General features: G+C 32.7%; 6 protein-coding genes, 1 non-coding gene and 2 pseudogenes across 12 annotated transcripts; 4 read left to right on the forward strand and 5 right to left on the reverse strand.

Moving 5' to 3' along the window:
* Positions 1–8186: 8186 nt before the first annotated feature.
* LOC114382257 (60S ribosomal protein L23) lies at positions 8187–9498 on the reverse strand. Its single transcript, XM_028341542.1, has 3 exons — positions 9164–9498; positions 8672–8713; positions 8187–8470 (listed from the first exon to the last, which is right to left on the reverse strand). The coding sequence occupies exons 1-3, from the start codon at positions 9459–9461 to the stop codon at positions 8388–8390; spliced, it is 423 nt and encodes a 140-aa protein (XP_028197343.1). The 5' UTR covers positions 9462–9498; the 3' UTR covers positions 8187–8387.
* On the reverse strand, positions 8965–9109 carry LOC114382855. The gene has a single exon (XR_003660315.1). It is a non-coding gene; the product is annotated as a small nucleolar RNA snoR137 (small nucleolar RNA).
* Positions 9499–10931: 1433 nt separating the features above from the next.
* On the forward strand, positions 10932–12408 carry LOC114382077 (annotated as a pseudogene).
* A 380-nt stretch (positions 12409–12788) lies between these two features.
* On the reverse strand, positions 12789–19859 carry LOC114382414 (probable inactive histone-lysine N-methyltransferase SUVR2). Of its 5 annotated transcripts, none has more exons than XM_028341808.1 (11): positions 19736–19859; positions 19552–19636; positions 19419–19455; positions 18448–18712; positions 17778–18336; positions 15850–17054; positions 15464–15726; positions 14775–14841; positions 14608–14658; positions 14151–14247; positions 12789–13234 (listed from the first exon to the last, which is right to left on the reverse strand). In XM_028341808.1, the coding sequence occupies exons 4-11, from the start codon at positions 18640–18642 to the stop codon at positions 13203–13205; spliced, it is 2469 nt and encodes an 822-aa protein (XP_028197609.1). In that variant the 5' UTR covers positions 18643–18712; positions 19419–19455; positions 19552–19636; positions 19736–19859; the 3' UTR covers positions 12789–13202. The 5 variants fall into 5 exon arrangements, with proteins under 5 accessions (XP_028197609.1, XP_028197610.1, XP_028197611.1 ...); XM_028341811.1 differs by lacking the exon at positions 12789–13234 and adding an exon at positions 14484–14509; XM_028341812.1 differs by lacking the exon at positions 12789–13234 and adding an exon at positions 14484–14512 and having other exon boundaries at positions 14221–14247.
* A 6126-nt stretch (positions 19860–25985) lies between these two features.
* LOC114382020 (plasmodesmata-located protein 1-like) lies at positions 25986–27408 on the forward strand. 2 transcript variants are annotated; one of them, XM_028341252.1, is made up of 2 exons: positions 25986–26851; positions 27138–27408. In XM_028341252.1, exons 1-2 carry the CDS (start codon positions 26092–26094, stop codon positions 27257–27259), a joined length of 882 nt encoding a protein of 293 aa, XP_028197053.1. In that variant the 5' UTR covers positions 25986–26091; the 3' UTR covers positions 27260–27408. The 2 variants fall into 2 exon arrangements, with proteins under 2 accessions (XP_028197053.1, XP_028197054.1); XM_028341253.1 differs by having other exon boundaries at positions 25986–26848.
* Positions 27409–27476: 68 nt separating this feature from the next.
* Positions 27477–29283, forward strand: LOC114381728 (annotated as a pseudogene).
* Positions 29284–32550: 3267 nt separating this feature from the next.
* Positions 32551–33295, reverse strand: LOC114381060 (mitochondrial import receptor subunit TOM9-2-like). The gene has a single exon (XM_028340236.1). It carries the CDS (start codon positions 33199–33201, stop codon positions 32908–32910), a length of 294 nt encoding a protein of 97 aa, XP_028196037.1. The 5' UTR covers positions 33202–33295; the 3' UTR covers positions 32551–32907.
* A 7326-nt stretch (positions 33296–40621) lies between these two features.
* LOC114382411 (auxin-responsive protein IAA11-like) lies at positions 40622–44673 on the forward strand. Its single transcript, XM_028341800.1, has 5 exons — positions 40622–41208; positions 42572–42897; positions 43662–43797; positions 44164–44225; positions 44301–44673. Exons 1-5 carry the CDS (start codon positions 40904–40906, stop codon positions 44345–44347), a joined length of 876 nt encoding a protein of 291 aa, XP_028197601.1. The 5' UTR covers positions 40622–40903; the 3' UTR covers positions 44348–44673.
* Positions 44674–45190: 517 nt separating this feature from the next.
* LOC114382410 (MDIS1-interacting receptor like kinase 1-like) lies at positions 45191–48886 on the reverse strand. Its single transcript, XM_028341799.1, has 2 exons — positions 46018–48886; positions 45191–45773 (listed from the first exon to the last, which is right to left on the reverse strand). The coding sequence occupies exons 1-2, from the start codon at positions 48218–48220 to the stop codon at positions 45562–45564; spliced, it is 2415 nt and encodes an 804-aa protein (XP_028197600.1). The 5' UTR covers positions 48221–48886; the 3' UTR covers positions 45191–45561.
* Between the last annotated feature and the right edge of the window lie 7404 nt (positions 48887–56290).

A 56290-nucleotide genomic window follows, 5' to 3' on the forward strand; every position in this document is an offset into this window, starting at 1 on the left:
TCGGTTGTCATTGGTCAAGGATGCTTTTGGTAGATCTTGGGTAGGGTTATTTTTTGGTTTAGGTCGGCTAGGGTTTAGTCAATGCCAATTGATAATATTTTTTTGCCGTCATTGACTAGCGGTTTTTCGATTAGCATCAACCATGACTAGTTTTTGGCTAACTTAGGTAGGAATTATTTTTTGGTCAAGGTCATCTAGAGTTATGTTTTGGACGATGATTAAAAAATAACTCCTACCTAAATTGGCCTAAAAAACCTAGTCGTCATCGTTCAAAAAATTATATTAACTTTAAAAATTCAAACAAATATTCAATCAATATCAAATTAATTGGATTGAATTTAAAATTAAAAAATTAGATTTGAATATGAAATCAGATCATTTAAATGAATTTAAAGTGGATTGGATATGTATTGATTTTATATATTTGGATTTTTTTTTGCATATTCCTATTAACCAGTCAGGACATAAACCAGTTTTCCATCAGTTGGCTTCAAGTTGCATCGCATCAGATCAGCCTAAGAAACAAGTCATAAACATAACCGAAATATTTAGCTAGTGGCCTCAATAATGTAGGGAAAAAAAGAGGATAAAAAGGCAAACAGGACGTACTATGTCTATAAACTTTGAGGCATAGGTAAAATTATTCGAAAGACTTGATATATGAACGTCACATAATAAAGATAAGAGAAAAAAGAATGAAAAATTGAAGAAAGAAAATGATGTTAAAACAACATTGCTATTTAGTACAAATAACAGTAGCAAGAGACGCTCGAACAACAAATTAATATGGATCAATACAATTTTTAAAACAAACAATATTTTTTTCACAGAAAATAAATCTTAATTAAAAATATATAAAATAAGTTTGATGAAAATCACAGTTCACGCAAGTTTAACGAAAAATTATTCATGTCGGATACTCCATTCGTTCTGGTCTTCTGGGATATAAGAAACAAATAATTTATGCTAAACAAAAAATCAGTTAACATCATTTAATTTTATTAATCTTATTTAAAAAATATAATTTTCTAAATTATTCTTAATTAAAATTTGATATCGAGAATAAAAAATTATTAAAATTAAAATCTCAATGAAATGAAAAATATTTTGATAAGAATTAATATGGTGAAATTAGTTAAAATTTATTTTGAAGCATACATGATTTTTTTTTCTTTATATTTGAAATGGGAGGAATTAACAATGTTAAAAAATAATTAAATGGTTATTTAACTGTATAGAAATGGGCACTAAAAGAAAAACTATACAAATGATCAATAATAATCAAATGTCTTAGTCCTTTTGAAATAATTTAGTTGGGCTTCTTAAGGGCAATTGCCTTGCTAATCAAAACTACACCTTCTTGCCTTAATTTTCCAAAGAGCAATCATATTCCTGAGTTGATTGTTGCCTGTGGAGACAAACTACACCCAATTATCATCTGAAAATAAATTATTTAATGTATTAACGGTAATTAGTCCTTCAGAATTATTGATCATAGGCATAGTATATTATATATAACATAGTAACATCAAAAACTGACGCACCCTCCACCAAACCATGAGAGATATGGTACTAATTGATGCTCTTGTTTAATGGCGTGATGATAATGTTTTTATTTATAAAATTCAAACTCCTATGTTTTGTTTGATAAGAGGGAGATAAGGGTGGGTGAAGAGAGAAATAGAAGGAAAATTATGTGAGATCCACACCTTCTATACCATATTTTTAATTCAAAAATATCTTTTCAATTTTTATTTTCACTATTTTCACGTCTCTATCAAACAAATAGAGCATTAGTCCTTTTGAAATAATTTAGTTGACAGAATTAAGAAACATGCAAGAAGATTATGCCGCGGTTGATATCTCATAATTATCATTATGTTTTATTTCCATCATTTTCTTTATTTTTTCTAGCCTGTTAAGTTTCCCGTTAACTTTTTTCATTACACAATTGCCAACTTAGCAATTTCGAAAATTAAATTTACATTCTAAACTCAAGTGATTGTCCAAAACCACGCTACTTTTAATGAATAGAGTGCAAAATAAGGTTCTCGTGAATATGAAAATTGAGTAAACTAGCACACTGAAATTGAAAATGCTAAATGGCATGTACTGTTTCTTTATGAAATACACACAAATAATAGGAAAATTCTTTCCTCGATTTATTTAATGAGTGGATGAAAGAAATCTTTATAATCTAACACCAATAACTAGAAGAAAAAGGCTAGAAAACATTTCTTTTAACACCTTCTTTATTATTGTTTAAAATTTATTGAAAATCACATATTTTTGTGGGTTTCATCTCTTATTTAATTATCTTTTCTACTGATTTATTAGTTGTTAATAAATTTCCACCAATGAAAAAATGTGTAAGGAAAAATATGTTAAAAAAAAGATATTAAAAGATATGTTCAGCACTTAAACTATAATAGTATACTTGTTCATCATTTCAAGTTAGAAAGAATATTTCTTTCCATATTGGATAAAGTAAAAAATAATAATTTTACTAGTTGACAGAAATATTAATGACGTGGATATACATAATGTGTTAAAATATTTAGCATTCATTTTTTTCTATTAACGATTACAATTACTTATTTTATCCATGCACTTTAGTTAGTGAATTCAAAAAACTAAATAAATAAATAAAAAGTTTCTTTAATGCTTATTCAGTTATTCTATCTAATCAGAATTTAGGCTCGTCATCCGTGCCACTGATTGTAGTCTCCTAATTCTCCTTAGTCCATCACAGAAAAGCAAACAAATCATTGTAAAAGCGTGAATTTTGATCAAACCCAAAAACTAAGCCGTGATTTTCTCTTTTTTTCTTCTTTTTTCTTCCTTTTATTCTCTGCGTTAAATCAGTTGTATGCATTAGTTTTATGGCAGAGAAGGGTTGGAATTGTTCTTAAATAGTGATACCCAAAAAAAAAAAAACAGAAAAAGTTGCAGATAGGATTAATTTAAGCAATTATTTATGCATAGTAAGATGAAAATATTTAAACAGGTTAGTGAATTTTTTTTGTAACCAATGACAATCTATTTTAATCCATATTCTGTTTGAAAACGATGTTAAGATCATATTTCCCATCAAATGTCAAATGTATCATCCTATCACAAATCTATGGAGCTCATTTTCTTACTTTGTACCATTATTTTATTGACAAGTAATTGAAGTATTGAGTTCTGATTTTTTTTTTCTTTGCCTTTACTAATTTCCACATCTCTGAACATATATGAAAGTGAAATTAAAAATGGATCATAACAGACAGACAAAGCATATGCCATGTTAGAAAAGAGAATATGCACCACTGTAGCTCATTCAAATGATCATTTGGAAGGAGGTACCTTCCAGTAATTAAGAACTCTCTGTGGATACAATACAAAAAGGAAATAACCCAGAAAAGCATGTCATCTTATAAAAACCATTGAACATAGTTACATAACTTTATTCACAATGCCAATTAACACAATAGTTCCAAGATTTAACCATGGCTAAAGAAAAATAATTGGATGACAAATATCTGAAGAATCAATTTACAATTATGCATTTTGCGGAGTATTTCATCATATGGCTATATATAGAATGGCAACAAACTGTTACAGATCAATTTATTCATAACAAATAAAAGAGAAAATTAAAACAAAAAGAATACGAGTGTGTTTAGTTTGCCATTTGAGATACTTCAAACAGACATTCCCACTTCCATATGCACAAAACGTAGAAGGAAGTCTTTTGTCTCGTTGAAACTTGGGTTTCAACCTAACTGTAACCCAAACACACCTTGTATCATCAACAAAAGCGAGGTGGAATGTGGTCACTTGAAAGGCCATCATCAAAATTGAGAGAATAGCTGCGAAAATCGTAGCTATACTGTGGACTACTACTCCTTTGCCAAACCAAAGCTTGCTTCAATCGACTCTTCAACTTGTAAAACACTTGCCTGAAAATGCATGATGGAGGGAAACACCCTAATGACCCTTGTGATGCCCTTCTTTGGACACTACCAAGTGTCACTGAAGAGGTCAATCTAGTTTTCCTATGAAACTTCATGAATTGATCTCTTTGAAAGCCATACACCCTTGAGACTTTCATTCTTCAAGCGCTTAAGATGCGTGTTTTGTAAGTGTGAGAACTTGTATTGCTAAAACAAATCAAGAGAGAATGGAGTGGGAGGAGGAAATGAAGCATCATAAGTGAGCCTTTTAAGCATCCACAAAGCAATCAGTTATTTCCACTTTCTGATGTGTGGTGGATGGAAAACATTATCATGAACAGTCATCAAACTTTAACTTTGCTACCTTTCCACAGTCATAATGGTCCCAGCGTGGTGAAAGGATTAAAGGGTGTCCTATATTAGTGATGTAACATCAATGGGGTATGTTCAAGGCTCCAATTAAGCACCTTTTAGAAGACAATCTTGTATATAGTTGTTAGGGTATATCATTGTGATTTTTCTTGTGTTTTACTCTAGGATTTGAGCAAAGTTTCCTAGGATGATTCTACGATGGAGTACTAGAATGAGGTCGGTCTTTAGACATAAAGGTACACGCAATTCCTACGTAACCAGATCAGAATTTCACTAGCTTTTTTATTCAAAAAGCATGATCACACGTCTACACTTCATATAAAATAACGTCTCAAATGAATTCCAAGTCACATTTGAGGGACAGATCATATCATGCTGACATGCTTACACGCATCAAAAGGTACATAAGGAGAAATTGAAAATAATTTACATCAAAAGATGTACGTGTCATGCCAAAGTAAAGCATAAAAAAGATATTCCTACATCCATATCCACACCACATCCATTTTATTTAGAAATTAAATCTTGCTTTAACTTTTAGAATTCAAACCTTTTATTAAAGTGAAAGTTTGAAAGCTGGGAATAAAATTCATGTGGATAATTCGTGAAACCACCACTTACAGTACGCATTCAAAGAGCAAATCAAACTCGTATTTTTTTTTTCCATGAACACACATGCATTCTTTTTTTTTTAAGCGAAAAAAAGGAATGACTGAGGCATCTCAGCAGAGGCAGATATCTCAACTATGTTGGCACCCCTACCCCTGTCGGTCCTCTGCCACAACCAAATCAAAGAATTTATTCATATAAAGGAGATCAAAACACTTGTGTGAGGGACCAACCTAGTATGTTAATCACAAGCATACATATGATATGGTACTCCAAATTTCTTTCTGGTTGTCAAATTTCATGCCTAAGTAAATTATGAGAACATCCATATTCAAAAACTATAAAATATCACTAAAATCTTCCTTCCAGTCGTTGTGCCAAAGTTAATACAAGTCACTATATGAGTGATGTAGAATGTTTAGAATCAAAATTAGTTATGACAGATATAACTTACTGATAGGAACAAAATGAATGGAGTTTGTTAGAAATGCTGGTTAAGCAATGCAATCAAATTGGCAGTTAGCAATAGGACATTGATGGACAGTGCTACAAAATATAAACTAAACGATTTTTTTTACCTTGCCTCTTGTTGAAGTAAAACTCTCCATGATGTTGATGCAAAATGGAATTGAAGAAAAATCTATTATATCGCATCATATTCAAACAAACCTTACCAATAGGTACTTCCAATGAATTACGGATAATAATTGAAACTTAACATTCCTTCAATCAAATCCATCTTCTTGCCAACTAATATGCTGAACTTATTAAGGGCGAAAACACACTTCTTAATGCCTAGAGTAGAAGGTCGACTTATATCATGTAGTAACACAAGAATGGACTAATGCTAAAAATGGAGGTATATGATGAAACAAAAATACTGGTATGCATACTCAAGCTACTGAAGCAAGGTCCACTTAATGCCAATACTCTTCAGGAAGCTGGACCAATAGTAGTTTTCACATGTCACGGCTTTATAAACATTAAACAATTCTAGAGTGGCGAAATCTGAATTGAATCTGAAAGTAGTTACAATTTTGTCAAATACTTTTCCATTTTTGGATGAAAATGTGGTAAATACTGTCTATTCTGGATTAGATAAAGAAAAATAGCATTTTGTTCTCATCTTTTAATACAATATGTGAAATCCACTAGAATCTGTTGACGGGAGTTTGGATAAGGTACTAGCTAGGTTAAACTTTATAGCTTTCATTTTATTAAAAAAAAATATACAATATCTGCAAAATGTTGTCCCTTTTTTTTTTTCCAAAAGGAAACATGTTTTGTGGACTTCTTTTTTTCTATTTTTCTTATCGTGGACCACTTTGGGTCAATAGGGAATGCATTTCAAAGCCCGAAGGGAAAGCCCAGTGGCATACACCAAAAATTCACAAAAACTCCATGTAAGGTTGTTAGTTAGCTCACACGCTGCCAAAGGCAGGAAATGAAAAGATACATGTCTCTTACTAGAAAGAGAAAATGATAGAAGTACACTATTTTTTAGTATAGGATATAGAAGGAATTCAAGGGAGAGATATAAAAAAGAAAAAAAACATGAAATAAGTGATAAATTATATGACATAATAAGAAGAAAAAAATATAAGGGGAAAAGGTAAAAGCACTCCACAACTAAAAATATATGATAAATTATATGACATAATAAGAAGAAAAAAATATAAGGGGAAAAGGTAAAAGCACTCCACAACTAAAAATATAAAACAGTTTAAACTATACTATTTTCTTTTATGAAATATAACGGTATGTTTCTAAGGAAAAAAAAGTATTTATCTATAAATATTAATTATTTTGAATGTAAAGAATAAGAGTATACTACTTTAAAAGTATAAATATTTCATTGAAAAGTTGTAGGGGAGAAAAGGGTATTTAAGTTGTTTAAAAGTAACAGGGCCTGTTTAACAATTTCCTAAATTAGGTTAAAATTTTAAAAAAGTCTAATGTTAAAACAAAAAAGACAGGCCCTGCCTATTAAGCTATTTTTTTTGTAAATAACATAAAACCTGTCTTTTTTGTTTTAACATTAGACTTTTTTAAAATTTTAACCTAATTTAGGAAATTGTTAAACAGGCCCTGTTACTTTTAAACAACATAAATACCCTTTTCTCCCTTACAACTTTTCAATGAAATAGACTTTTAAAAAAATTATCATAAAAGTCAAATTAGAAATTAAATAAAGACTTATTTATTTACACCCTTGTCTTATGCCTACGTAGTCAAACATTTTAGTCCGTATGTATGATCCTCGAGTTTAAATTTGTGTTCAAAATGTCTTAAAACTGTTCAAAATAAGTAATTATCAAAAAGTAACTAATTATTTTCCACAGGTTATTTGTAAATGAAAAATATTAGATGCAAATTAACTTTTTTATTATATAATAATTATTACATAAAGGATATCGTGGGAAAATAAAGATTTTAAGAAGAACAAATGAATAGAGAATATGGAATTTGACAAAATGAATAGAGAACGAAGTAAAAATGAATGAACATTAGCTATCATTTTGAATAAATATTGCAATTAAAATAATAAAATAAAAAACACATTAAAAAAATCTATTCCATTTTAATTGGTAACATATATTTCTCCTACTCAATTACTATTATCATGCAATTCACAACTTAAAACATGAAACAAAAATCAGAATTTATTAAATCAAAATATTTAACACACCGGTCCTTTCTATATTAAAAGATAAACACCGATACAACAAGACCAACACACTATCTCAAGTGAGTGGCATTATCAATTTTACCTCTTTTCAAACTTACTTTTACAATCTAGTACACCTATCTCACCCAATTTTGAGTGCTTTAGAAAATCATTCTCAGAAAAAAAAAACAGGCGTAAATTCATTTTATACTTTTCTAGACAACAAAAAAAATAATGGGCACTAAAATGATAATAGACAGGTAAAGAGAGAGAGAGATGCAAGTTGCTAGGAGATAAACCAAAATGCCTAGTGTTAGTAAAGTATTAGAAATGATAAGCGTTCCCATCATTACTCAGAACTATCCATACACACGTTACTTTATCTCATCCATTTCTCAATATACCCTCTTCTAGTCCAACACTAAATTCTTATAATAACTTTACTTTCTTCCTATTTTTTTCCAAGTTCCTTTCATCTTAAAGAAAAAAAAATAGAATGAATCTATAATGTTTCCTTAATCATTACCGAAGTCAAAACACTGAATAATTCGCAGACAAACAAGAAGTCATACAAATTAACATAAAGGATCATGAAAACATTAGAGGGGAACAAAAAACAAGAACAAAATTCTTAAATAAGAATTAATCTCGTCTCTTCAAAAAGCTTCTGGCTGATAACAAGTTACGAAGGATAAAAAAAACTGTATCACTTGTAATTCAATTTCAAGCTTGAAAAAAACCTGAGACAAATTTCAGTCCTACAAGCTTAAACATAAAACTCATTTAACAAGAATTCCCACTCAAACGATAGCATTGGCTGCACTTGCAATCCTTGGCCACAGATCAGCACACTCTTTTCCAATGGGACCAGTGATAGCAGAACCTACATTGAAACATGTCACAAACAAAATTACTACCAGCAAATGCATCAATAGAAGGTCAAACGGCAAAGATGAAGAGAATAACAAGTAGATGAGAACATCTTATCTGTATTTTTTTCTTTTTGAAAGCAAAAAAAAATCAGTGGCTACTCACTACATAAACATGCATTTTGTTAACATGCAAATAAAATCATAAAAGATACCTTTCATTTCTCCTTTGGGATTGACAATAACACCAGCATTATCTGCAGAAACCATCACCAAATGAAGAAAACATAAGCACAGGAGAAACAAAAGCAAGAAAAAACTACAGCAAAAATTGTGCAATAAAACCCTAAAACTAAAGCTAATAAAATAAGTCAATGAAGGAGTAAACCCTAAGTTCAAGGGACACAAATTAGATATAGAAAGTCCAGTAAATCCAAGAATAAAAAACTACTTAGCACTTCAGAAACTAAAAAAATGATAATTTTAGGGTTTAAAATATAGAATAAAGGGATTTACCAGCAGACAGGTAACACAATGCAGAGAAATAAACATGATGCTGTTTAAAACTGGCAATTTCACAACTATATGCTTCCAAGAGTGAATGCCCCAACCTTAAAACGGGGAACTCACTATAATAGAACTATAGAAGCAACACATAACAATGGTTAAATCAAATAGCGAAAGGGGTAGGGTATGTATGTGTGTACCTTCGAAATACATGTAGACGCCGTCCTTTCGGCGCCATGGCTTGCGCTGGCGAACAATGACAGCTGGCAAAACCTTCTTCCTCAGATCGGGTTTCCCCTTCTTCACGGTGGCCATCACCATGTCGCCAACGCAAGCCGAGGGGAGACGGTTCAAACGCCCTTTGATCCCTTTCACCGATATGATGTAGAGGTTCTTCGCCCCCGTATTGTCGGCGCAGTTCACCGTCGCCGCCACCGGCAGACCCAGCGACATCCGGAACTTGTTCCCCGCCGAACCACCGCGTCCTCTCTTCGACATCTTGCCTTCTCTCTCTCTCACTACCTTCCAACTCCAATGTTTCTCTCTTTATATACGAGAAACGAATAGGGTTTTAGGGTTTGCATGGACTGGGCTTATTTATTGTTGGGCTCAAGTCACACAAACACAAGGGGGTTACTATTCGCCCCAACCATATTGCTTTTGACCCCTACCAACATTTTCAAATTTCAAAAGATATTTTTCCTCACAATGTACAATGGAAACACACTTTCACTTCATTAGTGGGGTGCAAAAACAATATACAACTAAATCATGATTTTATTATGTAATATATAATGGAATCATGATTCTGATATACTTTTTTTCATACCCTCATTAGTTCGACGAAATTTGTTTTCATTGTGTAGTTGGGTGTGTGAAAAAAAGTCTAATCTAAGTATGATTCCGCTGCATAAATTGTTACATAACCATGATTTTTTTGTCACAATTTATGTTACACAACAAAGGAAAGAAGCAAAAGGACATTTTGATATTTGCACATTCATGATAGGTGCCAAAAGTAATTTTGGAGAAACCAATATCAATTCCCCAAACACAACTAACATTTTTTCAGTTTTTTGTTTTTGACAACTGCTATACCTATACTAGACACTTTTTTCACTAATACTATTAATTGTAGTTTTATTTAACTAAATTCCATATTTTATTTGCATAATTGTACTTCTAAAATTTAATTTTCAGAACTATTAAAATTTTAATACAATTTGTAATACATTGTCTTTTAAACAAAGGTGTTGGGGAGAGGAATTAGGATAAGGTTAATTTTATGAACATAAATTTCAACCAATTAAAATAATACAACATTTGCTATCAATTCAACTTGTTGACACAATATATTAACTTAAACATTGTTTAATGAAATCTTAAAATTAAATAAGTTTATAAACATCTTTGACCTAGGATGAGTTAAGGGTAGAGGATGTTTATAAACTTTATTCAATGAGTTTATAAAATTGATGAATCACTAAACATCAAGCCAAATAATATTCTATTTTTGGATGAGGTAACCATACTTGAGAATCTGAAATAAAAACAAAAATAATTAAGGTATATTTTATCATCATTATAAAAATATCTTGATAAATAGAACAATATCTTGATAAAATTATACTTTTTACCATAATAAACGACATTAAACTGAGTACCAATCACCTGAAATATAACTCTAGCTTATCCTGAAATGCAGTATGTTTAGTTTTCTTGCACTCAAACATGTCAAAAATCCCTTTAGATATAACCCTTAGATGATTAGACCCCTCTTGATTATAACTATAAAAAGAAAAGGTAAAAAAATTATGCAAGTTCATAATGTAAATGAATAATTAAACTAATATTATTCAAAGGAAAATAATAACTTGTATGTTTAAAAAATACAAAAAAAAAACATTTTTATTAATAAAAAAAAGGGTGTAAACGGAATTGTCTTTACTTTTTTATTCCGCAAGCAAACCATAAACATCTTGGTCGAAAACGATGTCGTCGTGCAGTTGTTCTTCCTCCGCCGAGCGCTTCCCGCCACCACGCGATCCGCCGAAGCCTCAGAATGTCCCTTAACGACGGCAACAATTCAAAGTTGAACCCTTCTTCTCTACTGAATTCATTCACCAAATTACTATGGGGCCAATCGCTCCCTCCCCCCGGGGCTCCTCGTCGCCACCGTCCGCACCGCCTGGAATTCCACGTGGCACCGACTCCTCCGGCCGCTACTCCTCTACGTGGGCCTGGCGTGCCCGTGGGCCCACCGCACCCTCATAATGCGCACGCTGAAGGGGTTAGAAGACGCCGTGCCCGTCTCGGTTGCTTCGCCGGGCCTCGACGGGTCGTGGAAGTTCAAACGGGCCGGTGGGCCCGACACGGGTACAATTGCTCCATGTTTGGATAAGGCGAATGCGTGCAGAACGTTGAAGCAAATTTATAGGCTTCGGAGAGGAGGGTACGATGGAAGATCTACAGTGCCAATGCCGTGGGATAAGGCTTCAAAAGACGTTGTCTGCAACGAGAGCTACGATATAATTCACTTGTTCAATTCCGAGTTAAATAGCGTAGCTCAAAACCCTGGCTTGGATCTCTCACCGCCTCAATTGAAGAAACGGATTGGGGAATGGAATCAAATCATATATCCAAATTCCAAACGTCAACAACGGGGTTTATATGTTAGTGAAGAATTAACAATTGAGAATTCTAATAAGAATTTCATAAAATTAGTTGAAAAGATGGTTGTAATTGAGAGTTTTAAAGTATTAAGACTAGTTATGAAGTAGCGGAAAATGTAAAATGACAGAAATTGAGATTTTTTTTTTTTTAAGTTGTAGGTGTGGATTTGTGTAGAGTCAAGAAGGTTATGATAAAGCGTTGAATGATTTGTTTAGTACACTGGACAAGTTGGAGGTTCACTTGGCTAATTCCGGATACTTGTGTGGAGACACATTGACCCTTGTTGATATATGCCTATTTACTACTCTGGTTAGGTTTGATCTTGCGTATAACGTTCTACTTAATTGCACCAAGAAGAAGCTGTGTGAGTACACCAATCTACATGCCTACTTGCGTGACATTTATCAGGTACATGGAAGATTTTCAAATTGTCCATCAAATTATGTGTTGCTAGTTGTAATTTCGTGCTGAATACTGTGGTGCGTTGGTGACGCCATTTGACAGATTCCGAAGGTGGCGGCTACTTGCAATTTTACAGATATTATGGATGGTTACTACAAAATCCTATTTCCTCTGAATCCAGGGAGCATTAGACCGGTCATGCCTTCTACTTGTGAGCATGAAAGCCTTTGCAGGCCTCATGCAAGGGAATCCCTGTCATCAGCTACAGTAGCATTTGTAAAATAAATCACCTCCCAGGGCAAAAGTAACTGTTTGTAATAGTAAAATAATGTGTTTAACACGTTTCTTTCAGCTAAACTAATGCAAGTGTAACCCATAATAATGCAATTGCAAAATAGTCATTAGTGAATCACCTATCTTTCACTTTCTTACTGCAACCCATTACAATATGAATATCTCTCATGTACCTTATACAACTGACATCATCAATATATTTAAAACAAGCAGGAATAAACAATTAATAAATTTAATTAAGACACACGGTTTATCTTATCATATAATGTCATAAATGGAATGCGTTGCTAACGCTCCTACTTTACCAACTCATCTCTCCCATACACTTGTAATATTATGCTCACCGATACAATGAAAAATGCTGTGTATAGCATATTATACCGAGAAGAAATGAGGAAGATAAAAATTATATAATTTGATGCAGACAGGTAAAAAAGTGTTGAAAAAAATACAGTATCAAACAATAATAACTTCAAACAAATGCATATACTTGTAAATAACTACAGTATTTCATATCATGAAATCCAACACATAGTACGTTGATATTAAAAGCCCCACAAACGCTGCAGTTAGAAACTAAAATATTCACCTTCACTACCGCCTAACCGTTTCTTTTTCTTTCGCAAACATCCATTTTGGTCTTATCTAAGTTTGAACCTAAAGTATATCAAAATAAATCCCAGAATAAACGATCACTCTTTCCTTTCTAGGTCAGTCTGCCTATAAATAGTTTTCGCAGATCTGTACAAAATAACGAGTCTCCCAACCACTAAACTAGACAAAAAGCGCCACTCGTAATAGACTGGACCTCATTACATCTCATCCAGCCGCACGGTGAGACAACAAAATTGGTTTCTCGGAGAAAGGCTATCATCCTGCAATTGACGCATATCTAAGAGATCCTGCATCAAGAAAGGGCAAAATTTTATTACTGAAATAATAACTTACAATAACAATGAAAGCTTATACATATCAAGCACCCCCTCCCCCCCAAAAAAAAAATATATCGATAAAGAGATGTAGTCATGTAGTCATTAAAAACCACACTAGATAATTTTCTACCACTAACTTGCATCCAGAGGATTCATCATCATTCACATTAGCATGGTTTACTTATACCCCAGGTTTTGTGTAATGCTCGACAAGGAAATTGGTTTGTAGTTCAAATTTATTCTAAACATTCGTATCTTTGTATTGCTCAGAAGGGATTCAATACGTGTACCTGTACCTCTTCCATGCTCGGAATTGGGTTAAGTGGCCAAATAAGACCAGGCAGAAAATAAGGGAAATGAACACAAAGGAAATTCAACAAGTTGCTTCATGATTTGTGCAACAAAGCAGCAATATTAAATTCAAATTTTCATTTTGGTGAATGACCAGAGCCTTTCCAACAATCAACCTGGCAATCCAATGACTAGAAAAGGCTGCATAAAGCATAATATGCTATGAAAGCAGGGAACAGCTTCAAATCTCCAATTAAAAATCATGATTTCCATATTATCTTTTTTATAATAATTCCGTTTGAAAATTATTAACAGGGTTCCATGTTAAATGACAACAGCCAGATACAGATGTGATGAAATATGATAGCATCTATCAACAAAACCCCAGACCAATACTGAAGTGGAGCTCTATATTTCATGACTATCATTGTGGGCTTGTGGTGCTGAAACATGAAATAAACAATACAAAACAAATATTGCAACAAAGTAGTGAACAAAGCATAGGAATTGACAGTGACCAAAGAAAGACCACATTCTTAATGATGAAAAGTGAAAGAAATTTGCACATGACCCAACAGCTGCAGATTGAACTTACTGCTATATCTCTTCATGTTCCTGCAGAATTTACTGCCACATCTGCACTGGAACAGCTGGACAGGATGATCGTGGTCATCAAAGTCAATGCCATAGTCCTGCAGAAACACATTAGCTTTTCTAGAGAAAAATTGATTCCAAGATTAATTAAATGATTTTGAAATACAGAAAATAAGAAGACACAAGTATAAGTGTATAACCATACTCAATGATTCATTAAAAAAACCATACTCAATGGTCTGCCAAATACCCAATGTACATAGCATTTATTAATTCAAGAGCCATAAAAGACTACAAAATAATTTCTACCATGAATAAATCAAATTCACTCAACCTTGATAGTCGTTGCTAATTTGCTCCCTACTAGAAGAAAAAGAGCAATCAATAAACATCACAGAATTTAAGATATTTACATAACCATTCACAAAACATAATATTACTGTACCAAACTTACTCACCCATGTTAGCTCTTCCTGTGCTGATATTTTTCTGGAAGTGAAAAAGGCAAACTGCACATGTTAACACATTAAAAGCATCATTAAGCAAAATATGCTAAGAGTCCACCATGCCAACAAAAGCTACTAAAAACTGCAGATGGAACTTCAAAGATTTAATAAATTCTCACATGATAGTAATAATGACCAGGATCCTCAACTTCGACTGGGATTTCAATCAAGTTTGCATCAGAACATCTGGAAACATGAAATAATATTATTATAAATCATCTAAATTTCCAAATAATGTGCCAAATGTCTGCCTAGCCACTCTTTAAATAAACTTCAACATGTATCAAACCATCTTTATACACAACCAACCATTTCAATCTTGTTCATATAAATCATAAATAATACCAAATTTGATGGCATTTTCCGGATAAAGATCTTATTTGCTTCATAGGCTGTCTAGTTGAAAACCACCCAACCCACATCAATTTTGTCTTCTTATGTTGATTTGGTTGTCTCTTTATTTTATGAAGCATCCAATTTCAAAAGTGAATGTAAATATCTTTGTCCATATAAATTATGAATCAAACAACCATTTAAATGCATATTTGTCTTCATTTCTCAATATCAATAAACAGCACAACTAAAATTAAGTAACACATGTCGATAGAACTGTAGTGAGACAAAACTTACATTTATTCACGAATAAATTATAAAGACAAAGTTATTAGTTTAAAACATGGCAACCAAAGTTAGAGCTGTAGGGTTTCAACATTTTGAGGCTCATAATTCACTCAATAAATTTCTGGTCCACTTGCCTATTCCTGAACCTTAGAGCCAAATTTATAACAATAGGTGAGAAATTCAATACCTGTGATTGATAAACCTGGCAGTGTTGCCAAAGGAAGCTGCATCTAAGCATAGAGCTTCTTCGTCCTTCACATATCCTGAATCCCAATTAGCATCCAGTAAAACTGGGCATGTATATTTCCCATTTTCAGTGCATTTCAAGTTCCTCTCATGCAACTCTTTCATGGATAAAATTTCTCCAACAAACTCGCACACAAATGCACCTTTTGGCAGGTCCTCTAAGGTGCGAAGACCCCATCCTTTTCCTTCTGAAGTAAAAAATACCTGAGCTCCAGAAATTTATCAGAGAAAACATTTTAATAACACCCAATTAAGATATATAAATTGTTAATAAACATTTAAGAAAATCTATTTGTTTAAAGTGAAAAGGATTACTTAAACACCCACCTGCAAATGGCAAGTTATTCCTCGCTGGATAACCCGATTGCCACACTGCTTCCCACAGCCACATTTGCTCCAACATTCTTTAATAAACTTCCTCTTTAAGTGTCCCTTACACGGTTCTAAACAACCATCACTTTTAGATCTTTCAAGAGGGCAATTTTTGCAATAGAATAAATGTTGCTGAGGATTGCGACTGATGGCAATACACTCTTCCAAGAATTCTTCCTTCAGTAGGCCTTGAGCATTGTATGCAAATTCACCCCCAGTTTTATTTGCACAAGCACAGGATGAAGACAAGACACAATTGCCCATACAAGTTGAACAACAGTCCTCACTGCCAATACGTGATAGAGAAATGTTAACATAAGCCTCTTGGAACACAAGGTTTTGGGGTATGTAGTTAAACGATGGTGCAAAATCATTAGTAGTTTCGTTCACCCATGGAATTTCAACATTTTCTTCTCCTTTTGTAAGGTCATTAGCATCATGAAAAGACCTTATATCATCAGCTGTAAGCTGATGCTGTGGAACAACCACTAAACTATGTGAATTTGGAGACATAGGATCTTCCAGATCCTTTTTGACATTACTTTGCAAAAAATCATTCGTTCTGTCCATCTTGGAAACCGGTACAGCATCACTCAGACCATTCGGGTGGGCTAGAGGAAGGATACTTCCGGGAGAAACCAAGTCATCAGAAGACTTAACATTGATGGATCCGTTTGAAAAGTGAGAAGACGTGTCCAAATCTTTATTTCCTACCACACTCAGTGTGCCAGGTGCCCGTGGTTCCTTTGACACATCAACACTGGAACTTATCACAGAACCTTCTTGTGAGTCATCATTTGAGTCATTTCTGAATTCCAACATGCAATCACATATATCTCTCAACAGATTCTTGACAGAGAAATTTGGGTCAGTGATTTTATATGATCGCAGACATTTATCCTCCATCACTTTTATAAGTTGATCTCGACTAGGCATATGAAAATCTGATCCCTGAAGAGCTGAGCCGTAGCTCAAAGAAAGTTTTACCTCTCCAAGAGTTGATGAGGCTATCTCTACATTACAAGTCGCTTCTTTCTTTGAGGTGGGAATAACATCTTCATCTCCAACTCCATCTCTGTTTTGTGATGATGTCACAGTAACATGACCACTATGTTTTCCAGCTACACCATTCTTAATTGACGAGTTCCTTACACTTGATTCTGAGAGGAAGAAAAATCATTAAACAACCTCTTTACGGGAATAAATGTTAATTGGCAACATAATAGCTAAAAAAATGGTAACACAATAGTTAAAAGAATAATTGAGACAAAAGTAACATGTTATTTGTGCATTTAGACGGAGTCTGAAACCAGAACCCTGGCTATATTTACATAAAAAAAAAAAAAGAACAACAGAGATCATAAACCATCTTTTGAGTTATGACAGTTTCTATAAACACATAAATCAGTAATTACTTGGATATTGTATATGCCAATTAGAGCATAAAAAGTGGTCAGTGCCCGACTTCTATCAGTTGAAAACTAATGTGATGCAATAATGCAAACTCCATACCAAATTTGTACGTTGTGTTCTATATTCTTGTGGTGGATGGTAACAATAAGGATTTTCCTGTACTTTCATACGAAAACAATTTCCCTCTAATACACAATGCTACTAAGCAAATACTGGACCATGTTTGGTTGCAGTTTGGACACCCCAAACCTCAAGGTTTGGAGAGTTTCAACCACAACTAACATGTTTGGCAAATTCATGGTTAGGTTGTGCACACCCCAATGGGTTTGAATGAAGGTAGGAAAAATTGCTTGTATGATGGGTAAAGCAATGGGTTGCAAACTATAATCCAAACATGCTAGTTGCAAATAATATGCCATGCCACTAAAAACAAAAGGAAAAAATCAATAAGGGAATAGTCCATCAAATACCAGGGGGAATCACTGCAATGGGCATCTCGTAATCAGTCAATTCATCAATAGGCTCATCCTTGGGTATGACCAGTGTCTGAGTACGGGGCATTTGGTTGTTTGGCAATAGAAACCTCCCAGGTTCAACTGTTGGTTCTCTAGACGGTATAGATTGGGGCACTCTTTCAGATGGAAGTCTTCTTCCTCTGTGATTAAGAGGGAGTGATGCAGGTTGTTTCCCCTTATCAACAATGCCATCTCGTGGTGGAAGTGGACGAGTTGCAATCCCTGGATTCCCATCAGAAGACACTGGTTTGTTTTGAGGCTTCTTCCCAGATGCATTATCGTCTAATTTAAGTTTTTTTGATGGAGGGCTGGGGGAACCGTTAGTGGGAGGATGCAAAGGCTGACTCTCCTGGCCTTGTAAACGCAACCTTTTCAAAGGTTGGGGTGTTTCAACATGCATCTGAGCCTCTTCACACCCTGTCTCTGCTTCCTGGTTGTTTTGAAAAGAAGACGACATAGAATGACCAGTGTTATGCACATCAGCTGTCTGGCTTTTCTTTTTCAATTCGGGCACCTGTTAGATAAAATCCAACCATGGAAGTAAGCATGCAGAAGAAACGGAACGTGCACGCACATGTGTATTTGTATCAGAGAGAGAGAGAGAGCAAATAAGTGGGAAACACACCATATTATCATCATCCTCAAATATAGCATCTGCTAAAACTCTATAGTTCTCTGCCTCAATAAGTTCCCAATTTTTATCATACACTTTGAGGAGTTTCTTTAACACCGACTTCACTTTCGAATCATCAATTCCAAGACTTGACATAGCACGACAGGCCGCAAGTGCTCTTTCTTTTTGACTCGGCGTCGGCGCCATTTATAATCAGCCAACAGTTACTTTCACCACAGGTTCCCAAACGTAAAACACCCTTAAATTTCAAAGATTTCTGAGAGGAGAAATAGAATATAAAGCTTAGAAGAAGAAGCTTGGAGAACACTAAAATATCAGCTATCCAGTTTTTCAATAATCAGAAAAATTAGGTACATAAACCAAAACCCAGACAACAACTAAGAAATTAATGATAAGAAAATTCTGTATCTTGACATATAAATACATTATCTCATACCATCAATATTCTTTCTAATAAGAAAACCTGCTTTAAGTAGTGGAATATGACCCTTTTCTATTTCTAGGTTTCTTTGTTTACAATAAAATACCCAAAGGAATTAATGAGACAAGTGAACTTTTCAACATCCCTATCATCATAATCTTTCAATCCTAGACTTGAAATTCAAAGAGGAAAAAAAATAAAACTACATACATTTGCATATGACTGCAATTTAATAATTAGGGCAACCATTGTTCACATCATTTGTAACATTTAGAGCGTGGAAGGACAATGCAGGTGCTTCGTGCTCCTCACGCAATGTTTGCGGAGGAAAAGGGACAACGCTCACAAACTTTAGTGCAATAAGTCGAATGAAGTGAGTGAAAGAACACAGAAACGCACTGAAATTTTTTGAGCTAAATTTTGAAAAGGCACTTTCTCACTGTCTCTGTAGTTTAACCATGAGTTCACACCATAAACCCTAACTGAAACCTCAAAAAGAACATGCAATGGGAAATCTGCACACAACAGACAATGATCTTACCAGTCGAAACTTGAATACTAACTCCAACAATCAAAACCTGGAATCGACCAAAACAAAAAACATTTTTCACTGTAAAAAATCGAGAAAAGCGGAAAGATCGAGGAGCAAGGGAAAAAAATGAAAGGAAGAGCACCTGAGAGAGAGAAGAGAGTGCAGTGAGTGGCTCGCGAGAGTTCTTCTTCTAGTGAAACGACGTCGTCACTGAAGCGAGAGCAACACTGGAGAGAAGTGAGGGAAACAGAAGAAAGTGATGAAGACGAAGCAAAAGAGGGAAAAACAAAACAAAATAGAGAACGGAAGATGAAAAGTTATTGGACCTGCATTTCTTAATGGTGACGACCATTTTTTTTATTCTTGTGAGGAAATGGAGGGAGGGACAGGAATAGGGCTCAGTCACAGTCACTGAGTTAACTCTCGCTTTAATAATTATTGAGCAATTTGTTTAGCAATAATCTTTATGCAAACTTCAATATTTTTATGGTTAATTTTGTTAGTGTGAGGAATCAAATTCATTTGTTTTTTCTTCTCTTTTATCCATCTAACCCAGCTTATATTCCTTTTAAACAAATTTGGATGGAAATGAAAAAAAAATGGGAGAAAAGAGAAATGAAAAGAAAAAAATGACAGTTTTTTTGGTTATTCGGTTTGAAGAAAATAAAAGTGAAATTACAAAGAAATAATATTATTAGATTTTTTGTGAGTTTTTTACGTTTACCAGAAAAAAAAAAGATGATAGAAATAAAAATATACTTCATAAAAAAAATTACCCTTGTTTTTTTGGAGTATATAAAAGATTAAGGATAATTATGTTTTTGTACTTATTTTTTATTAATTTTTGCTTTAAGTCATTCATAAAAATATTGTTAATCTCATTTTGTAAATTATTTCATTTTATTTTTAGGAGTAAATGATTATTTTAGTACTTGAATGTGTAGACCAATGACAATTTAATTCATGAATGTGTAAAAAGTATAACCATTACATTTGTTGTACAATTTAATAACAAAATAGTTCTTAAATTTTATGTCTTAATGTCAATTTGATTTTTAATGATAAAATAATTTCACTAATGACTTGTTATATCATCAATAAATCTAATAGGACAATCACATTTATTCTTTTAATAATTTGTTTTAAATCTTTCATCAACTAATTTGACATCATTAGTTAATATGGACATATAATTAAAAACATGATTTATCAAACAAAATTACTCGTGGTGATATGACAAGTCATTCGATTACCAATATCACTTACTATTATGTCACTATAGTTAATGTTGCTACTTAGGTTATGTTAGATAAGTGCATCAATTCGTCCTAAGTAGTAAAGTTAAAATAGAAATCTGAACATCGTATTCACAGAGGGCTTTGTTTATACGTAAGTAGATGAATATTGAATTGAGAAAAAGATTTAGAAAAGGTAATAGAGAATAATAAAATAAATTGTTGAAAATTAAATCAAACTAGAAAAATAGTTAAATATGAATTAATTAAGGATAGAAAAAGATAAGAAAATATAATATTATTGTAGAAGGAAACTTAGCCCAGCAAAGCTATTATTTGATGTAATATTAAGGATTTTTCTCTATTTATAATTATTTTAATTTATATTTGCATTTACTAGTATACCATAACTTTGGTTCCCCGCCCGAAAGAGCCTAATTTATCTATTTTCTCTCTTAACTCCCTTTGTAGAGCTAAAATGATAAATTACATTAAGAATATAGAGACATAACAAACTAAACAAATATCAATCTATCCTTGGTGATGACTTTATTAGATACTCTTTCCTGGTTCTATTAGAAATTAACTTTTTCCAACATTACCCCTAAAACTTACCATGCAAATGGGTGATCAAGCCACAAACAATAATGTTAAGCACAAAAAGATAATACAAATGTAATATTCATAAATAGATAAGAAGAGAAATTACATCAAGAGTAGTTGGTTCTGAGTTTCCAACAAAAGGGGTTTAGCCTCCACTATTGCAAGAGGGAAATATCTGGTAGACGCGAAAAATAGAAAGAGAATGAAAGGAAAGAATGACTCCTAATATTTGTTTCTCCTTCTTACCTTCTATAACAAATTGTATTCCGTTGGAATTTCTGTATGTCTTTTCCTTTTTTTCTCTTGTGCATATTAGCGGGCTTTTTGCACTAAGTCCGCCTTTACTTTCCTTAATTAGCCATGTTTTTTCTTAATCATTATGCTTTCCTTAATTATTCTTCTCCTTAATTAACACTGTTTTCCTCAATTAGTCTTATTTCCTTAGTTAGCTCTCTTTTTCTTAATTACCTGATTTACTCATTTCCTCAATTAGTCTTTTTTCCTTAATTAGTCCTGTTTTACTCGATTAGCTTATTTTCCTTAATTAGCTCACTTTTGTGGGCTTTATTTTACTCACTAAGCATAATAAGTTCTCCACTTTTAATATTCTATACACAAAAAACTTAAATGATGTTAATTTAAGAATTATTTGCTCAAAAAGAAAAAATTAAGAGAGAAAAATTACAAATTCATATATAATTTAACCCCTAGATTAAAACTAAAAAGCTAACTAATAGCTAAAAGATGTTAAGCTAACTTATTAAACTATTATAAGTGTTTGATAAAATTGTATGTTGGAGTAGTTAGAAAATATAAAGTAATAAAAATGGTCATATTTATATGATATTTTTGTATAAATTTTAATTTTATTTTATGGACAAAAATATACCTTGAGGGTTTATAAACTTAGTTTCTTAATTAATTTTAAACTATTGTAATTTTTTATTTATAAATAAATTATTTTAATTAAATTTTAAGTTTCATTTATTACATTTTTTTATATTGTGTATTATATTGTTAATCTTATACTATATCTTAAAATATTTATAATCAAATTTAAAATAAAGTAAAATAAAAAACATACATTTAAGTATACATTATAATTTTGTTACGTTAATTAGTATGATAGTTAAAATATAATATCCAATATAAAATTATTAAAAACTCAAATAAAATAAATTTAACATTTATGTTTGTCAATTTCACGAAGTATACCGCTAAAATAATAAATTTAATATTATAAGTAGTATAGTAGTAAAAATAAATAGTGTAATATAAAATACTTTAAAATATAATAACAAAAATAATATAAAATAAAATTTTCATATATTATTATTAATATCTTGATGTATAATGCAAAAATAATAAAATAATTAGTGTAATCGTTAAATTAAACAATTTAATAAATACTAGAAGTTAAATACCAAGAGTAATAAAAAATTATTTAAAAGTATAATAATGAAATTTAATAAGTATTTAAAAGAGAATAAAATATAAAAAGTTAAAAGTTAATATTTTTAAAATGCTACTTAAAATAATATTTAAAAAAATATTAAAAACTACTAAAAATTCTTATTTATCAAACAATTAAATAAGTTTTGAGCTAATAAAAAAATTATGAAATAACTAAAATAACCGCACATAATATATATTTGATTTATCGTTGTAAAGGTGTCAAATGGGATTTCACAGATTCATAGGCACCCAACACAAAAACTAGACATTTGAAGCTTTTAAAAAATGTTGATTTGAGTTGAACGCTATAATATATCACTATTAGATAATAATTTACGAATGTGATAATAGTGGCAGAACTTTTTCACTGATGGGTTAATGTTATTAAAGGTGAGGGTTATTTGATTCAGGAATAACATATCAAATGGAATTATGTTAAATCCTAAATGCATAGAAAGCATCTCAAACGTTCTGGTCTAATTTTTTTTTTAACTTGTTGACTAGCGAATAAACTTGAAAGTCTATTAAGTTTACCAAAGTCTATTGAAGAGAGTTTGTATATGAGTCACCTTGTAGTGGATAAGTAGATTCGTAAATTCGTAAGAGTTAGTAAATTAACTCAAGAGTTTGATAACCATGGTTATATGAAATAATTTAAGTTTTCAAGAACTAATATGTAATGCCTTGATTATCGATTTCTTAACGGCTCTTACACTACGACACATCACACGATGACATTCTACTCAATATCCTTGTTGGTCAGAACCCTTCGTAGGTAGCTTTTTTTGGGACCTCAACAACCAATTTTAACACTACTCGATTGCTCTCAAGATCATTGATTATCCACACAAATCAACATGAAACTTTTCAACATATTTTATCCCAACTCACATGTTTTCTAAGAAACTTTCTAGAAGATCACTATCTCATAACTACTTAAAGTCAAACACACATAACAATAGAGTTCTTAAGTGATAAACTACGAAAAAGTAGATACATCTTGTTAATATATGTAATATCAATTAATTCATTTAAGTCATCCTCAACTATATAGTCTCATATTTATATAGTCTATGGATCATTCTCATTTTGATATGATTCATTCGATATGTTAATATATCATTGATGATTTAATGGTAAAATTATATTAAATTAAGAGAAATATAAATATATGCTTAATTATAATTATTACAATTTATTTTCCGAGGAATATTTCACAATTTATAAAAATTAACTTAATTGAAAAAATAATGAAATGTCAAATACAATAGTAACAATTACAAAAATAAAAATGGATAGAGTTAATTACACATTTAGTTCTTTAAGAATTCTAATGGTGCCATTTTAGTCTTTTTAAATTCTAACTATGCCAGATAGATTCTCAAAATATCACATTTGTAAATTTAGTCATTCAAATTTTAATTTATATATATATATATATATGATATTATTTTATTAAAATGAGGAATTAAAATATACAATTATGATATTTTTTGTTGTCATAATATTGATATGAAGTATTTACTAGTTTTATTAATGACTAATATTTGTTAAAAAATCTTAATAACCACATTTGGTAAGATTTCACATCTCAATCACATTTTTTCCCTCTCATTTAATAAAAATAAAAAACTGGCAAATCGTATTTTTTATGAAATTAAATAGAAAAATTTATACATTACATGTAAACTATTTGTATTTTTTTTATATAAATTTCTGCTTAAACAAAAACAATGTTTTAAATCAATTTTTAAGAAAACTATTATTTATTTCTTTTATCTTTCAGATCATTATTTTAAAAAATAAACTAAGTAAACTTTTCTTAAAAGAAAGTTGATAGAAAATACACAAGACATTACTAAAGTGAAAGGACTCTTACCTAAGACAATCCCCAATAATAATATTTTTTCTATAACATGTGTATATAAAAATATATTTAAATATTCATTGACATATCTGTTAACACATTTATTAATATTTAAATTAAATAATTAATAATATATAAAATGATTCCTAGAAATTATAAAGTAAATTTAATACTCGTATAAGACATTAAACTATAATATATATAATATATATATATATATATATATATATATATATATATAGAAAAGGGTGATGACACATGACATACTATGTTTATTTCCTTAAAATAACTTAATTAATGCATGTTTAACATTTGTTTTATTTCCAATTGAATCTTAAACCAATTATTATAGTATATAGCAACCATGTAAATTGGAATATTTAGATTTTATACTCATTTTATTTTTTAAATTTTTTATATAATAGGTTTAAAAACTGTGTAAATTTATATGATATATTTTCAGTTGATCAAAATAAAAATGTGAAAATTATTTGATTATAGATATATTTTAAAATATAATAATTATTGTTAAAAGTAAAATTTAGGTGAATATAATTAATAAAGAATCATTTTTTGGTGTTTTTTTTTTTAATTTGCAAGAGGTAAACTTTAAATCAGTTCACATGGTATAGTTTACTCTTACATAATATATAAGTGCACAATTTCAATTGATTGTCCAATAAAACAATTTAAATCAACATTAACTTATCTTATATATTATAATTTAAAAAAAAAAAATTCATCATAAGTTTGTATATAAAGACATATCTACTAACATATATTTATTAAAATTTAACCTATATAATAAAATTTAAATAATATAAAAATTACTTTTATAAACTATAAAATATGAATTTAGTATCTTAGGTACAAGAAACTAAACTAATTAAAACATGAAAAATCCAATTAACACAATTAGAATATGATAAACTAAAAAACTCATAATTACCATTGACAAAAATACAACTAAGCCAAATAAATTATTCTAAAATTGGCAATATGTCCATCCATGCATATGCGTTCAAAACCGCTCCCATGCTGGAACACGGTCTTCGTGTGACTACAAAATAGTTGCTATGATACGTTCAGTCAATGCATTCAACAGTTACCTTGATACGCTCCAGTCAAAATTTCCATGCAATCACACTTAATAGCTTGAAACAGAATAAAGCAGATCATTTGGCATTTGCTTTTAGATAGGCCACACCCATTCCGTTTTTTTAATTAAGCACCAATTATTTAACCATTGATTCATCACTTCAAGATGGACAAAAATGTCAAACTATTTTCCAATTAACATAGCCACTGTAAAATCATCTTTAATTAAACTTAATAAACCAAACTCATTATTGAGGCTCATTAAACTTATTTTTTAAGAAGCATTAAACATTGTTGAGGCTCATTAATCAAAAACAGAAGCCCAAAAAACCAAGTAAGCCAAAACAACCTTCCTTGTTGTGAGTGAGAAACACACCAAAAAAACAAAAGAAAAGAACTTCACTTTCTTACTCCAACCCCTCAAATGGGCATGATCAGAAACCTTTACTCTCATTCACATCCTTTTCTTTTTCTCTTTACTGTTTTCTGGTTCCTTCTTCTTCCAATGACAGATGCAGATAACATATACTTGGTTTACAAGGGTTGTGCAGATAAGAAACTGCACGATCCATCTGGGATATATTCACAGAACCTCAAAACCCTCTTGGATTCTCTGGTGTCGCAATCTGAAAAAAAGGCCTTTTTCACCACAACTTATGGAGAAGGCCAGAATGTGATCATGGGTCTCTACCAATGCAGAGGGGACCTCTCGAACACTGATTGCTACAACTGCGTGAGCAAGATTCCTGACATGCTCGAAAACTTGTGTGGCAAGGTGGTGGCTGCAAGGGTTCAGCTTATAGGGTGCTACCTAAGGTATGAAATTGTTGGGTTCAAGCAAGTTCCTGAGACTCAATTGCTTTACAAGGTTTGTGGGGCCAAGGAAGAGAGTTATAATGATGGATTTGAGGAGAGGAGGGACTCTGTGTTTGGTATGGTGGAAAGTGGTGTAAAGAATAGTGGGAACTTGTTTTATAGTGGGAGCTATCAGTCTTTCTATGTGTTGGGTCAGTGTGAGGGTGATTTGGCCAAAGATGATTGCGGGGATTGTGTCAAAAGTGCCGAGGATCAGGCCAAAGCCGAGTGTGGTGACTCTATTTCTTCACAAGTTTATCTGCACAAGTGCTTTGTTAGCTACAGCTTCTATTCCAAGGGAGGGACCAATATTTCATCTTCTCCGGGTAGTATGTTCTTTCCCTTGTTTTGATGTAATTTCCTTCACAGGGATTTTTAACAAAGTGCTATACATGTTTTTTTTTTTCTTTATCTGGTGAAAAAAAGTGCAATGTAATTATGTGATGAAAATTGAGCCTAATTTCATTTGGGTATTTAGGAAGCGATTCATTTGGTCTTGGTAGATGGATGACGGAGCCTTTTGTTTAAGATTTGCACATTGCGGTTGTGGTTGTATGCATATTGTTGTTAATTAAGAGTTTATTAAAGCTTGTATTTTGTGTTCGATTGGATCAGGGTCACTGGACACGCAGAGGACTGTGGCTCTTGCAGTGGGAGCTTTTGCAGCTTTGGGTTTCTTGATTGTTTGTTTGTTATTTCTCAAGTCAGTGTTGAAGAAAAAAAGTGATAAGTATTGAGAATTGGACTGTATATACTTTATATATAACATCTTGGGGGTACACCAAAAATATATATAACATCTTAGGTGAATGTACTTGGAGACTCTGTAAGTTGTGTAGGTAGGATTTTAACATTAAGAGATCATTATCATAATTTATTGTTGGTATTTCATTATTGATACGCTGCTGTTGAGATGAGTGAATCTGATTTGTGGGCATGAAAGGAGAAAGTAAAATGTGGGTATGTTCAACAAAAGCTACAAAGAATCATTTCTACGTGTATGTATTTTATTTTTTAAATCCGTTCTGAAAAACCGAGTTTCTATGGTGCTCCCAATAAGTTGAGGGTTATAGGATTCAAACGTCTAAAATTATCTTTAATTATATTTTTTTAATTTAAAAGAATTTGCAATTTTAAAAAATAATAATCAAGGACTAATTTAAAAAAATAAAAAAATAATTAATGAGAAGATGATATATAATTTGATTGGTTAAAAAAATAACAATATCAAAATTCCTAAAATTATTGGGGGAAACCATAGAAACTCTTCCTGCTAAAAATAGTAAAACATGAGTCTAGCATAGTAGCATGTCTCATCCAAACACAGCAGACACATTTTCTCTTTGTTGATTCAGATGTCCCTTCTTAAGTATATATATATAGTTGGGCTTAAAGCCTTATACATATACTCGTACATAACAAAACGCTCTGTACACGCTCAACAGACAGCCGAACATGCCACCATGAAACAAAGTAAGAACTGTATCGTATCAGATTTTTGTTATTTCCGAGTAGAAGCTGTACAATAATATATATAAACATTTGGTTGCAGAGGCGCTAACCCAATACAGCAGATTACATCTCATCTAATTTTGAAATTCAAATATACAATAAATGAGAATAATAAACCAGATTATGTGACATATTACAGCAGCAACTCATTCCTTAATTCTGGGAGATAAACTGGCAATTTCTTCCAGATTATAGCAGTATCTCAATCCTTGATTCTACGACATTATTTGGCAATTAATTTGATCCACATTTACCTCAATCCTTGATACTGGTCTTACACTGACAATACATTATTTCTAGCAATTTTTATTTGTAATAAAAATAAATCATTAAAAAAACTCATTTTTCGGTTATTGCTATTCCATTATATATCTTTTTTTTGGGGAAAAATGTTATTCCATTATATATCTCTAGAGAACATGTGGAACGTCAAGCTAACCAAGAAGCAGATTGCTTGCCAAATGTAGACACCATAACCATAATGATCATCGCTATACCATTCTGTCCATGGCATTGTTTTTCCTAAAACGGTTATTGTATTTCAGTCCCTGCACAATTAATGTTACTACGATACCATGTGCAGGCATGGTCCAATTAAGCAAATAATTATGTTCATAATTATAGAGTTGCCCCTCAGTTTTCGTGTACTTTATTTGTTTGACTCAACCAAACCGCTTGGTTTATGTTTTTCTTGTATCATCAATACAAGAATTCAAACTCCTCTCCCTCAGTCCTCATCATGTCTCCCCCAACTTTTTATCATTCCTTTCTTTTTTGCCTTCACTGTATTATTGTTCCTTCTTCATCCAATGTCACTTGCAGATAACAGACTTGGTTTACAAGGCTTGTTCAAATTCGACCCTTCTGGGATATACTCACAGAACCTCCAAACCGTTTTAGTTTCTCTTTGGTTACAGTCTGAACAAAAGCCGTTCTTCACCACAACCTTAGGGGATGGCCAGAATGTGATAAACTCTAACAATGCAAAGGGGACCTCTCAAACTCCACTTGCCGCAACTGTGAGCAAGATTCTTGACATGCTTGAAAACTTGTGTGGCAAGGTGGTAGCTGCAATTGCAACTGCCAGGGTTCAGCTTATAGGGTGCTACCTTAGGTATGAAATTCTTGAGTTCAAGCAGGTGCGCCTGAGACTCAACTGATTTGCATGGCTTGTGGAGCCAATAAGGAGAGTTATGACGATGGGTTTTAGAAGAGAAGGGACTATGCGTTTGGTATGGTGGAAAAGTGATCTAACTCCATGTGGAGCTTGTAGGCCTTAGATCGTCTTCATCAATGAAGTCATTTTCTTGTTAAAGTTTAATGAAAGCGGAATGAAGAAGGAAGAAAAATGATTGGAGATGCCACTTCAAGGAGAAGATGAGTCAAGAAGAAGCTCACTACTATAGGAGCTCATGGATAAGAGCTTGAAGGTAGGAGAAGATAAGTGGAGAGAGAGGGAGAGAAAGAGCACGAAATTTTGTTCCTCAAAATAAGTCTCAACTTTGAAGTGTAATTCTCAAATGATCAAAGTTGAAAAAATATACACACATGACTTCTATTTATAGCCTAAGTGTCACACAAAATTGGAGTAAAATTTGAATTTTTATTAATATTTCACTTGAATTTGTGGAGTTAAATTTTGGAGTCAAAATTTCACTAATTATGATTAGTGAATTTTAGCTATGGTTCAGCCCACTAATTTAGGATAAGTGTGCTTAGGCGTTATGAGACATGTAAAGCATAAAGGACATGTGTGACTATGAGATGTAGCAAGCAAATGCTCACCTCCCCTCTAAAATTTAATTGGATTGGGTTCTCCCAATTCAATTAAATTTATTTTTCAACACACACATCAAATATTCACTTAATGCATGTGAAATTACAAAATTACCCCTAATATAAAAACTAGTCTAGGCGCCCTAAAATACAAGGACTGAAAAATCATACATTTCTAGGGTACCCTACCTACATTATAGAGCCCTAAATATAAGACTCAAAAATAATAAAACTTTAATCTAATATGTACAAAGATAAGTGAGCTCATACTTAGTCCATGTGCCTGAAATCTACCCTAAGACTCATGAGAACTCAAGGGTCTTCTCTTGCATCTCTGGCCCAATCTTCTTGGAGTCTTCTATCCAATGTCCTTGGGGGGTAGGATTGCATAAAAAAGGATGTGAAAAAAGGTGAAAACTTGTTTTACAATGGAAGCTATCAATCTCTATATGTGTTAGGACACTTTGAGGGTGATTTGGCCAATGATGACTATGGAAATTGTGTGAAAAGTGTTGAGGATTAGGCCAAGGTTGTGTGTGATGACTCTATTTCTACTGAAATTTATCTGCACAAGTGCCTTGTTAGCTATAGGTTTTGCTCTGAGGGAGTGTCTCCCATGTCATCTTTCACTTTATTTTGATGTGTTTTCCTATTCACACTATGGAATTATTAAAAGATTCACTCCAGTTTTTAATCTTGCATTTGTGGCAAAATCACAATGAACTAACAGGGATTTTAAGTTTTTAACAAAGAATTATACATGTTTTTTCTTTATATGTGAAAAAGTGCAATAATTATGAGATCAGATGTATAATGTGTATGTGTGTTTGTGAATTGATACAAGTTCTTATTTTTTTTGGATATTGGGACTAATTTCATTTGGGGATTTAGAAGTGGGGTTGAAGAAGGGATTCATAGTAGGTGGATACTGGATGAGGATTTCTTTTGTTTATGATTTGCACATTTCGGTTGTGGTTGCGTGCATGTTAAGTCAGAGTCTAATAAAGCTTGTATTTTGTGTTTGATTGAATCAGGATCACTGGTGCAACAGGACAGGACGAAGATCGAAGACTGTAGCTATTACTGTGGGAGTGTTTACAGGATTGGGTCTCCTAATTGTTTATTTATATCTCATAAGCCAACGTTGAAGAAAAAAGTAATTAATAAGTATTGAGAATTGGAGTAGATGTCAATTTGAGCAATATTAACATATTTTCTCACACATTTTATTATTAGTTGAAATTTATTGAAAACTACAAAAAGTAAAAGAGTCATTAAATAAATAAATTGGGATATTCATTAAGAAATTTAGTTCAATTGATTGAGTTACAAGTTATCGTGATGTATTTGATTCAAAAAAAAAAAACTTGCCACCGTGAAATTACTAACAATACATTTTTTTCTAACATATTTATTATTTAGAAAAAACTGTTAAATCATGAAACTCATTATTCACAAATGTTTATTTTAGTAAAACTCATTAAAATATAAAACAAAATCCGCACAGTTTCATAATTTTCATGAAATTCTAACAAATAATATGCAAGTTTGTTTTATTGGTGCATTACCTACCGCAAATGTTTTGAGAAGGAAGCCAAGGGTTACTTATGTAGTTAGATGCATCGAAACTCACGCTGCCGTAATTTGAACGCTTGGGAAAACAAAATAGCTGATAATGTTTGAAAAAAATACGTTGGAGAATATAATATCTCAACAAATAAACAAAGAAATACGTTAGAGAATATAATATCTCAACACTGGAAAAAGTTTCAAACATTAACGGTTGGTTCACTTGTGCTCATTTCTGTATTAGCCGCTGATGTGTGTAAATAGACCAATGAAATGGATTATTGAAATGCAACCTCGTGAATTGAAAAACTAAAATTTCGATTATTACTATTCCATTATCATTAGAGAAGATGTGGAACGTAAAGCTGACCCATGTATAATGGGAAGCTAACCGAGAAGCAGATTGCTTGACATATGAGCACCTTAATGATTTTCATTATGCCATTTCTGTCAAATGCTCCTCTGTAGGTTATTTTCCATTCTACAGGCACCATTGTTTTTCCTAGAATGGTTGTGTAGTGTTTTCCCCAATTGGAACAATCAGCCAACCCTGAAACTACTTCCCCGCCACCATTTTCTCATATTCCAAAACCTATGTGAACCAAACATGATTACATGCAGAGTACAAGAATCAGAAACCACCAGCTGCTGCTGGCTCTATAGTGCTAGTCACTATCAACTAGTGAGCCTGCAGAGAGAAATGAAGTGATAGAACCACCTTATCCTAGTGAGCCTGCCTTATTGAATCAGAGAAAACGGTTTGAACTTCAACAGGAAATCATGAGAGATTCTGGATCTAAAACGAAATGAAACTTGAATTTGGAATACGTGAGAATAACATAAAACCTAAAAATAGAACCACCTTATCCCAGTAAGCCACCATGTCATCTCAGTAAGCCAAGGTTGCCAGAGCTAGATCCAAAACTAGGGTGTTTCTACATGCTGGGTTTGGAGTAAGTCAACAGGAAGCTAAGCCTACAAAGATGATAACATTTACAGTACATATATGGAGTGGGTCCAAATTAAACAAATTAGTGTTCAGTATTTACAGAGTTTTCCCTCTGTTTTCAGATGATCATGTAAGTTTACCGTCACAAAATGCAAAGGCTAAGCACAACCAAATCATAAACTACAAACAATACCTAAATAAGTTCGATCTTCAGTACGAAACTACTCTAAACATGTGGAATACGATCTTAATTGTAGCTCAATATCATTCTAGATAGTATACGAATCCCATTCTCATGTTCATCACAAAATAGAATAACGCAGCACCAACATAACGCATGCTGAAATAGAATCATTCTACCAAGTAGCAGGTAAATTACACTCAACAACCCGCGTTTTAACAACTAATGACATATATTAATCGTAAGAATACACAAAACTCCTCCTCACAGTAAGGTTTTTATAATCAAAATCTAGAAACGGTAAAAAAAATTATTGCAACCGGAAACCCTAGAAGCAGAAGTTCATATAGCAGAGTGTCCAAACAGGGATAATCAGATCAGAGAGAAAACCTCAAATTTTATTTGGGGGCGGGGGTGCCGAGGAGGCTGGCCTGCTGGAGCTCGAGGTCGTTGAGCTGCTGCTCGCGGTCCATCTCGACGATGAGAGGAACAACGAGGACGAGGAAGGTGGTGCCGGCGATCCACGCGGCCTTGCCGGTGCTGCGGAGGAGCTTCTTGGCGACGAATGCGGCGTCGCCGGCGGCTTCCTTGCCGCGGGTGACGATGGAGGAGCGCGAGATCTTCGCGAGGACGGAGCTTGAGTTGTTGCTAGGTCTGTCTGGGAGTGAGACTCCACCTCTTCGGGACGCCATGGGAATGAAAATGAATCAATAAATCAATTAGGGTTCTTCGCGATTTTGTTCTGTTCTTCTCACCCTAATTCTATAGCACTCACTAGTCACTACTCTTCGCTTCTCCTTATACCCTTCTTACACCCTATAGTGACGTGGATACTACTACTATTACCGTGTGATTTCATGCCAAATTGTAATTTATATTTCTTGGTGTTTCTTTTAAAAATTATATCGCTGCACTATTTAAATTTATTTTTAGTAATATTTATTGAAAGAAGGGTGTGTTTTTATATATTACTATGAAATAAGTTTAAATTTTTAGAGTTATTGTGTATTATTCTATTGTAATTAAGAAGAAAATTGTGTATAAAAAACATTACAAAATAAGAAAATATATTCACAATAAAAAATAAATTGATTTTTTTATTATTAGTAATAATTAAAAGGAATTTAGGATCTTATATAAGAGATAAAGGTAGTATATATATATTTGGATCATAAAATTTAAACTTTTCATCTAGTATATTTTATTTTATTTTTTAATTATACTATTATTATTAAACTATTGCATAATTTTTTATTTTAATTTCTTATTAAAAATATAAAAAATAGAATTAAAAATTTTCAACATACAAAAAATTTTAAAATAGTATTTTTTTTAATTAGAAAATTGTGTGATAGTCTTATTTTTTTTCACTAACATTATTAATAGTATAAAATAAAAGAGAAATACTAACAATTCATCTCTCTCTCTCCTAATGGTTAAAATTGATTGAAAATTATAAAAATTATAGATTTCGGATATTATTTAATGATTATTTCTCGTGATATTATAGTTCATAATAAATTTTAACCAATAATAAAATGTGCATTAGAAATATATTATTAATCTCCATCGGAATAAAATAAAATGCTACATATCATTATTTGTTGATAAATATTAAATAATTCAAAATATTTCAATTGAAAAACCAATTAATAATTATGTATGCCAAAATAAACTTGTTAACAATTTTTAATACTTTCTTTCTATATATAAATACTTTTAAAGGTCAAAGTAGCATAAATTATCACTTTCAAATAGCAATTAGCTATCAATACCATGGCATGCCCCTCCTTAATTACCTAATGGCTAATGGAACCACCAGAATCCACTTTAAAATGTCATAGTTCTTATTAGTACCACTCATGTGATCTGAATCCTGAACAATCTGACCTACTCGGTGTTCAAGTAAAGAAATGTCATTGCCACTTTTCAGTTTTTTTACTTCTTCTTTGCTCATTTAACAGCAACGGCTTTTTGTTGTGCATAGAGGCTGCGCTATATAAACCACAACAAATTTCAACTTTCGAAGGGTTCCATATTTTCTCAATACCAAATCTATTCCAAACTCTAATTTTAAGCCGCACATATAAGTGAGTTTCCTTCATTAGTCTTGTCAATTGCAATAGATGTTTAGAATGTTTGGTATATTATGTTAGGACACACCTTATAATCTTAATATGCAAATTAATAAATTTCATGGCTTACAACAAAAATAATGATACATGTTTTCAGGAACTGATGGATTAATTGGAAGCATAAATGACTTGAACAACAGGATTATCTTTAGCTCAGAAAAAGAAAGATGCAAGAATAAAGATAGAAGGCCAAACTAAAGTTTTGTTTAATCAGGTGAAGGAAGGAAAATATCTAGTCAGGGACGATTGTGAGGCATCCAAGAAAGGCAAAGTTCCTTTGAAAGCAAGAGTGAACGTTAGATGCATTCAATCATATACCAATCTCACAGTATCTCCTCCCATTGAACCACCCCTTCTTGTGCATGTCATTGGCACGTTTTCTCCACATTTCATGGTATTTGCTCAGAATTGGCATGAATCTAACATGTTAGATAGGGAGTTTTGGCCCAACCAACCAAAAGCTCACCTTCCTCCCCTATGGATAATTAAAAAAACTACAGTGGGTAAAATAAGTAGTCACTCAATAGATATGAGTTCGAAACAAGTATAAGTATTTACATGCTAACATTTATTAAAAATGAAATGATTTACATGAGTGTGATATGGACACCATAGGACTCAACATGTCATTACTTTTATGGACAATAACGACAATTATTAATTCAAGTCTTTTTACCACTAGGAATTCAAGTCTTGCCTTCATCCATTTAGAATGATTAAAGGTTGACGGCTGATATATACACCATGGAATGGATAGAATGCTTCAATTCGGACTTAAACTAGACTCTCCATCACCATTCTTCTCTCCTTATTCTCCATTGTTGGAAGTGGTGCCTTTCACATGTAATGGAGGAGATCCAATGAGTTATGGGAGGAGCCAACTATAATATCCAGGTTATGCAATAAACAGTTTACTTCATTTGTTAAGGAAGACTCTATTAAAATATATTTTGAAGAAAACTTATGGTAGAAATTAATATTTTAGTTTGTTTTTCCAAATTTTATATAATAATGTTTAGTTTCATAAATTCAATGGACTCATGCACACAAAGCTGAACTTAGATGGAAGATAACAATTATAAGGACGATAAATAAAATAAAAACATAAAAACAAAGATATATGAATAGTTATTAGCATGTCTCAAAATTAAATTTATCTATTCTTTTATGTAGTATAAGTTTATCTCATAATCAAATATTAATTATAAATAACATTTAATTTTTCAAATCAAGTTATAACCAAATAAATACAAAAGAAAGATAATAAAGTCATTTGGTCACAAATATAAATATTTATGACCTTTAAAATAACTATAATACATTATAAAAGGAAAAGATATTTATAAAAGAAGAAATAACATCAATATTTTGTTTAAAGAAAGGGAAAAAATGTAATTAGTTGGATGATGAAGCCTATAAAAGAAAAATAGCATATTTTGAAATCATTATGTTGTGTTCTTGGAGTCACACTATAATCTCATGATGGAACATATCTTACACTTCATTTTTTTTTTTTGCACCATTTCACTCTTCACATTAACACTATTCACCCCAACCAATCCTAATAGAGTAAAATGATTGAGTTGCGTGACTCATTCACATTGCATGTTATGTATTGCATATACATCTTATTTTTCATTCATTTGCATTTCCTACTGTGTTGCAATTTGTATTTTAAAATTTTCCTTTCAAATTATTATTGTCCTACCATAAGATTTTTTTTCAAAAAAACATGTATTCATTTTGATCATACTCTTTTCAAGTTGTCTTTTGCATGAATTATTTTTTACCAACAAATTATTTTATAATAAATGTTATGAATTAAAAAGATAAATACACTCTTTCTTATAAGTATTGGAGAAGAATACCAACACACATTAATTAAAGTAAATAAGTAAAAGAGAGATAACAAGTTTTAATAATTTTAAGGATAATTAGAAAAAAAATACAAATTACTAACAAACTTAATACTACTAACTAAATTAATCAATTTACTTAAAGAGTATAAATTATTTTAAAAAGTCTTATATTTCAGCATAAGGGTAATATTTTTTTTAAAAAAAGGAATAAATGACATGCACACCTTTTTTACTTGCGTTTAACTCATCAAACAATGTAATATATGTTAAAAAAATTAAAATTATTCCTTACAAAAATAAATTACCCAATTTAAGTATAGGAGTATAATTATCTTATTTTACAAAGATGAAACCAAACTTGTAACTTATTTACTTTTGATTGGAAACTCACTAGAAAAAAGGAATCACATTTGTAATGTAAAATTTATAACTATTAAGATTATGTTTGGTAAGAGATTTCAATTAATTTTTAACTTTTTATTGATTAAAAAATTTGTTTGATTATTCGATAAACAAATATTTTTAATAACTTTACTGTAACTTGCATTTTTTAAACGTTACTTGAAGTAGCATTTTTTTAAAATGATAGCTTTTAAATTTTAACTTTTTAATATTTTTCCTTTTTTAACCTTAATTATTTATCGAATTGTTTGATTATTCTTTTTAAATAAATCATGATTTTATTATTTTTTATGTCGTTTTTTACTAAACATAGTCTAAAGTTAAACCAGCTGAAAAACTAGTTAAAAGTTAAAAAAAATTAACGGAAAGTCACAAGCTAAAAACTAATTTATTAAATTATATATGTTCGATAAAACTATTTAAATAAATATATTAAAGATAAAAATAAATAAAAAAATATAAAAAGTGAGAAGTTAATATTTTTAAAAACCTATTTCAACTAACATTTAAAAATTATTAAAAATTACTAAAAAAAACTCATTTATTAAACAGTTAAACAAACTTTTTATCTCATAAAAAACTAAAAACTTATTAAAAATATCAAACATAACCTAACTTTTAAAAATCACATATCACAACTGAAATGTGAATCACATCAATTTGAAATGAAAAATGCAATATATAAATAGTTTTCATTCAGTTTTTTCCATCACATTTAGGTCATTCAATTTTTATCACGTTTAGAACTTTCGAAGTATAGCTTTTTCTTTATTTTGGTCTATAAAATACTATATATTAATTTAATCCGAAGACAGTTGCGTGGGGTTACACCTGGGCTCAAATTAAAAGTAACCTGGACTGGCTGAATGGTTAAAACTGAGACTTGAGTCAGGTTGGTCTAAAGGAGTAAACTGTTTGGAGCTAAAAGCAAAAGTTGAAAGCAGCAAGCACTAACCAAAAGTTGTTATCAAAGAAAGAAACAGCAGGATGAATTTGGGCATCAAGTATTCACTGTCGAGTGTGAACGCTGCAAGGTAAGGTCGCACTCAAACATTTACGTGTGATAACAAAACGAACAAGATTGGTCAAATTAAGAGTGTGGAAACATAAGAAATACATATAAAATGGTTTATAATTACATGTATATTTGGTTTGTAGCCAAATATTTTAATAATATAAAATATGAAATCTGAAATCAAACACATACTTAGTTTAATTCAATTAATTTTGGATCATAAATATTTAAAATTCTTCTCTATCATATTAAAATTAATACTAAATTGGAAATCAATGAAACACACCTCCCCCCACATATCCACTGAACCGAAAGGGTAGTTTATAAAAACAAGAATGGGACGTGAAAGCTTGAGAAGAAGTAAAGGGTTGATTTTGTAAGTAAACAGTGACTTGGTCACGGTCATGTGTGGTGGGCTGTCGCCATTCACTACCACACGCTCTTTTATTTTACTTTTCCCGAGCCGTGTGATGTCTGGTCCCACCTTTGTCCCCTTGTCGTTTGGAATGCATGAATGTTGGTCCCATTCTTTTTTGGTTTTTATCTCTTATCACGCCTTCGCTCGCGCTATGCTCAGAATTTAGTTTACCTAATTCGCTCTATATTTTTTTTTACTAGTAAAATATTAGTACGTCTTAAGTCTTAGTAGTACCTTATAGACTTTGACCTTTTGTTATCTCCTCATGAGTCATCCCAACTACTTCAACAGCCTTCAAATCAATGGCTTACTAGATGGTTAAGATAAATTAAGAAAATAAAATAGCAAGTTTTATTATATTCTATTTTAAATTATTATTTATTAGTTCAAAAGTTAGGAATAGTAAAACAGTGACCATTAGTGACACGGTTTTCTGTCTCAAAATAATAAGTGTTATTCTATCTCATTTTATACATATTAAAAAAAAGAATAATAGTTTTACAAAAATTGATATTAATATTATATCATAAAACTAAAATATCACTTATTTGAGATATTAATAAAAAAATTAATATTACATTAAAAAAATTTAAATGTAATACTTGTTTTGAGACAATTTTTAAAAATGCAGGAAATAATATTTATTGTTTTTAATATTTATTTATTGCTATTATTAATTGTCCCCTTATAATCACACAAGTGGTTCTCTCTCTATATGACCTTGAGTCAACCTTATGTTTCGCTTCTTTTTTTTTATTTTATAAAATAAGTCAAACTGAATTTTTTATCAAACAAAATAGATTTGGTTGATTTTGTGAGTTTTAAAAATTTATTTGGCCTAACAAACTATCTAAAACGTGTGTGGTAAACTTGTTTATTTGAAAATCATAATCATTATATTTTTTTCAGTCATTAGAATTATAGTTTTAAAGGTACATGTAATTGTAATTACCTCTTGCTTTTGAACCTTAAGATTTGTTTTGTTCTTAACGAGTCCTTTAGACATAATTTACATTAACTTTTTTCTACCAAAAAAAGTACATATAAGATCCATCAAATTTGGTGAATTCTAATAAATTTTAGCTAATTATAGAAAGAATGTTAAAAAATAAATGTTACAGAGAGTATCATTGACACTTTTTACGACTGAAAAAGATAATTTTAATTGATTTGGTTGAAAACCTGATTTACATTTTGTTTTCTAGGTGCATCAACGACTACTTATAATGTTTTTTTAACATTAATTACAACTTACAAGCATCATCCGTTTTATGGGTGCATAAACTTATTTCAAAAACTACTTATATGGAGGTTATCAGGGGTATGTAAAAAAATCAGTTTGGATTGAACGTAATCAAACCTAAATTAATTTGGTTTTTTCTTTAACTAGTTCAAGAAAAAAAATTATTATTTTATAAAACTAATATGATTAATCGAATTATTTCTATAAAATTAATTCGATTAATATATGTTTTTTATTTAAAAAATTAATTTAAAAATTAGTTTAAAATTATCGTGTAAGATAAAAAAATTTATCCCAAAATAATTATCATTTTAGTTTTTAATGTAATATTAATTATCTTTATAATATTAATGATGAACAATAAAATATATAAATAAATTAATGATTATATAAGGTTAATTTTATAAAATTATTATTCTTATTATTTTCTTTTGTTAGTATAAAACAGCCTAAAACACCATTATTTTAAAATAGATTTTTTTAAAGAAACCATGTCTGCAGATGCCTTTAGCATTTGAAAATTAACCGTCTGAAACTACTATTTTATTTGTTGATCATTTTTAATATTGAGCCGATCCATTTAGACTGGGCCAGCATCCTGAATTAGCTGTTAGCCAATGGTAAATAACTATCCTCAATAGCAAATATTTTTAGCACCAACTATGTGAATTTACAAAAGTAAAATCAGCTTTAACATGCATAAATATCAGACAAATAAGCAACTTTTTAGTACATAACTTTAATAAATGAAAAAGAAAATGTTCAATGTAGCATGTGGTTTGCGTTGCGTTGAGTTGTGGTTGTGGCCTTTCCTCCTAAGTCCTAATCCCACATTATGTGTGTAGTGTATTTCGCGATATGGTACGAGGATGAGAAATTGGGAAGTGACGATAAATGTACTGTGTAGTGTCCAATTACAATTCAGCAATTGTGCTTGATTAGAACGAGCCAGAGTGTAGAGTGTAGACAAAGAAAAAGACGAGAGAGAATCTAGAAGAAGAAGAAGGAGAAAGTATAGGAATAATAAAAGTACAATCAAGTTAAAGCAAAAACATCAATGGACGAACCGCACAAACCAGACCAGACATGTGGGCCCACACTGCCTAATACCCTTTCCTTTCCCCTTTCTCTCTCCGACACTCTCGCTCTCTCATTTCCATCAACATTCCCACCTAACCGTCCCGTTTATCATACTCTTCTTCTTCCCTCAAAACTATTCAATTCCCTTCAAATTCTTCCACCACCCCTTTTCCTTATTCTTCCTCAATTCTCCCAAAAATCATATTTTTACCGTTCTGATTGGTTTTTCAGCTTGTGGGTCGATGTCAACTGTGTCGAAAGATGACAACTTGGTGCTGTCTTCGGAGGACTCTTCGTGCCCAGAAGAGTCTGAGCTTGAATTGGGTCTTGGCTTGAGCCTCTCTTCTGGCCCTTCATCAAAGTCTCATCACCACCATGTTCATGCTCCTACAACTCTTTATGCTAGAATTTACACTGCTAAGGATTTTCCTTCTTCCGCAGCAGCAGCATCATCATCACCTTCCTCTTCTTCCTCTTCGTCTCCCAACATCACTGCCGGCACCAAGAGAGCTGCTGCTGATTCTCTTGTTGCCAATAACCGTCCCGGGTACATATAATTTTTTTCTTATCTTAATTAACTTTCTTTTTTTTACCTATGTGGCTATGTTGTCTTGCTTTGAAATTGAATAGGTTTCCTTAGATACTGTTAGTGCAATCGTTTTATGATTCGATCTTGTTGAATTTTCATCTGATGTGGAAATATGTATATTGGGCTCTGTGCTGCTGTCTAAAATTCGTCCCTTTTAATTTGTGAATTTGTGAATCACATGGTGTTACTTAGCCGGAGGAATTCAATGTGCTAGACTGAGTTTGGAAAGTTCAAGGACTACTAAACGAGTTAATTAAGGAGTTAATAGAATAGAACCCAACTTGATGTTGTTTAACCCTGTTTGTTTTATTTTTCTAATATTAGTATCTTATTATGAGGTTACCTTTTAAAACAATTTTGCCCTTTGAGAATTCGATTTGTATTGCCACAATCCGTAGGGGGGTTTGGTAATAGCAACGGTGAAGAGGAATGGTAGATGTATTTACAAGTGACTGGGTTTATGATGATCAAGATTCACTTGGTTGCATACATGTGGGAGAACTATATCATCAATTCTCAACGTTGGAGTCTTTCATTCTTGTGACTCTGAAGAGAAAGAGTGCTACGATCTTCCTTGAACGTAACAGAAACTAAACATATTAACTTTTTATATCGAATTCCATTGATGAATATACAATCTAATCTAATGCATGCTTAAGAGGTTCCTGAGTTTCCTTATAGTTAGATCTGGCAACTTTAAAAGAATAAGTAAAGTTATAATCAGGATCAGAATTAGAATCAGCAGTGGAAGATGAAAGGGGGCTAAAATTATATTTTATTAGAGGATGTTTTTAACATCATGAAAATTGAATGTGTTAAAAAATTGGGGCGGGGAGGATTTTGTATGATCTGCTGCCCCGAACTGCAGTGCATAGTTCAGCTTGTGTAAAAAACTATGTCCTAACTGCAATACATAGTTCAGCTCGTGTAAAAAACTATGGTATGTTTTGTCTGTTCTGTGGGTCATGTCAATATCTTAATAGATTTGTTGGACAAAAATAAAGCAGCTAGCTGGATCTTATTATGGAGTTGGAATTACCCATAGTGTGTGAAAGTATACAAAACTATCAATTGGCATCGGTAGATTGAGTTGTAGAATGATTTTTTTGCTTTTAAATTGTCACCTTCTTTTACTATTTCTAAAAGAATTGGTTTGCATTTAACTATTTCTCAACATGTGGTTTGCCATCCAAACAAGTAGTCTATGGTGTTGCTGTCCCTTTCCTGAAACAAAGCAAATCAAATAATTGCCAAATTTTTTTTATCTCGTTTCTTCACTGATGGGGTTGTAATTTCTGTTGTGATTAAATTTACCAAACAGTCAAGTAGTTGGATGGCCTCCACTTCGAACATATAGAGTGAATAGCTTCAATAGCCATGCAAAATCAACTGAAGTATTCAACTCTGTGGCTGAGAAGAGTAAGATAAATAATACTGTGGTCAGGAAGACTAATGACAATGACAATGATAATAACATAAATGCCAAAGAAAAAAGACACCTCAGGAGTTCCCTGTTCGTCAAGGTAAATATGGACGGGATACCAATTGGAAGGAAGGTTGATTTGAGTGCCCATAGTTCCTATGAAACCTTAGCACAAACATTGGAGGATATGTTTAATGAATCAACTACAGTCACCACTTGCAAAGGTGAGTTTCCTTGTTGGTCTTTATACTCATAATAAAGAGAATGCATCTCCTTCAGGGAATTCTGACATGTTTCATGATCACTGAGATTTTATCTGCTTGGTGAATATTTTGTGGACTTTGTATCATTTCTTTTGTGTGTCTACTTTAAATATGGCTTAACAGTACCTTAATGCTTCCTCTCTTCTCAACTTTGTAAATTCTAGGCATATCTTGTGAATAACTCAAAATTGTTTATTCTTAAATTTGGTGAAAAATTAAAAACTGAGAAGCATGTGTGGAATAATTTATGCAAGTTGTATTGTAAATTTGTAATGATTGGGGTTTAAACTTCTATTCTCCCTTTCTCATCTTCCCCTTGTCATGTTAAGAATAGATTTTTCTTTGTACTCCTTTTCTTCAGGCATATCTATTATGGTTCTGTAACCTATGAGCTTTCAAAATATAACAAAACTTTAAAGATAAGAAACCACCAAGCAACAGCCTATTTAAGATTCTCATTGACTGCAGTTTGCAAGAATGATTTTAGGAGTTTTTTTATGAAGATACTATTTTTTACTTCTTTCCAAACACAGCGACATTGGACAAAGTGTAAACAAACATACCACAACTTGATGCTATGTTTTCATCATTAAAATAATTCCTGCATGTCATTTTTTCTACTTCTCTCTTTAGTATTTTGTTTTGAGATGGATTATACCATTTAATTTTGTGCTTTCGATGTGTTCTATTCTTTCCCACAATGGTGTTGACATCATTGTCTATAGGATCAAATGGTGAGGATTATGGCATTATTATCGGAGGAGAAAGACATTCAAAATTGTTGGATGGATCTTCCAAGTTTGTGCTCACTTATGAAGACAAGGAAGGAGATTGGATGCTTGTTGGGGATGTTCCCTGGGGGTAAGTAATTGGTCCACAAACAATAATTTTATTTTAGCATCAAATATGCAACGTTATAACTGATACTGCAGTACAAAAATAATTGTCTTGTAAATTAATTGTCAAATAGTACACATAATGTTTTCGTCAGGCAATTATGAGATTGGTAAAAGTATTTGGTGCTATACTCTATCCTATTAAGAGTTGAATAAAGTCATAAACTTAATATGTTAGATAGGCTCATGTCTTTTTTCTTGAACAAGGAAAATATTTCATATTTGTAGTTCCATTTTTTAGCTTTCCTTTGTATGATTTAACACTGGTTACGAGGATATTTGTTTCTCAGCTTTGATATTCATCTATCTTGCTCTTTCAAATTGCAATCAGGATGTTCCTTAGCTCGGTGAGGAGGCTAAGAATCATGAGGACATCTGAGGCTAATGGACTTGGTAAGCAAATGCTTTACTTTTTCCAAACGCAACTTACCCTATGTTTTTCTTTTGCTAATGAATACTTGTTTGCAGCACCAAGATTGGAAGAAAACATCAAACAGAGATGCAAGCCCATATAGATACTGTTTTCATGGCTAAGGACACGAAGAACCTGTCAAATAGATGAAGAGAAAAAACAGAACAGAAAAGTAAAGGAATATTGCAAGTATATGAAGTTTTGAGATTTGAATGATAAAATCTCGCACTTTTGTTTAATTAATTCAGTTTGTTTGTTTGTTTAATTTGGTATATTTGTCGCTGCCTCTCTATTCATCTCACTTGGAGGGTGCAGGCATCATAGATTTTCATGCAATACTACTAATCATACAAGTCAGCCTGCTTGTTAGTGTTGTAAATGTGGGATGTTTGCTAACTATCTCAGCTATAAAGTATTGTTTGAACTTTATTTCCCTGCTACAGTAATTCAAATTTCCTTTGAATGAATACCTATTTTAAAAAATGACTAGTCTGGTTATATTGATTATTGGTACCACAATTTTAAAATTGAAAATTGTGAGAAGAATAATGCTTTTAGTGCAAGCCCGCACCCAAGTGATCCATGGTTATAGCTTTTAGACAAAGCTAAAATGTGTGCAAGATCTGTTTTGTCGTCAATCTTGTGGTCAAGAACTTGAAGCACAAGCAATCTCTTTGGGCTTAAAAAGAATAATTGCGGGAATTTTGATCTAAAGTCATCACTTCCGTGTATTTGTGGCACTCATTTTGATGCAGATAGCGTTTGATTTAGACAAAGCACAGACGATTCGTAAATAAGAATTCCATTGACTTTAAGGAATGAAAAAGTACTTTATGTACATACATAACCCGTACACATGCCAAAAAATGATATAAAAATATATATCAGTGCTATTCAAATGATAGTAGGTACAATTGCTTTATTTGGTTCTGACTTAAATATATGCTTCATCACCAAAACCACAATACCTAGAAAATTCCTTCCATAAGTTAATCCATCTTGATATACATATTTTAACAACAAATGTGAACCAATGAATTGATTACAAAATTACAAGAAATTAACAAAACTACAGTTCTAAGTACAATGAAAAATTCTGGCCTGGGAAAACTTCAATTTTGGTTCCTACAGAAGGCCACTAACTGGTGATGAACTAATAGCTGGCATCTCCTTGTTAGCTGAAAATGTCTCACTGCTCCTACCACTCTTTCTCCGAGGCTTTGCCTCACCAAGCATCATTATAACATCCCTCATGGAGGGTCTGTCCTTGGGGAACTTGGCAGTGCAAAGAAGTGCCATTCTGAGAACTAAAAGCATCTATTCTTGAACATGCTTGCGGTTTCCTACACTGGGGTCTAATGCTTCTTCCGGAGATTTGTTGTCTATCTTCCTTCTAATCCACCCTACTATGTCTATAGATTCTCCAAACTCAGGATCTAATGACCGCTTTCCGGTGAGAAGCTCCAACAGAACCACTCCATAACTGTAAATGTCAATCTTTTCATCCACTTTCAAGGAGTATCCGTATTCTGCCAAGCAACAAAGTACTGAAAATGGTTAGAAATTTAAATCTTGCACATTAAGCAGGAAGAAACATCTCTTCACAGATATGAATATAGACAGTCTTCTCTTGTATCTTAATCTGCTGATCGAAAATTATGATTTTTGAGCCTTTAAGTTTAACTAACCAACTCACTCTAAGTATTCAGAAAAGTGAAAAACATATTAGTAATGACATTAACCTGCAAAAGTAGGTATGAACTAGTAACTCACCTGGGGCAATATATCCATAGGATCCAGCAATCATGGAGACTGTTTCATTCTTCCAGAGCATCATCTTGGCCAATCCAAAATCTGCTATCCTTGCCTCAAGATTTGCATCAAGCGGTATATTATTTGACTTGATGTCTTGATGGATAACAGGTGGATGACAGTCATGATGAAGATAAGCAAGTCCTTGTGCTATTCCTAGAGCTATGTTATATCGGGAAACCCAGTCTACAAGCAATCTCCCAGCTTGTTTACCATGCAGGGCATCTCCAAGGTTTCCATTGTGCATAAATTCATAAACTATCATCACATCAGCGTCATTGTAAAGAAAGCCTAGTAGTCTAACAATGTTCCTATGCCTTAGCCTCCTTAAAAGATTCACCTCTCCAACAAGGTCATCACTGCTTCCTACTTCAATATCAGATCCTGATCTCCTCAACTTTTTGACTGCCACAATTGTACTTGATTGTGGTATCTCAGCCTTGTAAACAACCCCAGTTGCTCCCATGCCAATCATATTTGTATCCTTGATGCAAGATAAAATGTCACTACTTGTAAAATCAAGCCTCTGGAAGGCCATCAATCTCCAAGGCAACACCTTCCTACCCTTATAAAATCTTTCTGGGAAGCACAATCCATCAGTGTACCGCATCATGTATAAAGATCTTGCTACCAAAGTTGCAACCCCAATGGCTAGTATTGATGATACTCCAATGATCCATCCTACAAGAATGTGCTTTGCAGGTAAGCTCCCATGCCTTAATGGATATGCTGAGGTTTGGCCACATGGAGGGAGAACACCACCACATAAGCCAGCATTTCCCACAAGATCATTTGGGTTTATTGTTCTTAGCATGCCATTTTCTGGGACATGACCTTCTAGCTTGTTGTGTGAGACATTGAATGTTTCTAGAGCTGGAGACATACCAAAGCTTTCGGGCATATGACCACTCAGAGTGTTGTTGGCAAGATCAAGAATGGCCCATGTAGGCATGCTTGCTAATTCTTTTGGGATTCCACCAGTCAATTGGTTATTCTGTAGGTTCAAGTTTACCAATTTCTGACATGATGCAATGCTAGATGGAATGATTCCGGAGAATCGATTTGATGAGAGATCAAGGACACCAAGTGAGGGACAATCCTGGAATTGGTCAGGGATTTCACCTCTCAAGCTGTTGTTGGAGACAATTAAAGTTTGCAGATTTGGAATGGAAATAATGGTTGAAGGAAGAGAAGAGTGGAGGTTGTTTCTGGAAAAATCAATGAAAGAAAGGGATGTAGAAGAACCAATGTCATCAGGAATTCCACCAGTGAGACTATTGTTAGCCAATTCTAACCTCTGAAGCTTCCCAAGCTTACCAAGACCCACAGGAATTGTTCCATTAAGAAAATTGTTCTGAATTCGAAAACGAACAAGTGAAGGACATGTTGATAGGCTTGCCGGAATTGGACCCAAGAAAGCATTATTGAAAAGTATGAGCTTGGTGAGATTGCCCTTGGTGCAAAGAGTTTCTGGAATCTCACCAGAGAGTAAGTTGGATGATACATCCAACCACTGCAATGGTGAATTCTTGCCAAGGTTTCTAGGCAATGGCCCTGACAAGGAATTGTTCCATAGCTCAAGCACCTCTAGTTGAGGCAAGTCCCCAAGGCCAGAAGGCACAGGACCTGATAACCGGTTCCGCATGAAGTTCAGAAGCTGTAAATTCTTCAGCTGACTTATTTCAGCTGGAATCTTTCCTGATAACATGTTGTCTGAGAGATCCAGCTGCACCAATGAAGTCAAGTTGCCAATTTCTGATGGAATCTTGCCTTCAAATTTGTTTTTGTACAAGAAAACTGTATTCAACATTTTGAGCTTTCCCAACTCAGCTGGAATTTCACCACCTAGATTGCCTTCTGCTATATCAAGATACTTCAGCTTGGTGAGATTTCCAAAGTCTGCTGGAATCCCTCCTTCAAATTTATTGTATCCAATGATCATGCATTCCAGTGATGAAAGCTTCCCCAGCTCTCCGGGGATTTCCCCAGTGAGATTATTCCCAGATAAACCAAGGAACTTCAACTTGTGCAATTTACTGAAGGATTTTGGAATTGACCCTTCAAAGAAGCTGCCTCTGAGATCCAAAGTCTCCAAGGAAGAGAAATTTCCAAAATCCTCAGGAAGAAAGCCAGAGAAATTGTTGCTGGATGCATTTAAGGTCATTAGTCTCCAGTGAAGAAATTCTGGCTCACATCAAAACTCTTCAGTGTGGTGAGATTGCCTATGGGTGACAATGATGAGGAAAATTCATTGCAACACAAGTTGAGAGAAATGAGACTCTTTAGCCTTTGTATCTCATTGGATACAATGCCACTCAGATTCACGCGGGAGAGATCAAGCTTCTCTACGGCTCCACCTGAGTTGCACCGGATACCCGTCCAATTACAATGAGCTGCATCCTTCCCTTCTGATTTTTCCACCAATTTCCAATCATGCAGGCTATTCAGTGGATCAATGAGGCCTTCTTTTATAGAAAATAAAGCAGATGCTTCATAATTTGCTGCATCTGCAAAGCCATAAGAGAAACAGCAAATGCAACAGAAGTATAAGAAAAACTGAGTTTTCATCTGCATCTTTCTTATTGTTCTTATTTTGTTTGATCAATGTCTCAGTTGTGCACCATTTGCATGCACTCTCTACTGGAGTAGAAGGGTGATCCTGTGGGGGGTGGACAGAACACTGACAGAGAGTGACATCTCAAGTTTGTGAGGAAAGGACAAAGGAGGATGATTAAGTAGTTGATTCGATATATAATAGTGGAGGCTAATAATAAACCATTGATTAGATGTGGTCACTTTTAAGGGCTTTTCAGGTTAGTGGATTGGTATTTCAAAGCAGAGTAATGTTCATGCAAGGACAGTGAAGCTTTGGAATTATTTGAAGTTCCTCCGACATAAAACATGGGAGAGAATGTGGCCCTTCTTACTGGTTTAGTTTCTAATTCTTCCTTTATGTGTAGTCATCTGATCATTGTCAACGTGAAGGAGGAATAATGATGCAGTTAATGTATTTTTTATGCATAAAAAAACATCGTATCAACCCTATTTGTTTATTATGATTCCCTTTTACGGAAATTACATTCTTGCTTAAAAGATTGTGAAATGTGAATAAAGGAATGAACGAATTTAGATCTTCTGCATTTAATGGACAGATCAGGGTGAAGTATTTATTTAGTTTCTCTTTTATTAAGTTTTTGTCTAGCTTCTCTAGGTAGGTAATAAATAAATGTATATACAACAAATATTTCACTTCATCTGAGTTTCATTTCCAATCAAAAACTAAGTACTACGATTTTCATCAGTCCTCAAAAATTTATATCAATTTGGAAAATTATGACTGAGATTCAATCAGCCACCTGAAATGAGAAGATAATTAGGAAGTTACAAAAAAATAGAACTCCTGAAGTACATAGATTAGGTAACTTTATAACCTCGTTTGATCTTTTACGATAACAGCTTTCAGAACCTTGGGGTTGTTAATAAACAGTATCTAGCAGAAAGCATCTTGCCTTGCCAGTACATTTAATAAAGAAATTCATTAAGCTACTTTAAGTTTGTTCCATGATTGTAAAAGTTGAATTTCCAGAGGATTTAAGGGGTAACTTCCAACCATGACAAAGATTCAGAAATGATGAATAAATGTCCCAACTAACATACGGCTAAAGTTAGGATCCACCAGAACATTGGTGTACTCATTTATTTTTTCTTCAAAATCCAAACCAAAACCTGAAAACCATGTGATAATGGGAATCTTTTAAGAAAAAAAGAGTGAAGAAACTCTGTACCCCTCTCCCCCACTTATTATGTAATCCATTAGGAAGAGGAAGGGAGGAAGAAAAGAAGAGACATAAGAGAGAAAAAGGGAAAATATAAAAAAGGAAATGTAAGAACCATTATCCATTGCCCATTTCATGGTTTTAGCCTCATAGATGTTAATTATTGGTTATGATTTAGAGAAGGGAATCTTTCCATGTTACAGGGAGAAGGAAACATGAAAATAAGACAAACTATATAAAATTAAAAAGGCTACAAAAATGATTGAGGTATTCTTAAAAGTTAAAACTAGAGCATCAGTTACTATGATAACTAGAGTGACACACACTCAATTTATCGTTTATGGCATACTAGAAGCAAATGCAAACAAATCAGCCCCCAAGCAATGTATCAAAAAAATTCCTAGTTCTACTACAATTTGATAATGCGTTAATGCAACACCAAAAGTCCTCAAATGAATCTGAGAATTATTTATGTTAATGTTGAAGGAGATTTTTTTTTCCCAAGACAGTTAAGATGCATGCAAAACTGTAATAGAAGATATTAACTTGATGGCCTTGAGAATAGAGAATAAAGTATTAGAGAAATTAGAAAGCAGAAGGAAATGGGAGCAAAGTGCTAGCTGCACTAAATCAATCATGGTCTGAGCCCACCAACTGCCGCTTCTTTCAGATCAAAATTCTTTCTTTTTTTGTTTTTGTACTTTTATCTCTTCCAATATTCACATGCATGCATGTGGAGTGTTGGATTTAAGAAAGTAATCATATATATCACAGCCCTTTTGTTGTTTTGAAATTGGAACACATTTGGCACCAATTGATGTACCAAAACAGATGGATGCATGCCACGTGAATATAGCAGCTTCCTCGTGAAGTACATTTTTTTCCTTATTATTGGAGAGAGACTAACAGTGAGTGAGGATTTCCAATAATCAATTAGTCATAATTTGAATTATTTGATTGATTTCTTATACCCTTTAGTTTTTTAATCGTGGGAAATGGGAATCCAAGGTGCTAGTTCTACAATGGAGAGGATGTTACATTGAGAACATTGCTTACATGTGTTCGCGTGCCTTTATGCCAAAGAAAACCAGAACCAGCCTTTCACCATTTTAAAAATGAAAAGAAAAACAAAAGCTCATATTTACACATAGCAAAGAGATGCTAGAACGGGATCATGGTGCTCCTAATATATTGCACATGTACATGCTAGCATGTTGCTAGAATAAATTAATAATCCTTTTTGAAAATGATTTTTCCTTTGTGTTTTTGCTCTATTATTTTCATTTCTTTTTCTTTTTCCTTTACACAGAAATGTCACAAGAATTTTGGGTGCTCGCTCATTGAAACTTTGACATGCAAGCCACATGGCATGACATTTAAATCATGCACCTTTCAACTTGTACCCTATATTTTTCATTTTATTTGTATGGACAAAAATATCCTTTTCACCAGGAACCTTTATTTCAGAATGATCATTCTAGAACAGTCCTATTCTGAAAAATAATTTTTATTTTTTACAATAGCTATTCTGAAATAGTTTTAAAGCACTTATTCCTATTCTGGAATAGGGTGATATCTCTTGTTCTCCCTTCCCATTTACCTCCATCACAACCCTACTCACCAAAATCAACAACAACCCCAATCCCCATATTTCATGTCATGAATCCATGCTCCCCTTATTCCCCATAAACTTATGTTATTAAATTAAATATATAAATGTGTTGGTGGAGGCATGCGGTGATGTGATAGTGTTGGTTAAGGGGCAACGGTGTGATGGTGTTGGTGGAGGCGTAGTGGTGCAATGATGTTAGGTGAGGCATGGTGGTGGCGGAAGGAGTTGTTGTTGGTCGATGTAGCTCATCCATGGTGGTAAAGGGAGGTTTTGAGACATAAGCCATTTTGGGGTATTTTTGTCCACACATATAAAATGAAAGGTGCAAAATACAAGTTAGGAGGTGTAGGATTCAAATGCCTTATGAATTGTATACTTCTGCACTTCCAAGTCATATATAGATCAAGATCTCATGAGGGGACTATTCCCACTATCCTAATTTGTCATTCTCACTATCATTTTCAAAAATGGTACAGAATAATCAAACTACTGTTTCCCCCCAACCCTTTCCCCACCTTTTCCCCTCTTCTTCTCACTTTCTCCCCTTCCATTTCACTCTTCTCTTCCCCCCACCATTTCCCCTTCCTTCTTCTTCTTTTCTCACTCCCTCTCTCTAATTCATTCTCCATTTCCCATTCTCCATCTCCAACTCCTTCTCCTTTTCACGCGTTGCAACGTTTAAAGGTAAGCATTTTTTTTGTACATAATGAAAATACGATTCTATTGTGTTTTCGAACCCATAACACAACAAAATCGTATATTTGTTGGGATTTTTTGGTTAAAAAAATATACAAAAAAATATGATTATGTTGTGTTTTAGGTTAAGAAACACAATGAAATTGTACTTCCATTGTATTATTTTTTTCACTTTTTTTTAATTTTTTGAAATAGCGGAAATACGATTCTGTTATGTTCTGGATTCAGAAACACAACAAAATCGTATTTCTTTTGTGTTCATTTTTTAGTTTTGAAATAATTCATAATGAAATTGTACTTCTATTGTGTTGTTTTCAAAACACCACAACATAAATATGATTATATTGTGTTATTTGATGAATAACACAACATAATCCTATATTTGTTGTGTTAATTTTTTTTTTAAATTATTTAATTTATTGTTTAGTTTAATTGTTTAATTAATATTTCATTGTTTTTTTTATCAGATGGCTCGCATGGAGTGTACTGCCTTTGTCTCAGATCCCGAGGCACAATGGCGACATGTGATTGCATCAACACATGATGATGGAGAGTTGGCTTAACGACATCAACCGCAGACAGAAGCACAAGCACAAGCACAACCATAGCCATCGATGATACCTCCTATTGACCATATCATTGGACCCCTATTTGGAGGAGGCCCTATGGACTTGTCTCTACTTCAGTCCTATATGGACCAAGTAGTTGGCTAGGTATAAATCAGTCAGCCCATAGAAGAGTTGAAGTTGGTTAGTCATGGAGGCAATCTTATGGACTACCTTACCCAAGCGATGGTGAAAGGGTACATCAATAGGTCAGGGCTGAAGCCCCTGTATGATGAGCGGTACATGACCGTGAATAAAGGTGTAATCAATGCCTTTATCGAAAGATGACATAATGAGACCTCCTCTTTCCATCTTCCACTTGGAGAGATGAACATCACTCTCGATGATGTGTCATGTATGTAACATCTTCCTATCACTAGTTGTTTCATTGATCACATAGGCATGGGCTACATCAGGGTAGAGATCAGAGGTCTATTGAGGTAACAACTTGGCATTATGATGGACCAGAAGGCATTATTAGATAACAAGGTGGCTTTGAGTTAGTTAGAGAGTTTGTATCACACCTACGTTGCTAGTGAGTCAAATGTCTGAGCTAACAAGGCATATTTTTTGTATTTGCTCGACAATACCATATTTGTTGAGAAGAGCTCGATGCATGTACGTATTTGTTACCTACAATACCTCAGTGGTATGGACCAGTGCCACAAGTACGCTTGGGGGGCAAATGCATTGGCTTATCTTTATGACCAGATGTCATATGCTTTCTCGTATGGCAACAAATAAATGGGAGGTTATATGACTCTACTCATGCTAAAAACAATTTTTTTTGTATTACCTAACACTAAAAATATATTTCATGTTTTATAGGCATGGGTATTTGAGCATTTGTCGACCATTCCTGCTAGCGAGAACGTGTTGGAAAATGACCGCAAGAAGCCATTTGCAGCTAAGTGGTTGGCGTTGAGGGATACCAATAAGGTTGTTGGGACCAATGTGTTAATGGATCAGTTGTAGATGATTGATGTTGTTTGGTCCCCATATGCATCATGTAGAGACCTTAAACCTTTTGAGGACCAGACATTGTACTCTGGCTACATCGTAGTTGGGACATTCATGTGGTCATATCTACCAAAAAGGGTTTTGAGGCAATTTGAGTATGTACAAAGGATTCCTTTGGACCCACCCAAGCGTCCTATTGCATATGAGAAGTATTGTGACACATGGGCCAAGTGGGATTAGGATGTGGTGGCGGTGGCTGAGACTATTCCGTATGAGGCTCCATGGGTCTGCACTCTAGACTACCTACCTGTCTTGGTATTACAAGAATTCACATCCATACATGCTTCTGCCATAGGAAGGAGAATCACCATGTAGTCTTATACATATTCCGCCTCAGCCTTAGCAACAGCTTGGTGGTGGTCAGATGCCAGATTATGTAACGATGTTGTTTACTCTTTTTAGGTAATGCAAACAATATTTTCATCAATTACTTTTATTTTTTAATGAAAAATAATAACTATTTTTATTGATAAATATTTATGTAGGATAGATTCCAGATGAGTTAGTATCCACGTAAAGTTTGTTGGACATGAGAGTTATACCTAAAGGCATAAATAGTCATCAGGTCATACAACAACTTATATTGATGGCACATGAGGGCCTTGCAGTTGGATGTAGCTTTGTTGATGAGCGAAGGTCTTAGAAAGTTAGCAAAGGAGGTGGTAAAGGAGGTGGTCGTAAAGGCACTTGAGGACATTTGTTGCTTTATGTATAGTCTGTTGGATATTTTATATTATTATGTATTCGACTTATGATGTTTTTTGTACAAACTTATTTTTATGTTCTATGAACTTACTTTTAACGGTCTATGTTTTCCTTGTTTTTATGTTTAAATGACACATGCCTAGTAATGTAATAAAGAATAGAATTTTGATTAAATCCAGAAAACAAACAACAATAACAACAAGAACAACCACCACAACTAACATAAATTTCATCAATTAAAAACATGACTAAATAGAGTTATGATCTTCATTAGAGCTTGTTGTCGTCATTAATCAATGCATCAAAGCAATTATCTCTTTGACAGGTCTTGGTTTCCTTGGTTTACACGGTAGGGCAAGGATTTCTTCTAGAGATCGGTCAACCATTGCATACAACTTGATCAGACCTTTAGAACTAAACTATAAATAAATGAAAAATATCTTTCCCACTTGATTTTCGTTTATAAGCTTCATATGGTCGTACTCAACACAACCATCACCTACATATACATTTTTATGGAACGGTAAAAAACCTCAAATAAGCTTCTTCCACCTTGAACGACATCTATAACTGTTTTCCTCAAAGCAGCAAATGATATTTCCTCACTATTTTTTATAAACTTAGGACCATTAGACATTCAAACAATAAATCCTCAGTAGTTAATACCACATCACCATCATAGTACACAACAACAACTACTCCCTCCATCTTTAGACTACTCGTATTTATTATCACCTTATATTGTTCTCTCATGAGTCAATTATAAGCAACGACCAAGATTATACTGACAAAATAGACAATTCAGATTGCATCGTGCTCTACAAAGACACTATTGGCTTATTAGATCGTCATAAATATGGTTGTTAAAACACAATATAAAATATTAAACTTTACTTTAAATTTTTTTTTAAAAAATACAATGAAATCATGATTTTATTGTGTTGATTAACACAACAAAATCACGATTATGTTATAAAGGGGGGCAACCGCATAACGAATGAAAGCACGATCCCGTTATATAATTAGGGGTGGGATCAGGTAACACAATGAAAATATAATTTTATTGTGTTACCTCCACTATACAACGGAGTCGTGTTTCCGTTGTGCAATTGGGGGTTGGATCAATTAACATAAAGGAAATATGATTTCGTTGTGTTACCTCCACTACACAATGAAATTATGTTTTTATCGTGTAATTGTGTGGTGAAAAAAAATGGAAGCACGATTTCGTTGTACACATGTACAACTTACAATAGAGACATACTTTCATTATGCATTTTATTTCAACCCCAATTATACAACGGAAACATGATTTTATTATGTAATTTTTTAGGAAGTAGTTTCAGAATATGATTAAAGTGCGTCCACATGTGAAGTGCCATTAGCAAAACTGCTAGTGCCAAAGAGTAACTCTCTTTCATGATCCCACTTGATACTCTTTAGGCCCAATACATATTGGGCGTCAGTTTTGTTTACCACATGGTTTTGTAAAGGTTGTTGTTTTCTACACCTTTTCTTAGCTTTTGGAATGACCAATTGAGAATGTAAAATTACATTCTGGATTGATTATATATTATTGATTTTTATAATCATTATTTTAAAAACCATATATTAAGATATTTTTTAATTGATGACAATAAATTTTTACAACATAAGAAAATTAAACTCAATAAAATTGGATCATAAAATACGACCACTAAAGTCTAAAGCTTTCTGACCAGTATCACGAACTTGTGTGCAAAAATGAAAAGGGTGCTTGTGGATACGGAAAAAGAGAGGGGGGAAAAAGCATAACATGCAATCTTATGGTTCTCTTTATG

This window comes from Glycine soja, chromosome 13, assembly GCF_004193775.1.
Source record: "Glycine soja cultivar W05 chromosome 13, ASM419377v2, whole genome shotgun sequence".
Taxonomy (NCBI): Eukaryota; Viridiplantae; Streptophyta; class Magnoliopsida; order Fabales; family Fabaceae; genus Glycine; species Glycine soja.

Excerpts from the sequence above, each read along its gene's own strand:
- LOC114382020 (XM_028341252.1), top strand. The coding sequence starts at position 26,092 with ATGGGCATGATCAGAAACCTTTACTCTCATTCACATCCTTTTCTTTTT. Across the intron at positions 26,852-27,137 it reads TATTTCATCTTCTCCGGGTA|GGTCACTGGACACGCAGAGG; the intron begins GTATGTTCTTTC and ends CGATTGGATCAG.
- LOC114382414 (XM_028341809.1), bottom strand. The coding sequence starts at position 18,642 with ATGGCGCCGACGCCGAGTCAAAAAGAAAGAGCACTTGCGGCCTGTCGT. Across the intron at positions 17,055-17,777 it reads CATTGCAGTGATTCCCCCTG|AATCAAGTGTAAGGAACTCG; the intron begins GTATTTGATGGA and ends TCTTCCTCTCAG. Across the intron at positions 15,727-15,849 it reads GAATAACTTGCCATTTGCAG|GTATTTTTTACTTCAGAAGG; the intron begins GTGGGTGTTTAA and ends TCTGGAGCTCAG.
- LOC114382257 (XM_028341542.1), bottom strand. The coding sequence starts at position 9,461 with ATGTCGAAGAGAGGACGCGGTGGTTCGGCGGGGAACAAGTTCCGGATG. Across the intron at positions 8,714-9,163 it reads CGTCTACATGTATTTCGAAG|ATAATGCTGGTGTTATTGTC; the intron begins GTACACACATAC and ends TGGTTTCTGCAG. Across the intron at positions 8,471-8,671 it reads TCCCAAAGGAGAAATGAAAG|GTTCTGCTATCACTGGTCCC; the intron begins GTATCTTTTATG and ends GTTTCAATGTAG.
- LOC114381060 (XM_028340236.1), bottom strand. The coding sequence starts at position 33,201 with ATGGCGTCCCGAAGAGGTGGAGTCTCACTCCCAGACAGACCTAGCAAC.
- LOC114382411 (XM_028341800.1), top strand. The coding sequence starts at position 40,904 with ATGTCAACTGTGTCGAAAGATGACAACTTGGTGCTGTCTTCGGAGGAC. Across the intron at positions 43,798-44,163 it reads GTTGGGGATGTTCCCTGGGG|GATGTTCCTTAGCTCGGTGA; the intron begins GTAAGTAATTGG and ends AATTGCAATCAG. Across the intron at positions 44,226-44,300 it reads ATCTGAGGCTAATGGACTTG|CACCAAGATTGGAAGAAAAC; the intron begins GTAAGCAAATGC and ends ACTTGTTTGCAG.
- LOC114382410 (XM_028341799.1), bottom strand. The coding sequence starts at position 48,220 with ATGACCTTAAATGCATCCAGCAACAATTTCTCTGGCTTTCTTCCTGAG. Across the intron at positions 45,774-46,017 it reads CTATGGATATATTGCCCCAG|AATACGGATACTCCTTGAAA; the intron begins GTGAGTTACTAG and ends GTTGCTTGGCAG.